The 72,089-nt window shown below is 35.3% G+C and overlaps 1 protein-coding gene across 1 annotated transcript; it reads right to left on the bottom strand.

Moving 5' to 3' along the window:
- Positions 1-32,027: 32,027 nt before the first annotated feature.
- On the bottom strand, positions 32,028-55,771 carry RND3 (Rho family GTPase 3). Its single transcript, XM_074216016.1, has 5 exons — positions 55,344-55,771; positions 54,767-54,854; positions 39,448-39,557; positions 36,613-36,747; positions 32,028-34,079 (listed from the first exon to the last, which is right to left on the bottom strand). Exons 1-5 carry the CDS (start codon positions 55,491-55,493, stop codon positions 33,828-33,830), a joined length of 735 nt encoding a protein of 244 aa, XP_074072117.1. The 5' UTR covers positions 55,494-55,771; the 3' UTR covers positions 32,028-33,827.
- Between the last annotated feature and the right edge of the window lie 16,318 nt (positions 55,772-72,089).

Genomic DNA, 72,089 nt, shown 5'->3' with positions numbered 1-72,089 from the left:
TGATGACCACATGGAATATATTACTAGGCAGAGAAAAAATGTTCACAATTTGTCATTTAACCTTCATGGGAATTTTTCAGTTGTGAACTTCATCACAAGACGGAGATAATTTACAGTGGTTGTCATTTATGTTTGTATCATTTTTTCTTTATATATATATTTTTTTATTTTATTTTTTCCAATTACATTAAAAGATAGTTTCTCAGCATTGATTTCTTGGTAAGCTTTTGAGTTCCACATTTTTCTGCTTCCCTTCCTTTCCAGCCCCCTCCTGATGATAGTGAGTAATCTGTTATGTATGTTATATATATCTGTTGTGTAAGTTTTATATATATATATATATATATATATATATATATATATAAAATCTGTTATATATGTATAAATATCTTTATTAGTCATGTTGTAAAAGAAGGATCAGAACCAAAGGGGGAAAAGCTATGAGAAAGAAAAAATACAAGAAACCAATTTTTAAAAGTGAAAATAGTATGAACTGCTCTGTATTCAGATTCCATAGTCTTTTCTCTGGATATGAATGGCATTTTCCCAAGCAAATATTTTGGAATTGTCTTTGCTCGTTGAACTGCTGAGAGGAGAATTTTTTTGCTTGATTTGTTTTTTTGTTTTTGCTTGATTGTTTTTTTGTCAAGTCACTGGGGTTAAGTGACTTGTCACAACTAAATAAGTATCAAGTGTCGGAGGTCAAATTTGAATTCAGGTCCTCCTGACTCCAGGGTCGGTGCTCTTTCCACAGTTTCATCTAGTTGCCCCTAAGTCCATCATAGCTGATTATCACATAATGTTGCTATTAATGTGTGCAATATTCTCCTGGTTCTGCTCACCTTATTCAGCATCAGCTCATGTAAGTCTTTACAGGTTTTTCTGAAATCCACCTGCTCATTATTTCTTTCAGAATGATATTATTTCATTAATTTCATATAGAACAATTTGTTCAACATTCCCCAATTGATGAGTATTCCCTCAATTACCAGTTCTTTGCAACCACAAAATGAGCTGCCATAAATATTTTTGCACATGTGCATCTTTCCCCCTTTTTTATGATCTCTTTGAGAAACAGATCCAGCAGTGATTTTTGCTGAATCAAAAGGTATGCACAGTTTTATGGCCCTTTGGGCCTAGTTCCAAATTGCTCTACAGAATGATTGGTTCACAACTCCAAGTTTGGTATCATTTCATTGTGTGACAGTCATGGACTTGTGTGTACTTTGACTGATATTAGGCTCACTCAGACGGCTTGACCTTGATCACTTGAAATTGAATTGAACTGTTTTTTCCTCATCTTAAGTTATTTCTTTGGCAGTTCAGTGTCAAATTTTATGGCATAAATGTGGTTCATTGTTCTCTTTTGTTATGTTTTTAATTTTGTGGTTTTAAAGAATGAATATTATTCCAAGGAACCATACAAAGTTGTTGGTGTGTGTAAAGCACCTCCAAATGGAATCAATCAAATGAATATGAAGGAAAGCCAAGAGTGAAATGAGACCTGTACATAATCTTTAAACTTTCTATAGATAGTCCAGAGAGAGACAGTGAAAAAGCGATGAATAAATAAATGAGTAGACAAATAATGAGATAAATAAATTAATGAATAAAAAATTAAAAATACATTGAAGTCTGCTCTAGAATTACAGAATTCCTGAATGGAAAGAGAAAACTGTAATATGACTTCACATCATGTCATCCATCATAAAAAAGTTAAGAAATTTATCCAATATACAAAAATAAATGTGCTTCAATGGACTGGGAACTCACCTGACTTAAAACATGGTGAAAATATACAGGTTATACTTAAAGCAAGACTTTGAAAAATAGACCCCCATATGTAAAAATGAGCAAAACATGGTTTCATGAGGATTTAAGAATATATGTCAAAAATCTTACAAATTCAAGGGGAAATAGTGCGAAAGAAGTGATTGTAGCAAAAGGATGGGAAGCATTGAATAGAAAAATGCAGTTTTTAGTATTTAAAAAAGTTGTGATATTTATTGTGTGCCAACATATTTAATTATTTTATTTTCTCCAAGTCACACATTACTGTATATGTATTGAAATTAATAGATATGAAAAGGATTCTTTACTCAAAAGAATCATCAAATGTCTCATAAACAAGTCCCAAATATCCTCATGATATGATACGATCTTTTAAAAGAATCCACATGGTAGACATTTTTATGTGCATTGAGTTGTACTGTATATAACCAAAAGATTTGATTTTACCCAAAAGAGGAAGTCTCCTAAATAATGAAATAGAAGTGTGCATCTATGACTCATGGTTTGACATCAATAAATCAGAAAAATTGCTTCTAACTAATTTGATACACATTGACAAGTTTTATGCATTTCAAAGAAAGCATTCATTTAAATCAATGTCTTTAACGCAATGTGAATTTAAAATGAAAAATGATGGGAATATGCTTTCTGGCTTCATTGTAAGCTTTCCTCTAAATATTGGGAAAATGAAAAGTGTGAATGAGGCATTGACCAGATGCTCTTTCCTCTCTGTTTAGAACTATTGCCTTGTTGCTCTATTAAATGCTGTCACTTTCAAGAAAGACCTTAAATTAGATGTAATCCAAGATGTGATCCAAGATACATAGGATCACTAAAGTCTAAATTGTTCAATTTGTGTGCCTACATCTAGGAGGATTTTGGTTTTGGTTTTTCATGAACCAGAAAGGCTAACCCTGGTGCCCTGAATTGTTTTCAGAGATTACATTTTTTTTGCCTTCTTAAAATATCTGCAGATTTAATTAGTTGTGGTGCTTTCCCCCAAATTCTTACCTTGCCCTGTGTATAGTTCTTTGCCCTATGGACCAATTGTCAACTCTTACCCTAATAGAATGAAATTATTGCTGTGATATCAAGGGAAGATTAGGGAAGGGAGTAGAATGACTCAAGGAGAGGCATTGATGGTGACAGTGGGTTATGTTTAAATGTATATGCACAGAAACAAACACACACACATGTATATTTGTAGTAAGTCATAGTGCTGATACAGAGTCTGAGATAACATTTCTTCAAAATGGGGAAGACTCAGAATAAATTTATTCAATCAGTACTCCTCTCTAGTTCATGAATTCTACCCCTTCCTTCCCCAACAAAAAAAATCCAGTTTCAAAAGTCAACAAAAAAAATTGACCAATTCCATTAATTTTTACCATTTACTCAGTGTTAGTTCTTAGTCAAGGCCTGAACATAGTAGGTATTTTTATAAATGACTGATTGATTGCTCAGACAAAACTATTTGAATGATTATCATTTTCTTCTTGGCTGCTTTATCTTGTCATCTCAGCTGAGGCAGGTGAGAATCCTTAAAGAGTCACTATTATTAATAAATTCTTCTCATCTCTCCTCAAATCTAAACCCATATTACTACACAGAGCAAGAGATCAAGCTCAAAAGAAAATATAATTGCAGAACTCCTGGAAGTGAAATTTATAGGGAAAATTGAAAATGAAGTCTTCATCTCTTGTTACCTTGATATATCATTTCCATAGGATTAGGTGGGAAAGGATATGTCCCAGATGGCGTTACAAATCTGCTGTCCCAAAGTCCCCCTTAAAGAGAAAATCTGGCTTGATGGTTAAATTGCTATTGTGATTCCTTGTACTGGGGCACGATACTACCAACAGCAGCAGTTATCCACATCTGGGTATGACTAAAAAGTCTGGGGCATGACCTTGGTATAACAGAACCACAGAAAACCTGTTATTTTGTTTGTAGCTTTTTAAAGAGCCTAGTAACATTTACAATTCTGTCTCTGAGAATTTTTCCCAGATTCACAAAAAAGAGGCTATTTAGTTAAATTGACTTATTTAACAAATATCTATGAAGTACCTATTATTTATAAAGGCTTCTTTTAGCATGGGGGAGATACAAGACAAATCACACCGAGTTCCTGTCTTCCCAAGGGCTTACAATTAGCAATTCCTTTTTGTTTGTTTTTTTAATTTTATTTTGGGTCTAACCTTTTAATTTTATAAGCCAATAGCTCTCATTTCTAATAGTTGCATTCTGTCACATCTACCTACTATTGTTTTTACCTAGTCTTCTGTAGGTGAATTTTTCTTGGGAATTTAAATATATAAAGAACATACTAAATTTAAACTTTGGTACTCTTTTATACCATGGAAATCATTGAGGTTAGGGAAGTAGCCAGTAATAGGATTTACCATTTTTTTTAGGAAGGACATGAATAGGAACTATACTCTTTACCTACACTATTGAATGCAGATGGAGCTGGAATAAAAGCCAGAGTTACAAAGATATCAAAATTTTCTTAGACTAAAGTTATAGGCACAAAAAGTTTTCATGCTTCAGATAGTATAAATCTCAGTGAAATTTGAAGTTATGCTCTGATTTGGAATTCCAATCAACTGAAGAAAAAAGAGGATGAAATTTTTTCTGGAAATATTTTTTCCTTGAAATGCAAAATCTATTGTAAAGTATCTTATGTATTAGAACTGAAAAAGAAAATCTGATCTATCATAATTTTATTAATATGCTTAATAATTTTGGATGTCTTTCATTATTACTAATCCTAAACCCATCAAGTAAAGTTTAACTGGCACAACAATTGATCAAGTCTTTTTTTTCTTTTATGATTTAACCATTCCCTTGCTTTTATTCTTATTTGTTGTGTTGTTCATTTGTTTCAGTCATGTCTGACTTCTCTTGACCCTATTTGGGGTTTTCTTGATAGAGATATTGGAGTAGTATTCCCTTTTTTGCTCTAGTTCATTTTACAGATAAGGAACTGAGACAGAGTTTAGTGACATGCCCAGGGTCACACCCCTGGTAAGCGTCTGTGACAAGATTTGAATTTAAGTCTTCCTAACTCCAGGCCCAGCCCTTTGTTTCCACTGGGTCACTTAACTGCCTTAGTAGGAAATATATAATTTTAAGTAAATAATTCCTTTTGCTCCTCAACTTCTTAATCTATTGAATGAGGAGATTGTATTATCTATAGTCTCATTTTTTTTTTTTATGTTTTTGCAAGGCAAATGGAGTTAAGTGGCTTGTCCAAGGCCACACAGCTAGGTAATTAAGTGTCTGAGGTCAGATTTGAACTCAGGTACTCCTGACTCCAGGACTGATGCTCTAGCTACCCACTGCACCACCTAGCCACCTACTATGGTCTCATTTTTAAGGTCATAATGTGTATATATATATATATATATATATATATATATATATATATATATATATTAGTCTGTGATTCTAGCTTATTTTATGCCACAATTTACTATGTTTTACTTAAAATCCAGACTAGAAGGGACATTAATTCATCTTAGGTCACACAGCTCCAGACTCCAGTTCAACTTTATTTCTTAGTATAATTATTTTTGACTTGTAATTTCATCAATTTTGCAAAATTCTAGTGAGGAGACTTGCTCTTACAATTCAAATCAGCTTAGAGTTTTAGAGAGTTGCCTGGGGCATAGAGATATAAGTCTATGTTAAGATAGTGATTTATCCAAGGCTACACAGTTTGTTTCAAAAGCAAGACTTATGCCCAGGTCATTCTGACTCAAAGCCTGACCATCCTTTAGCTATATCATGCTGTCTCTCAGACCTATGATAAGCTAGAAAGAAATAAAGAAAGGGAAAAAAAGAACCTAATTTTCTTGTAGTGGAAAAGAGGACTAGATTGGAAATCAGAAGTTTGACCCATTTCCAAACTTCAGTTTTCCTCTAATAAGCCAAGAGTGAGACAAGTTCATTTAATATCTCCGGTTCCTAATTGTCCCATATGTCAAATGAGAGACTCACCTAGATCATCCCCATGTTTCATTCCTTCCAAGTGCTAAATTCTAACCTTTGTTCTCCTAGTTAAGTAAGGCCCTCTTCCAAAAAGAAAAATTCTATTAGATTTTCCTTTGAGAGGAATCACAACTTCAGTTGAAATAATCATGATTATGACTACATTTATTAATAATTCTCCACTTAAATCCTAACCTGATAGCTACTTTGGTATGGAGGTGACCTTGTATTCTGAATGGCTAACAGGAAAGGGGATTTTTTTTTTCAGGCACGACTCATGAAGATCATCTTTTAAGAAACAAAGGATTTGCATTGGAAAAAACTACCTGTACTTACAGAATCTCTAAATCTTTGAAAATACTGAAAAAATATAAGTAAAATATGCTGATAGAAGCTAATTGATATAGGGGTTAGAGTGCTGCCTTGGGAGCTAGCAAAGCTTATGTGTTCAGATTCTGTCAAACATTTTCTAGTTGTGTGACCTTCATCAGGTTATTTGATCTATCAAAGTCTCAATTTTATCTTCTGTAAAAATGAAGATAGTAATAACACTTAATTTGCAAGGTTGTATTGAAGATCAAACAAGATGATATATGTGAAGCACTCTGAATCTCAAGGGCTATAGAAATTCAGTTTTTATTTTTGACAATTAAATGGCATCTAAAAGTTTACAAATCACCTTGTAAACATTATTCATTTTAATTTTCATAATATCTTGTTTGAGAAAGGCAAAATAGGTATTATTTTCATCATTTTAAAGAGGAAAATTGAAATATATAGAAAACCAAAACTGAGAAAAATTAAGCAATATTCTTAAGGCACTAAGCTAAGAAATGGAGTATGAATTCAAATCCTACCTTTGTACTGAGTGTATTGGGCACTATTTCAGGCCCTGGCAATATGGAGGGCCAGAAAGACAGTATTAAGTAAGGCCCTCTGTAAGGACCTGGATGACTTTAGCAAAGTGGGGTCAAAAGTCTCAGTATGAGTACTTTTACAAAAATTTTTATTTAAGGTTATAGGGTTAAGTGATTTGCCCAAGGTCACACAACTAGGCAAATATTAAGTATATGAGGTCAAATTTGAACTCAGATCCTCCTGACTCCTGACTCCAGGTCTGATGCTCAATTCACTGCACCACCTAGCTTCCCTCCAGTATGAGTTCTTACCAGGAGAATGACTCTAGCTAAATCATTCACCCTAAACCTCAGTTTCTTCATCTATGATATGATGTCAAGGAATGTTTTATTTCTTATACCAGGTAAGGGTGAATAAAACAATCAATAAAATTTAAAGAACTAAATTGATGTGAACTATTATTATTCTAATCATCATGTTATCTGTCCTCAGGGTAATTACAATGTAGTCACATATTAAAGAGAAAATTTATGGATTCATGAATCTGGGCATTCCTTTCCAAGTCCTTCACACTTTAGTAAGAAGATCTTCATGATTCCACATGGATTAAAACAATAACAACAAATTACTCCCTAATGGCCATTCCTCTAGTGATAAGGCCCACCTTGTTTGTCTTAATTCAGGGACAATTCAATTTTAATCAATTCAAAAGCAATACTTAAATGCTTATAATGTGCAAGACACCATGTTGGGTACAAGGGTACAAAGACAAAACAAAACTATCCCTGCCTTCAAATATCTCATATGCAACTAATAATTATTAATCAATACCCTTCCACTATAAGGTACAGATGTTATAGGGATTTAAAGAAGATTAAGTCATGATTCTTGGTCTCATGGAGACTAAATTTAATAAAACAATCCACAAACTAAACCTACCTTGTTGATAAATAGCCATATTCTTGGTATGAAGAAGGATTAAAAAATATTTATGTTTATCCTTCAGAAGATCACAATCTAATTTGGGAAGGGCAATGTATGTAGATGATAACTCAGTTATCAAATTGTGGACTGTATGTCTCAGAAGATAATAGGTTCCCCAATACTACAAGTTTTCAAACAGTCAGTTGAATGGCCACTTGTCAAGGACACTAAGGAAGGAGTTCCTGGGCTAGACTAGACTCTGAAATTTCTTCCATCTCTGAAAATTAGGGATTCTCCACTATAGCTTTCTGCTGGCTAATTAGAAATTCTGTGTTCTTTTCAAAAAACATATAAATTATATGCTCTGTCTGTGAATATAGATATAGATATATCTGAAGGCTTTTCACTTGAGAGGACATACCTGTAAATCAGGAGTGTTCTCCTCCATAATCAAGTTACCTCTATGCCAAAGGGATGAATCAAAATAGAATATTCCTAGAGGATACCTGAGGATAGCTAGGTGGGGCAATGATTAGAGTATCATGCTTAGAATCAGGAGACCTGAGTTCAAATCCACCCACAGACACTTCCTGGCTGGGTGACCTGGGTGAGGCACTTAACCCTCTTCGCCTCATCTATAAAATAAGCTGAAAAGAAAATGGAAAACCCTTCCAGTCTCTTTGCCAAGAGAACTCCAAATAGGGTCATAGAGAGTTGGACATGACTGAAACAATTCACCAACATGAGGATAAGTGAGACCAATAGCTCAAATGAGAAGCAGTTACTTTAGTTGACACCATAACCATCAAATGAGTAACATAGACAGTGAGAATGAACAATTGTTTGGGATGGGAAAGGAAGGTCTGGTAATAATGAAAACTGACATGCTGATTTTCAAAGCATTTTATCGGATATTCCAAAAGTCTTTTAGTTGCAATCTATTAGAGCATAAAATTACATTAAGGTTCTTGGAGCACTATGTGTGCATTTATATAAATATATATATATATATATATATATATATATATATATATATACACACACACACACACACACACACACACACACACATTTACACATTCATCCATATATGTGTGCATATGTTATTTGTTCTTCATTCTTGAAGAAGACCATGGCATCAGGGAGGTGATTCCATGACAAACAAGTGAATTGGATTTTTGTGTGTGTGTATGTGTGCGTATGTGTGTTGGGGGGGGGGGGGGGCTGTGCTGAATCATCAGCCTCACTTTCTCCTCTGGAATCCTCTGGATCCAAAGAGCAGATATGGATCAGGATGGGAGGCAATCAGAGTTAAGTGATTTTCCCAGGGTCATATAGCTAATCTGAGGCCAAATATGAATTTAGTCTTCTAGACTCCAGGGCTAGTGCTCCATCTTACCTGTCCTGCATTTTGTGATTTATGTATGTACCTATGCATACACATACATAAATATATTTAAATGTATGTATTAGCTCTCTTGAACCGCTTGGAAACCCCAAGAAGTCAAGTATTTTAAGAATTCTTACTCCCATTTTACAGTTACAAACACCAAGGGGAGGTAAGAGGACTTCTTTAGAACAAGCTACATAATTAAGTTTCCCAGATGTACTGCACCTGGAGTCAGGAGGATCAGAATAAAAATCCTGCCTCAGTTTCTTCTTAGCTATGTGACCGTGGACAAATCTCTTACCCTCCATCTGCCTTAGTATCCTTTTCTACAAAATGGAAATAATAATGCCACCGACCTCCTAGAGATGTTGTGAGGATAAAATGTTATAATACTTGTAAAGCACTTTGCAAATCTTAAAGCATTATGTAAAGTTTAATTATTATTTTTTATCATCTTTATTATTATCATATAGGAGTAAGTGATAAGATAGAATCACAACCTATATTTCTTTTGATTTCAGAAATGTGAAACAGAATGAATTTTAAAGGCTGAGCAGCTTCCAAAGTTTTACAAAGTATTATTTCATTTAAGTCTCACAATTTGATGAAATAAATACGATTACTAGGGCTCCCCATTCCCCTGCCCCACACACACATATCCACTTTGTGCATAAAGAGCCTGAGTTTCAGAGAGATTAAGAGACTTTCTGAGGATCACCCAGCAATGAGAGCCTGAGAGAGGATGCAAACTCAAATCTTCAAAACTTAAAAGCTATCCACTTTATCAAACTACATCTGTCTTATTTCTGAGCTGCTTTATTGTATAACATCCCTCTTTGGAGATTTGTGGAAAGTTCATCCCAATGGGACAATCTTTTACACTTAAAAATTTTCCCCCCAACAGGTAAAAATATCACTGTACCAAAATTGGAGAAGATATATAAAGGCCACACAGGTGAATGAAAGGACTTTCAGGAAACAAGGAGAAACCGAAACTAATTGTGTGGTTGGAGTTCTTTACTCGCTTGAAGAAAGTGATGGAAGGTTCCTGACTCTTCATGTGTGGGAAGATACACGGATAATCACGTCTTCAACAAAAAGGCAAGCTTAAGCCACTGCACAAGTTTCTCCTGCAAACAAGTGGAAGAGCCGGTTTTATTTTCCGGAGGTTACCACTACAGGAAGCAATTGTGTTTGTGAAGATGAAAGCCTGTCAGAGGTTCTGGGAGTGAGCCAAGGAATTCTAACATCACTCTCAGGATGTGATGGAGGTTAAGAAACATGTGAAGGAAAATGATATAATCTTCAAGAATTCAGTCTCTTTAAAAACAGATATTTTTAAATTGCAAAATTTAAACAAGTTAAAATTTCACTGTGAAATTTTCAAAGTGGTATTAAGGATTTATCTAAAGAGAGGGTCATAAGAACAAAGAATTCAAAAATTAAATCATCTTCGAGGAAAATCAGAGATATCACTCTTTAGATATAAACCTAAAATCATTAGAGAATATTCTATGTAGACAATATACAAACAAAAATTATTTTGTATATTGACATTTATGCAGTTTTCATGTCTCCTCCTCATTGTTTGGAATCCGATTCAGTCCAATTCAGCAAATATTTATTAAGTGCTTGTTTCATGCACCAGACTCTCCCTCTGTTTGTCTATGTGAGGCAAAATCTCATGCTCCTGATGATTTCTCCATCAAACATACTTATCCTGTGTCCCATTCCCTGCCAAGATATTGCTCTGTGAAATAGCATTACAAACTAATTGTTGTTGTTCAGTAGTTTCAGTAATGTCCAACTCTTCATGACCCCATTTGGGATTTTCTTGGCAAAGAATTGAGCTAAGTTATGAATAGATGATGATAACTGAATTTAAAAGCTATGGTTCAATAAGACAATCCTATATATGAAATTTCTTCATTAAAAACCTATCTAAATTCAAGGTTGTAGCTAGTAGAGGTGAATCTAGCCACCAAGAAGAGATGGTAAGAGTGAAACTTTAGTTCAGGGAAGATTCCTACATATAGCATACTATCATGGACAGACAACATCCTATGTCTAAGGTCACAGGGGACTTGATAAATATTTGACAGGCACAGAATGGGCATATGTGTTACCTCACCAAAGATCATCAATTCAGAGTTGGAAGGGACCTTATAAGCCATCAAATCTATCCAACCCTCTCATTTTACAAATGAAAAACATGAGGCTGAGTAAGTTGAAGTAATTTGTCAAGATCAGAAAGATAATATGAGTTTGAGTTAGGATGATTTCAACTCAGGATTTCCTAACTGGAAGTTTAGAACTCTATCCTCTGTGTCACCTACATGTCTACATTTTAGGATATAATCAGATTAGATATAAAATCTGTGAATGGATTTTCATTTCAAATAGTTGAGTAACAATGGTTTTCCTTAGAGCAAATGCTAGTTTCCAGAATATGAAAATATATTTTCCATAGTCAGATGGAAAATTTGGCCAGTTTTTCCATCTTGAGTCATTTACTTAGAATATTTTGATTTAAGAAAGGATGAACGTATCACTTTCCAGATGACTGGATGAAAATAGTCCCAGAGCATAAACTTTCCCATCCTTTTGGAATTGTTTTTGGGGATTTCTGAATAAAAATGAAGGACCAATTGTGTTTCAAATGAAGATTCTGAGTCTTGGTAATACAATAGCATTCCAAGGTATTGGATTTCTCTTTCAGCTCTATTTTTTACACAGTTTTAAAAATGAAAGAGGGCTCTTGCTGTATGCTCAGAAAGTTAAGCTCCATTGGGTGTGGAGTAGGGTATAAAATTAGTTCATAAGTCACATTGACCTTTTTCATAGAGAAGCCAGCTTTCCTACAGTGACCCTAAATCAGACTATATTTTCCCATAATAAAAATATTATAATGAGGTTTTCACTTTTCTGACAGATTATTTAGTATCAAATAAATCAAAGATATGACCAAAATGTCCCAAAAGCAAATATATAACATAAATTAACTCTATGATAATTTACATCAGCAAAATAGTGCTATAAGTCTTATAAAATAGGCACAAGTGTGAACTTAATTAAAAGATGCTCAGATCTAATTTAACCTCCTGTATATGATTGATTGTTTTTAATTTTAAAAGAATAATATTCATTTTGCAGTTTTCTAAAATGGTTAGAACAGTGATTCACAAAGCCTTTGGGGTTCATGAAAATGATTCAAGGGGTTCATACTAAAATCCTTTAAGGGCATGTTAAGCAGTAAATAATTGCTCAATTATGTTACAAATGCATTTTTCTTCTGTGACTACAAGTATAAGCATGTTTGAAGCATTATAATTGAGTTTCAAGTTATTTGAAACCATTATGCTCAAGCACTCACTGATTTTTGTGCATACATAGAGACTACATCAAACTCTGGTCATTTTTGACTAAGATCACTGTATTCTTGCAGTTTTTTTAACTTGCCATCAAACAGATCCTAAATGGCCAGGGGGCTTCAGTACTTCAATACAAAGGGATTCTTAGTGTATGGTTAAGATTCATGCACATATTCTCACTTGTATTCTATACAAATATATTCTATACAAAGTAAAGCCTTCATTAACTTTGTTTTAATTGTTCTTTATCAGCAATTTAATCACATGATCAATTTTTAGTTTTTTGCTGCATATATTAAAAATTAACCTTGGTAGAATATGAACAACTTTCAACATACATAAACAACATTTTCCCACATAGCTTTTTTTTGAAAGCCCATGGGGTTAAGTGACTTGCCTAAGGTCATACAGCAGGCTAATTATTAAGTGTCTGAGTCTGGATTTGAACTCAGATCCTCCCAACTCCAGGGCCAATGTTCTATCCACTGGGCCACCTAGCTGCCTCTCTACAATAGCTTAAAAGAATTTTAGGTGACACTGTCAAAATAATTAATTTTATAAAATTAAGAACTACTAACTGGGCATTGTATTCCATTTTAAGCAGAGAGATGGACAGCAAGTATAATACACTTTTTTTATTTTTATTTTTTGCTAGGCAATGGTGTTAAGTGGCTTGCCCAAGCCACACAGCAGGGTAATTATTAAGTGTCTGAGGCCGAATTTGAACTCGGGTACTCCTGACTCCAGGGCCGGTGCTCTATCCACCGCGCCACCTAGCCGCCCCAAGTATAATACACTTCTAACAGAAATTAAATATCTTTCTCAAGGCAGTTATTACTCATCTCTTTGAATTAAGAAAAGAGTTAGTTTTCTTCTTCACTGATCTACAATCCACTTAAGCTGAGTGAATTTATAAGTGCCATGACAGCTACAGAGATTAATATAATTAGCAGATATCTTTCTTTTAGATTAATAGACTCAATATAGATTACAAGGGGCAAAAAACCAAACCAAACCAAAAAAAAAAAAACTAAACTGAAATTTTGAAATCAAAAAGTTGAGAATAGCATTAATTGTTCAATGTGAAAATTTATTTATTTACTATTTTGTTATAAATCTTGCACTTACATTTGTACTAACAGTGGAAATGTGTTGCTTAGTAAAAGTTTGGTGAAGAGGCCAACCTGTGGAGTCAAGGGAACTGACTTCAAAGTTGAGCTCTACCACTTGTTACCTCTGTGATATTAAATAATTTAACTGCTCTGGATCATAATTTTTTAATTCACAAAATGATGGCTTTGGACATTAGTAAGTTGTAGAATATCTAAGGAAGCAAACAATTCTGAAGGACCTCATTTTCAAGCTTTATGGTCATTTTAGGAGCTTAACTTGGTAATGACAAGATTCAGTGAAGACATGATAGCTGTCTTTGAGTATTTGAAAGATTGGGGTTCCAGAGAATATTAATAACCACTGAACTATAAGCCTACTGTCTTATCTTTATAATGAGAAATCCCCCATTCCTTGAATATTCACCTTCTTCACTGCTGCCATCTGCTAAAGTAAGAGAACTTTCCTAATCTGCTCAATTGTTAGAACCCTACTTCTATATCACTTTCTATATTTTGTTTATATCTTGCACTTCTCTAATCTGCAAAAGTGTTATACTTTTCCAGTTAAATGCAAGTTTCTTGAAGGCAGGAACTGCCTGTTAGATTTGTCTTCCTTACACAGTACCTACTATATAGCAAGTGATTCATTAATGCTTTTAATAAATTAAGTACCTTATGAATGCTAATCAATTGATTTATTGATTACCCAAGCATGTATTCATTTGGTTGAAATTCTCATTGGGTTAGTCCAACAGTATTTAGTTGGGCTCAAATAAATAAGAGAATATGTTGAATTGCATTTGGGAGACAACAGCACATTCAATGTAATCAACTTCTCCCTGAAAACAAGAATAAGAAATTATTCTTTATATATACAAGAAGGTTTCAAATTATCTACCATCTAGCATGTATCTATCAGTATGTATATATAGGTTGACAACTGACCTTAGATTCAGAAAGACCTGTTTTCAGATCCTACCTTTGACATATATTGAAGTAATTTAACTTTTCAGAATCTTAGTTCAGTGTAAGACTATATCACAAAAGAACCATTAGTCTCAATTTGACAAGGAAGTTTAATTCCTAGGAGTTCCCAGTCCAGTAAGATTGCACTATCAGACAAATGGATGTGAATTTGTGCATGAACACAAACACCTACATTTACATATGTATATAATATGATATGGTAAAAAGAACAGTGAATATGGAATAAGACCGGATTTTAAATATCAGAATCAGTACTTAGTAACTGTTTAAACTTGGGCATTATTAAGCCTATGTTTTTCTTTGTTGTGTTTACTTTACCTTTCAGTCTTATTTCTCTACGATTGATTGAGGTCAAGAAATTGAAATGAAGTTGGTATGATGTTCTGCCAGAAAATAATTTTCTTTCTATTTTGGGAAGGTTTTTTTTAAAAAAAAGTATTTAAAATACGAAAGAACCACTGAACAATTATTATTTACCCTAAGTCGAGAGTTCAATTTGAGAACTTGATCATCTATAGTTTTCATAGGGTTCAAAGGTCAGCTGGAAGATCGAACATGATCAATTTAGACAGTTCTGCAAAGAACAGAAGGAAGGTATCTCTTCTCTCAGACTCATAAGTGATAGAATTCCATTTCTTTCTAAATAAATCAATATTAAAGGGCTTTTCTACCATCACCCTTTCTAAAGCTGTGTGGAAAGATAACAAATCTCTTTTTAAAGGTGGCTTAACAGATTCTAGAACTAATATTCTATTAAAAAATCTATTGAGATAAAATAAGTCAAAACAATAATAAAATCTACTTTTGTTGTTGTTGTTCTTAAGACACTTTTGTCATGTCTGACTATTCATGACATTTGGAGTTTTCTTGGCAAAGATACTAGAAAGATTTATCATTGTCTTCTCCAGCTCATTTTTCAGTTAGAAAGCTGAAGCAAACACAATAAAGAAAGCAGTCAGGTAAAGTGTCTTTCTGTGTCTTTCTGTCTCTCTGACTCTGTCTCTGGCTCTGTGACACAGCTAGTAAGTGTCTGAGGCCCAATTTGAACTCAGAAAGATGAGTCTTCTGACATTCCTAATCATTGAATTAAGGCTTTGGATTTGGACTCCAACAGTCAATTAACTCTTCTCCTAAGGTCCTATATTAAGCCTTTGCTATGTTGTGCCTATTTTCTTCAAAAAATGATTTCACTCTTATACCTAAAGACATTCAGTTAGTAAGTATCTGAGACTGGATTTGAATTAAGATCTTGGCTTTAGTCCCAGTGCTCCTCGGCTGTAAAAGGGGGAAACTAATAAATAGCACCTGTTTCCCAAGGTTGTAAAGATTAAAGAAGATAATATCTGAAAAGTGCTGAGCAGAGTAGCTAGCACATGGTAGGTACTTTAAAAATAATATCCTTCTTTTCTTATCAGAAAGTGTGTTATCCCTCCCATTCAGATAGAAAGGAATGCTATTTTGTCACCTTTATAGGAGATTTAATTCAAATAAATTTGAAAGAAAAATAAAGTATTTGCTTATCACTCAAGAGCATCACATCCTAATTTCTGAAAAGTTAATGTATTTGAATTTGATCAATTGATACTTTTTTAAATCTATGACTATTTCTCTTTAGACAGCACTGCATCTCTGAAATCGAGAAAAGAGTAATGAAAAAGTTTCTGGATCTAAGAGCTAGGAGAACAGAATTTGGGTTCTGGACAAATATGCCATTGACTTCCCATGTTACCTCAGACACCTGAGTCTGATTCATTCTTGGTAAAACTGAAACAACAAAGTTTGTACTATCTGCCTTATTGGATTATTTAAAAGAAAGCATTTACAAATGTTAAAAATTATAAAAGTGTACCATTATTGTTATATCTATTACATAAGGAAGTGAAGTGGGCAGAGGGGTGAATGAGTCATCATGAAATGAACACATGAAAATGAATAAAACAATGCCAACCATTATTTGTATCATATCTAGCTTCCCTCCAAAGGAAGGCCATAGACCATTCTTCCCAACTACAAAACATGATTTAATGATATTCTATAGCTGTCAAATGGGGAAAATAATCTTCTCTCTTACTTAAATTATTTGAGAATCAATTAAGTATAATATCTTAAAAATCAAGATGAAAAATATATCGAAAGTCAATTTTTAGAACATTTCCCAAGACAGTTTTCAAGCTGTTTGGTTCAGGGATTTCATTGGTGTGGATATGGATTGAACCTTTCTCCATTTTTTCATCCAATGCTCTGGGACTCTTCTTCTATGCCTCAATATTTTACAAATACAATGATAATACTTGAGTTATCAGTTATCTTTAGTTCCATGATTTCCCACCTTCTTTTCTGGTCATATTTGTGTTTGATGATATTTTTATATTCCTCCTTTTCCCTAACTCAATTGGTCTTTTCTTTTTATGCCCTCCCCTTCCCTTCCCCTTCTCTCTTTTGCTCTTCTTTTTCTTTTTTTTTTAAAGATTCGATGTCCCTATCTCCATCTGATTCCTAATTATTATTTGCATAGGAGTTTTGACCTATTTAGTTTTTGACAGCTTAGTTAGATCCATTTTGAACAACTCAGTTCTGTACACACACACACACACACACACACACAGAGAGAGAGAGAGAAGGAGAAGGATTCCTTGGCATGTCTATCTTATTTGAAAAAATTCTTTGGCATGTCTATCTTTTTTGAGAAATTAATGGTAAAAATATATGCAATTGGAGTATAATACCTTCTAAATATAATTCATGGATAATTAGTAAAAGAAATCTTCAAAATGGATGTTATGAATCTAAAACTGGACAGAAATGGGGAAATTTGGGGGATAAAATGGGCTAGGAGAGGGAATAAAGGCAATACTATCGATGCCCTTTCTGTTTGCTTTACTCTTCTTGTTTTGTTGTCTCTCTGAGTGTATCTTTTTTTGCTCTCTGTCTCTGTGTCTGTTTCTCTCTCTGTCTCTGTCTCTTTGGCTCTGTTATTCTCTGTTTCTCTCTGTGTCTTTCTTTTTGTGTCTCTCCTTATTGATATTTCACTTATCTGTGTAAAAGAATAAGATGCAAATGGTATTCTATAAAGGAAAGGAGAAGGATGCTATTAGAGTGTAATATATTCTAAAAATATTTAATGTATAATTAGTATAAAAACTAATAAAAGAAAAACCTTACCTTCAATATGAGCACCCCTAATTGATTATCTTTAAAATGGATGTTATACGGTGGTATATGCATGTGATGAAACACCATTGTTTTATTAGGAAACCAGGAGGGATGGGAATTCAGGTTAGCCTGGAATGATTTGCATGAACTGATGCTGAGTGAGATGAACAGAACCAGAAAAACACTGTACACCCTAACAGCAACATGGGGGGTGATGATCAACCTTGAAGGACTTACTCATTCCATCAGTGCAACAATCAGAGACAATTTGGGGCTGTCTGCAATGTATCCAGATAAAGAGCCATGGAGTTTGAACAAAGTTCAAGGACTATTCCCTTTAATTTAGAAAGAAAAACAGATATCTTATTGTCTGATCTTGTTATCTCTTAGACTTTTTGTCTCTTCCTTAAGGATATGATTTCTCTCTCATCACACTGAATTTGGATCAATGTACAACATGGAAACAAAGTAAAGACTGACAGATTGCTTTCAGTGGTGGGGAGAGAAGTAAGATTGGGGGGAAAATTTGTAAAACTCAAATAATATCTTTAATAAAAATAAATTAAATAAATAAATAAAATAAAATGGATGTTATAAATTTAAAGCTACAACTTCATGAACAGAAGTGATGGAACGTCTGGGATAAAATGGGCTAGGACATGGGATAATGGGAATGCTGTTAGATGCCCTTTCTGTATGTTTTAGTCTTCTTGTTTTGGTCTCTGTGTACTCCCTCTCCCTCCTTCCTCTCTTTCTCTCTTTCTCTTTTTCTCTCCTCTTTGTGTCTCTCCTTATTGATCTATCACTTACATTTATAAAGATAGAATAAGGTGAAAACTGTATTCTATAAAGGAAAGGAGAAGAATGAAAGTGATTTTATATAGTAAAAAGCTTGTATGGATGAGATCTGGGGAACCACTAGAACAAAGCTATTCCTAAAGTTGAAAAGAGTCGAAAATAAATAAAATTCTGTCTCTCACTAAGATCAGTATAACTGCAGAAGAGCATTAGACATATGGGCAGTCCTTGTATTTATGAAAAATTGTGTTCCAAAACTTTACAATTAAGCTGTTTTGTATCATTTACATTTCCCATAGAAACATTTATAAATAGCAGTTTGTTTTTAGGCCAAGCCACAAAAAGTCTAGTTAAGTTATAACAGGCTGTGCCAGAGACACAGCATAGTAAATAGAAAGCTAGATTTGAAGTCAAGAATACCTGAGTTCAAATTCCTCTGACACATCCTGGCTATGTGATTCTGGAAAGTTTTATTGAACCTCTCAGTACTCCAAGAAACTCACCAAGACTATCAGCATATAAACATTTTACCATTGCATATTGACACCCTTTCTAAATAGGTAAAACAATTTTTTTTCATTAGGAACTCCCTACCCCAAATGAAACCACATGTTTGTTAGTGGTGGTTTTGGTTATTTTTTTAATTTCATCACAACATGCTGTTATTAGCACTGTAGAACTAAAAGTCCTACAAACAATCATCATGTATTACAAAGAGCCTATCTACCCTCCAACTCCAGGAGCAATAGCCAAAACTCCCATATTCTCTACTTTCCCTACCTTTCTCTACTTTGCCTCCATTTCCCTAATTTCCCTACCTTGCCAACAGGAACATGGGGAACCTTAATACAAGCACTGACCAAGACTTCTTACCCTGGAATAGGTACTTAGTAGGGCAATGGTACAGAAGGAGAAGACCAGGAAAGAGGACTCATATAATAAAGGGGTGATTGAGATTGAGGTCCGGTATGGGGAAAGTAAATAAGTGGGAAAAGAAGAATTACAGGAGACTAGACCAAGCAAATTGCTCTTAGATTATGGGGACATGGAAAAATATCAAAATTCAATTGTTTTCTGAGATTATATAATATGTAGTAGATGACAAGTAAAAATCACTCCTGGTTTCATGCAGTCTCCTAAAGGAATGTCTTATTTTTATATTATTTGTGGGAAATTTTTTTGTTTGTTCAGTATCCCTCAGTGAAGCTTTTAAAACAAAATTTAGAACAAAATAAAAATTTAAAACAATTGTTTTCTTGGAAGTTTTTTGGAAGTTTTGACAGAACTAGGAGTATAAGATCATGAAACAGCCTCCTGGCAGAGCAGGGAGAGATTTTTCCCTAAATAATCTTGAGTCTCTCCCAGCACCTTCTTGTCCTACCTTCTTGAAATGTCAGCACTAGCTCATGTAAATAGAATAACCATACAAGCATTGTGTGTTTTCAGCCTGTTCTCTGTGGAACTGTCTGATTTCTTTCCATAGATAATGTTTGAGGAGAGATGTTCAAAGGATTCTAAGTGATTACATAACCCAGTTGGGCAATAAATGGGTAAAAGGCAGGAGCCAAGTGGTTTGTGGGATAGACAAGAAATAGAAATTGTCTAAACTTATTTTCCAGAGTAAGAGAATTCAACTTAGAAGAGAAAACTCTCAACAAATGTTTCTGACCACAGACTCACATAAAAGGTCTCTGAACTCTAACTCTATTTCATTAGCAAACATGCTATTTATTGAAGATAAATTACTTTTAACATGTATATGTATAATATATATGTACATATATACATATATATATATATATATATATATATATATATATATTCAAACATTCTCCAGGACAAAAAACTATACCATTGGCACTAAGTTTTGTAAAGGCTATTTTGACTCTTTCCGTTACTTCAAAATTGAAATTCAATTTAATTCAGAAATAAGTTATAAAAGTCTACTACATTCAGGGACTATTTTAAGAAATAAAGCAGATTTTTAAAAAATAAAGGAGCCCTCGTTCTTACATTCATTTGGTTGACAAAAGGTTATGGACCAACTCAAATAATCATAACACAAAATAGAAGACTATAACCTGACAGGAAAAGTTAAAAGTGATAATTAAGTCTGAGAAAGAAATGATGATGTCCAACTAGAAATGACTTTTCTGAAATTCATTCATGCAGCTTCTTTTCTAGCACAGAAAATTTAGTTCGAGAACTGTTTACAGACTCCCAGGGTGGAGCCAAGCTGACAGCATGAAGCTAACATGCTCCCAGAACTTTTCCCCATTGTCACCACTACTATTCAATACAGTATTAGAAATGTTAACTTTAGCAGAAAGAGAACAAAAAGATATTGAAGAAATTAGAATTGGCAAGCAAAAAACAAAACTTTCCCCTCTTTGCAGATGATATGATGCTATATTTAGAGAACCCTAGAAAATCAACTAAAAAACTACTTGAATCAATTAACAAATTCAGCAAAGTATCAGGATATAAAATAAACCCACATAAATCATCAGATTTCTACATATGAACAGCAAAGACCAAAAGCAAGAAATAGAAACAGAAATTCCATTTTAAAACACTGCAAATAACATAAAATACCTTCCAAGACAAATCCAAGAACTGTATAAGCACCATTACAAAATAGTTCTCACACAAATAAAGTCAGATCTAAACAACTGGAAAAATGTCAATTGCTCATGGATAGGTAAAGCTATTATAAAAAATGACAATTCTACTCAAATTAAATTACTTATTCTGTGCCATACAAATCAAACTACCAAAAACCTATTTTTCAGAGCTAGAAAAATGACAACAAAATATATTTAGAACAATAGAATGTCAAGAATATCAAGGGGGGGGCAGTTGGTGGTGCATTGTATAGAGCACTGGCCCTAGAGTCAGGAGTACCTGAGTTCAAATCTGGACTTAGACACTTAATAATTACTTAGCTGTGTGGTTGTGGGCAAGCCAGTTTACCCCATTTTCCTTGAAAAATCCTTAAATAAAAGAATATCAAGGAAATTGAAAAAAATGCAAAGGAAGATGACCTAGCTATACAAGATCTAGAATTACACTATAAAACATCAATCATCAAAACTACCTTTTAGTGGTTAAAAAATAGACTATTAGGCCAATAGATTAGGATAATTTCAAAAGATACAACAGTAAATGACTATATTAATCTATTGTTTGTCAAAACCAAAGTTTCTGGGATAAAAACTCACTGTTTGAAAAAAACTGCTGGGAAAATTAGAAAATAGTATGGCAAAGTCTAGGTATAGAACCACATATCACACTCTCATCAAAATAAGATCTAAATGGGTACAGGATTTAGACATAAAGGGTGAAAGCTACCATAGATCAGTTAGTAGATTAAGAAATACTCTATCTGTCAGATCTATTGAAAGGGGAGACATTTATGACCAAATAAGAAGCAGAGTACATTATAAAATGTATAATGGATGATTTGACTATATATTATATTAAAAAAAGTTGTACTAATAAATCTATTGTAGCCAAGATCAGAAGGAAAACAGACTTTCACATTGTGAAACAGAAATTTTCACAATGCTGAGTGAAGGGAGCAGAACTAAGAGAATATTGTATACGTTAACAATAGCATTGTGAGTTGACCGGCTATGATAGATACAGTTCCTCTCAACAGTTCAGAGAGCTAGGACAACCCCGGGAGACCTGTTAGGGACAATATCATCCTTATCTAGAGGGAAAAACCAAACAAACACAAAATAACAGAATCTGAATGGATAGTATGTTTTTCCTTCCTATCTCATAGTTTTCTTTCTTTTCCCTTAGTCCTAATTCCTTATACACAAGATGACTAATATGTAAATATGCTAAACACAAAAGTATATGTTTAACTTTTACAAGACTATTTGCCACTGAAGGAAAGGGGGTGGAAGGGAAGGTGATAGAAAAATGTATGACATAAATATCTAAGTGGATGACTGTGGCAAAACTTTCATAGCACGTATTTGAAAAATAAGAAAAATGTTAGTCCAAAACATAATAGTTTACATATAGTATAGAAGAATATGGTTCCAGGTAACTCACTATTGATAAAGCAAAATAAGAGAAAGTTTGGTCTGGTTGTCAAGATGTTATTTTTGAACAAGTCTGAGACTTCATTGGGGTAGGGATAAAACCACTTCCAATTCAAATGAGCTTGCTAACTTACTAACTTATAGCCTTGGAAAGTTCTCTTGCACAACTTATAGGTTCAGTGACTTTCCTAAAGTCACATTTCGACTAAGTAGATATGGGGAGTAGAAAGTTGAGGACTCCTCAGAAAAGCTGATTATTAACTTTTCAATGTGAGCATTTTTACACATCAGAAACCTACAAAATCTACAGATCAGGACTTACCTGATTATTTTATTGTTTTGAAATTTTTCCTAATATATAGAATGCTCTGAGGAGAAAGCAGCTGCTTAAACTTCAAGGAATGGTGAAAGAAAGTGCTGAGAGCTGAGAAATCATTGATTTATAGTCAGATGAAATGGTGCCCTCTTTTGAGGGGGATTTTTCAAAGTGGTGACAAAAAAAGAGATTTGTTGTTCTTCCATAGCATGAATCCAAGATGTAATAAAGAACCTTTCAAGACTTCTCAAATTATATTAGGAATGCCCTTGTCTGGTGATAGATGTAAGCATAAATGATACTTCCAGAAGAAACTTGGAAAAGCATTGTCATAGATTATGAAGTCTCGGACAAAAAAAAAATTAGAAACTGAAGACCATGGGGGTATAGGTGGTATTTTCATTATTGCTTCTCATTTATCGAAAAGATAAAGAAGAGAAGAACAGATTCAGAAACAGAACTTGTTAAGGAGATTCTATTTGGCAATGGGATTTAAATTTCTGAAGTTTGAGTTGAAATATTAGAATTACAGACTTCTGGTCAGGAATGGAGTTCACTTAACAAGGATTGGTAAGAATATATTTCCCTAGTATTTTGCAAATATAATTTCTAAAATTTGCTTTAAACTGAAAAGGATAGTAGAAGTTAAAAAAACTCTTCATAAACAGTGACAAATATACTTGAGACTTTTGAAAACCTACAGAAATCAAAATCCAAGAAAAAATTCAATAGTAAAACTTATGATGACAAGTTTCAGTATAAAAATATTCAAAGTATAGACTTCATGCATTACAAATTCAAGAAGAAAAATTTGATCTCTTCAATATCACCAATTAGATTAATTGTAATCCTTCATACTCAAAGAAGACCATGGCATCAAAGAAGACCATGACAGGAATAGTTGAGACCCTTGTTTGTAATGAGTCTCTGAATGCATTGTAAATTATTTAAAATAAAATTGGATAGACTAAGGGGAGTGGAAGAGCACTGAATATTAAGATGTACTGATGTAAGGATGCACGGTAGAAAACATTTGGGTGAAGAATAATAAAGAAAACCTGAAGTGATTGTTTTCCTCTGAGTAAACTGCAGTCTTCTTTCACAAACTTTGGGAAAACTGAGTGGATAGAGTAATGGATCTGGAGTCAGGAATATCTGAATTCAAATTCAGCATCAGGCACTTACTAACTATATGACCCTGGCTAAGTCACTTATGCTCTATTTGCCTCAGCTCCTCATCTAATTGGGGACACACTGGAGAAGGAAATGTCAAATAGCTCCAGTATCATTGCCAAGAATACCCCATGAGCAAGTCCATAGGAACCAAATTAATCTATCTCACAATTTTCTTCTTAGATCTTGTGATAGAAGATAGAAAATCAAAACAGTTTATTATGCTTCTTAGATTTTAGGAGAGCAGATTTCAAAGAGGTCATTCAGATAATGAATAGATAAAATGTATTAGATGACAGTTAGAGAGGGGAAAGTCATCCCAGAAGGGATAGAAATCATTCAAGAGTGAAATACTGAAGCCAGAGAAAATTCTGATAAGGAAGAAAAAGATTATAGAAGTCATATACAGATGATGAAAGAAATAACAAGTAATACAAAAGCTACTGCATAATTCTGTAAGAATCGTGTTATAAATGCTAAAGCTCAGAATGATTTGAAGTTGATAAAGATAAAAAACAGAAGGGAGGATTGGTTTGTAGGACCTGAGTATAAAGGATTGGACATGTAATTTTATTAACATACTGACTATTCTTGCTTAAGGAAATTCCTTCCACCAATGTGACTCAGTATCTTTGTTGCAACTTATCATCTTAAACAAATTACTTGAGGTGTAAGGTGAAAGGAAGGGAATAAACTTTTATGTAGCACTATATGCCAGACATTGTTCAGTGATTTGTCCAAGCTAATACAGCCAGAATGTGTCAAAAGCAGGATTTGAATTCATACACAGAGGAAAAACTGCTTCAAGAAGTTTTCTATCTGAAGAATAAATAGCTGGGGCAGGAAAAGGAATGACTTTGCCAATCTCTGACCCATGTCCCAGCTAACCAGACTTAGAAGATAGGGATGGGAAGGTGCTGTAGTATTTAACTTAACATGTGGGTGACAGCACTGAGTTAATATTCTTTGATAGTCATAAGATATGTGTGTGAGGGGAACCTAATTTTCAACTTTTAAGTAATCAATCTTTTTATTCCTTGAGGAAAAGACTTTCCTCTTATTAGTAAAAATACATGTTTATTATTTCTCTGTTGTTTAGTAATTTCAGTCAAGCAGGTAGATTCAATTCTTTGTGACCCCATTTGGGATTTTCTTGACAAAGATACTGGAGTAATTTGCCTTAGGAACTTAGGAAGATGAATCTTTAGGTCCAGCACTCTATCCACTGTGCTAGCTAGCTGCCCCCATTATTGCCACACATGAATTTTTTTTCCCTTAAATTATAATTATAGGACTGAGCTATTTCTGATTCTGGACCTTTTGAGGTTGGAGTAATGACTCATCAAAGAGAACCTGGGGATAGAGGTAGAGCTAGTGACCTGAACTTACTACTCACCTAGCTTGGAACCAGTGAGTGAATGTCCTTAGCCCTACAAAAGTACCAAAAGCTTAAGGCACTTTTAAACTTAGAAGCAGGAATTTTAAAAGGAAGGCACAACAGAACTGCTTAACTTTGAAGTAGAAAGAGAAAAGGGTTCCTAGGGATATGAAGAAGCCTATAGGTCCAGTGATGCTAGACTTGGGAGCATTAAACTACAGAATGACTAGACTTAGGTATGAGTCTGAGCAGTCTCAAAAAGTTGGAACCTATCTTTACAGCTGGCTTGTTGATTTGCTTTAGCAAAATTGACTTACAGAGTGAAATGAATTAGGGGTGAAATAGAAGTTCCTGGGGCCCAAACAATGGATTCTTCCAGAAAAGGAGAAGGAAGCAGCTGTAAAGGCAGCATTAGATGGCCTGATGCCCAGGAGAAGAATCTCTGGGAACAGATAGGGAAGTCCCCTTCTTATCTAAGAATACAAGAAGGAGAATAAAATTTCCAAAGTCAGAATCATGGAAACCTCCATTTCCAGATTCCATTTTCTTCTACTTGGAAACCCAAGGCTCTTCACACGTTCCCATTGGAATCCCCACCACCAATCTTTTTCTATCCTACCTATTACTATCTCAATTTTTTTTTCCAAAAAAGGATACACATTGAAAAGTCTGCAGTCAAGAGACAGAATCTTTGGAGGTCCAATAGGAAACAAATTTCATCACCCTAAAGTCCCCATGTGCTGATTGGCAAGTTATATAAGGAGCTGAGAATCCCAGCAGTGATTGAATCCTACTAAATGAAATTCCAAGCACTTTGTAAATGATTATTGACTGACTGCTTGATCCCAAGGTCCTGCTAACCAAAATCTACCTCAAGAAAAGTGACAAAACTTTCTCTATCATCCATTCCAGAAAAATTTGAGTAAGACTGATCTGAATATTTATGACTATCAAAGAAATAAAAAGATAAATGTGTGGAAAAAATAAAATTAAAGTAGTTAAACCTTATATTTTAATTGAGGGCAGGTCTATTTATTCCTTCCTATGGGTTTATAAGACTGTAACATTCCCCTTCTGTTTATTATTTTGATTTCTTATCTCCCTGTGATTTCTCATGGTGAAGAAAAGTTTTAATAACATAACAGAAAGGTTGTGTATTTGTTCCAAAGACAATAAAGATGGGAAGAAGCTGAAACCTTGAAAATTTGAAATACAGATAAGTAAAACAGAAGAATGATGGTCTCATCTCAGTCATATCAAGAAAGAAGAGTCTTGGAACTTCCCTAGATCAGATAAAATTTTCCCAAGGTCCATCAACTGAGGGCCTGGCAAGACACCATAGCCTCCTGAATGACAAGAAAGATAATGCCAATTAATATTCCCAATTTCCCCTCAAGTGTGTTTCATTTTTCCATTTTTTTAAAAATAGAAAACCAGTTCAGGTATGGAAATAAAAAAAAAAATTCCTTTTATTCTTCTTGCTCATTTTTGTATAGGTACACTCTCCAGGAATTATTTTTGTGGAGCATCTGGTGAGACATGACTAGAGCACTGACTTTGGAATCAGAAGGACTGAATTTGGCCTCAGTCACTTGACTCTTACTAACTGTATGACCTTGAGCAAGTCAATTAACCCTAATTGCCTCATATCCAGGGCATTCTCCAAGTCAGTCTGATTCATAACTGGCCACTGGATCCAGAGAAGGTTATCGGCTTCTGAAGAAGTAAATGAGGTTGGGGACTTAGCACCGCACGCCCTCACTCAAATTCAATTCATTTGCTTGTCATAGCATCACCTCCCTGATGTCATGGTCTTTTTTGAGATTTAAGGAAAACATTATTTATTATTATTATTATTATTATTATTATTATTATTATCATCTTTGTATTCTATGAGTGTATAAACAAATGATTTTTTCACTATCATTACATTCACTATCATCACTCTTCCTTTCATTTCCTGTATAATGATTGATGGTGTTAACATTGATAAATGATGGACTCTTACCCTTCATTTGATAGGGCTCTAATATTTCTCAGAAATCTCCTGAGTGCTTTTTAATTTCGTAATTCAATGACTATACTTTATTTCATTACTCACATTTTCACTCTATTTGGTGGCTGTAAATTTCATGTAAGGATGGGACTACAACACATCCATCAGTTATTCACAACAGGATCAATTATGTTTTGCTATCCCATATGCATGTTCAACTCTGGCATCATTTGGGGCTATTTTTTAAAATTAAATTTTATTTTTTAATCAGTAATCTCACTAGTCCTCAAATTTCTTGCCAAATTGGACATGAAAAAAACATATTTAAGCAAAACAAATTTCCACAATGGTCATCTCTAACATACATACATATATATATATATATATATATATATATATATATATATGTATGTATGCCTCATTTTGAACTCTGAATCTTTGACCTCTCTAATTATGGCATGAGTAGCAAGTTTCATTAATTTCTAACATCATGGTTGATTTTTGTGTTTATAGAGTTCCTAAGTCTTTCATAGTTATTTGTCTTTACAGCATAGTTGTCATTGTATACATTGTTTTCTTGATTCTCTTCATATCACTTTGTGGCAGTTACTCTTCCCAGGTTTTTTGAGACTATCCCCTTCATCATTTTTACAATACAATAGCATTCCATCACATATTATATACCTTATCCAATAATTCCCCAAATGATAGGCACCCCTTCTGTTTACAGAATACAGTTACTTAAAATGATATACATCTTTTTATATATCTTTTAGGTCTGATTTGCTTAGGAATAATCCCTCCATCAATGTAGCTTTCCTCTTATTGCCTCTTTTCCTAGATTGATATATTTTCCCATACTGAAATTCCCACTGGCACAAAATTTATGATTAGGTTGCTAATACTATAGTGATTGTTGGTTCTACATCACTGACCTTTTCTCACTCATGTTCCTTTCTCCTAGAAGCCCCAAAACAAATAGAAATAAGTTTGTGGAGATTCCTTTATTCATTTTCTCTAGCTCAAATCAGACTGAAATAGACATATATCAACTTTTGCTTTTCTATGGTATACTTCACTGGGAAGTGGGGGGAATGCCTTTTTATTAACCCCAAGTTCATTTCTCTTAGAAGTTAAAATCCTTAGAATAATATCATAACATTTAAACCTCCATGAGTCCCTGAGGTGAAAGTGGGACTTAATGCAATGAAAGGAGCAGCCTCTCTATAAACACAACAGAGTATCCATAGATGGTAAACTGAAGGGAATCTGCATGATCACCTTAGTCAACTGTCTTACTTTGCATGCAAGGAAACTGAGACCTGCTATATTATATGACTTGCCCATAATCACACATGTAGCTCTTATCAGAACCAAGATTTGAACTCAAGTCTTCTAACTATGTAGTTATTGTTCCTTCTCTTATGTCATATTAAGGAAGTACTCTATATTGCCTACATAGATCCCTGGTGATTCAGATGGGCTATGCCAAAATTTGGGAGAGTTGTCTTACAACCTCAAGTTTGCTTTGGGGATTCTCTTCCTATGGGAAAAGATGGGACTTGTGATAGCTGAATAATTTATATCAGTTTTTAATTCTGCATTCTGTGCATGGGATGAAATAAAGACTGCTTGTTACTTAATATATAGTTACCTTGAGGGCTTGCTTGGGAATTGGATCCCTTTTATATATTTCTGTACTACCCTAAGAACTTTAACTTCCCCTAGCAGAAGTAAATGAACTTGGAGTTGATCAAAAGGTAACCCTCTTCCCACTGGATTGTATCAGGATATGAAGTAATTCTTGAGATTCTCAAAGGAAACTCTAATTAGGGAGAAAATAAGTCAAAGAAATATGCTAGGAAGCAGTATGATATATGTTAGAAAGTCAAAAGTCAGAGTCAGAAGATCTGGGTCCAAATTTGACTCTTTCAGAGTATATGACCTTGGTCTAATAACCTAATATCTCTGTTCAGGTGTTTCAGGTGTGTCTGATTCTTCATGACCACATTTGGAGTTTTCTTGGCAAAGATTCTTGAGTGATTAGTCATTTCCTTCTCCAGTTCATTTTACTGATATGGAAACTTAGGCAAACAAGGTTAAGTGTCTTGCCCAGGGTTATACAGCTAGTTAGTATCTAAGGTCACATTTGAATTCATATTCAAAGCCATTACTCTATCCACTTCACCACCTCTCTTCTCCTCAGTTTTTTTCAGTTGAAAAATGAGGGGGTTGAATTAGATGACCTCTGAGGGTCTCTTCAGGCCTAATCTAGGATCCTTTAAAGACTGTGTCTGCTCTCTATAAGTCAAATCTGTGGTGCTGGCTCATAGGTTAGAGATACAAATACAATATATAGTACATAGAGAGGTGACACAATACAACTGTGCTAATATTAAATAATATTAAATAATATTAAATAAAATTATCCTATAATTACAAAATTATCTTGGGATATATTCTCCTAAATTGGGTACATGCATACATATGTGCAGACAGGCCCATAAACTATTATTATAAATGGAGTTGATTGATATTTGTCCTTCATACTGGTAGAAGACCAAGATGTCAGGAAGGTGATTCCATCACAAGCACATGAATTGGATTTGAGTGGGGGAGGAGCTCTGCTAAATCGCCAGCATCACTTTCTCCTAGAGAACCATCTGGGTCTAGATATGATTCAGGACAATGATCTCAGAGATGAGGCAATTAGGGCTGAGTGACTGGCTCAAGGTAGCAAGGGTCAAATGTCTGAGACCAGATTCAAACTATTGTCTTCCTGATTCCAAGGCCAGGTGGTGCCAAGTACTAGTATGCTTACTACTAAGCTGGTATCTGAAGGAGTTTAAAAAAAAATAAAGAATGGTTTAAGATCATTAACAGAGAGGTTGGTTAGATTTTCTTTGACTACATTGTTCTTTTAACAAAAAGAAATTTTGGGGTTACTCTTATGCTCTTTCTTAAAGTTTCCTTCAAATTTCAGGTGTGAAAAAAAGATTAATTAGAGTGGGAAAGAAGTGGTTAAATCATTTTTAGGTTTGGAAACAACCTCTCGGTATTTAAAAAGGGCATTTAAAAATCATAATCATTAATCAGTTGAAGAGAATTTTCCCAGAATGACCAGAATAAATGTTTGCTGATGCAAAGTCAGAAAGGGAAAGTGAAAACATACATGCCTAAGGCTGAAGAAAAGCTAATTTTTGTTAAACAAATTAAAGCAGTTGGAGAAGAACAATTCATCAGAGAAAAAACATTCCGAACAACCTAGCTAACACTGCCAAGGTCAGCAGAACCTCAGATGAGCTTTTTCCTTTTTTTTTTAGCTCCAGTGCCATATGAGGAAAAGTCTTTCCTGCATGATAGCTAATTCAGCCTTGTAACCATCCAGTGACTCAAAGCTCAGTATGATGAAGAAGTCTAATTGAATTCCTTTTGACTTTTATGTACCTCCTACAGCAAGGACTGGTTGTAAACATTTTAATACATATTCTAGGCCACTTTGCAAACCTCTTTCAAAACATTTCCACCTCCTAGACAATAAATTTAATTTGCCCACTGGTATTTGCTCCTCAGTTTTTTCTCTGCATTCTTGAGAAATGTTATTTTAATCAAATGACTCATGAATCTCTGTACTTTGTACCTGAGTGGTTTCTACTTAAAGTCATTTAAAAAGCCCCAAAATCTGTCTTTCACTCAAATGGAGCAACCAAATAGTTTTGGGGAATAGAAGAATATAGTGTGATCATCATTATCTTGAAAAATATAGCATCACCTTTATCATCTTTACATGTATAAACCACTGGACCTTAAAGATCTAACTGCCATTCTCTCCAACTGGAAAATTACCCTCTTAATTAATCATTCCATGGAAGCCTAATTCTTTCTTGGTGTTAAAAGTTATCTTAACTCTTTCAGATCACTTAGTGTGTTTTTGAGTATCAATTCCTTACTCTGGTGAAAGAGTATGCTGTCTTTAATATCCAAAGATGCTGTTGTCATTTCTTTAGACGTTGCAACATAAATGCAGCTCCACCTTGCACTGGTTCCATTGCCCAAGACCACGTATTTACAGCTAGGTTTGGGGAGAAAAGTCTGTGACTTCAAAATTGAAGTATCATCATTGGAAAGAATGCTTGTTTGGGGGGCAGCTAGGTGTCTCAGTGGATAGAGCAATGGGTCTAGAGTCAGAAGGACCTGCATTCAAATCCAACTTCAGAACCTTAATAATTACCTAGCTGTGTGACCTTGGGCAAGTCACTTAACCCTGTTTCCTTGCAAAAAAAGAAGACAGCTCATTTTCAACATGTACAAATAATGAACAGGTTAAATTTACCCTTTCTTCCTTTGAAAGAAGCTGTAAGAGGAACTGATCAGATTATGAAGGTAAACCTAACTGACCCTCTCTGATAAATGAACCTTTATCCTAAGATTATTTTCTTTTTTGTCACCAACTATTCCCAGAATTATCTTTTTCTTTGAGCAAGAAAGACATTTAATGCTTCAGTTGAGCTTTAAGGTTACCATATATCTACATTATATTTCATTTTTAAGGGAAAATACCTAACTCGTTGTTGCCGAGGAAATTCCAAAGCATGGGAAGCCAGGTAATGAAGTTAGGTAAAATTTTATGCATAATATATGTATACATATATTCATTTCTAGTTATTAATGTACCCACATGCCTTTAGCAGAACTAAAGAGCTAAATCTTTACTAAGTGGTATAAAAATGACATGACAAAATTAAGCTAAAACATGGTTACTTTTTTATTTAAAGAAAAAAATGATATCTTAATAAATACTGCAGGAACATTAACCAAACAAACATACAAAGTGACTTCAACATTTAAAAAATGTAATGAATGTTCTGTTTTATAACAGTTATAACTTATTTTCTTTGTACAATATTTAAATACAGAAAGCACTTGCCAGCTATTTTTGTAATACTGCCCAAAGCATAATGCTGCATCAATCAAAGCATATTATGTGGGTAAAACATCTGTATTTTGTGGGAAATGACTGGAATGGTATTTCTTGCAGAGACAAAACAAAGTGCTTGTAAGACATAGAACCAAGTGTTGTAATTACCTTAATCTCCTATCCTGCCACATTTTAATGGGAACACAGCTTTAACACTTCAAAAATGAAGTATCATCATTGGAAAGAATGCTCGTTTTCAACAAGCGCCAATAACGAACAGGTCAAGTCTATCCTTCTTCTTTGAAAGAAGCTCTAAGAGAAACTGGCCAGAAAACATCTGCAAACTGTTTGAGAGGTTGATTTATTTTCACCTGACATGAGAAATAGGTCCACAAAAAAGGGACTTGGCTGAATCGGGTTACTACAGATTCAGCACTCCCTCTCTAGATATGTACATGCTTGTCCTACAGAATTGATGCTATATCCAGTTTCCACTTGGGAGCCTTTAAAGCTCTACTGTACTTCTGGCTCCTTCTCCTATGAATGTTATTGGAAGAAAATGAAATAAGTAATACTCAAGGGTTATTAAATATGGCCATTTTGGAGGTTATCCATGTACCAATCCAACAACCGACCATGGTGACTTGAATTTGTACTCATTCAAATTCAAAGAACTTTGCTTATAATCTGTGCTTTTCTGCTATCACTCCTTCACGCCATACATAATCTGGTTAAAACTACCTAAGATTTCTTTTCCCCCTGGATCCTTCCATAACCACAATTCACAGAAGTTTGTATATAATTTTGCAGTTTCATCTATGATGACACAACCCTACAATGTATTTTCTAAACAGGGCACAAAAGGAAAACTCAGCATATTACCACTTTTCAAATGACAATCACATTGATGAACAGAAACAGAAGACTGAATAATAACTGGCAGACTCTTTCTACTTGGTCTATTCCATCTCTTGGGCTAGTCTGCAGGCCTTGAAAAACTGCAAAAGGTTTTCTTCTCGACTATCTTGTTCAGTTATCTCAGGAAGGCAACATTTCAAAGCCTCATACAACGTTTCCTCTCGATACCCCATGGGTCTTGATATAATTTCCATTTTAATGATGAGCTGGGAGGAAATTAGATCACATCCTCTGGAAAACTAAACTCTAAGGTCACAGTGCCAGTTCCCCAGTGAGAAGGGTGTATTAATATTTTTAAAAGGAGATTAAAACATTTAAAAATTAAATCAAATGCAGATAGCCATGAATAGATTGTTAAGAAAAAAAAGCAAGCACCAGACAGGGTGTGATTTTTCTTCTTGGAGGTATTCACTCCCCTCCTCATCTATTTCTAGGACAATTGAAGCTCTCCTTTTTTTTTTTGTTTTTTTTGGCATATCTTCCAAGTCACATTTTCAAGCTCTTCAAAATCTTCTCTTCCCACCACTTGGTCTACATGCTGAACCCTTAAGTACAGTATCCCACAAAAGATGAAGAATATCCTTTAAAATGGTCGCTAAGCCTCCATCATATACCATTTTGGCTGCGTACTCCATTCGATCTTCACCTTTTCTCATTGGATTTTCTTGTCCTCATTATAGAAATCCAATGCATTCACATTACAGTGCAACTCTTTGCTTTGTCCTTTCGTAAGTCTGTAGCAACTGTGGATAGTTCTGGTCTGCCAGGCATATGTGAAATCCGCTTTGTTGCCCTTTGTGATTTGTTTCGCTTAACATTTTTATTTGTCTTATTTACACATGCCAAGGTGGCAACATGGAAAATGTCTCTTACACTGTTTTCTGACTGTAAGGCCGAACATTCAATATAAGTAGCCGCTCCGATTTGTTTAGCCATATTTGCACCCTGTAAAGAAAAGAAAAGATATTTCAGTCAACAGCAAGACTTTCGGGAAAAGTCATGGTATTCTCTCTCTCTTTTGCTGCCTATAAAATAGAAAGATCACAAATAATTTATAATATATTTAAATAATTTTTGTCAGATATCCTAGGGAAAAGTATCATTCTAATTGGAATATCTGCGCTCAGGACTTCAGCCAATTATTCAAACAATTATTCAATCCAATTATTCAAACAATGTTAACTGAGCACTGTGTTAGGGTATCCCATGGACCATCAATGAATTAGGACAACTAAAATCAAACAATCAAGGACTTGATCTAAGATGATTCAAAGAAACAAAGGTCCAAGAAGGAAGTGATTCACCATTATTATCAACAGCAAGAGTAAATAGTTATTGAACTAGTGACAAGTCTCCCAGGTCACAGTAAAACAGATTGAGAGATATTACCTCACTGCCTAGACAATCCTGATCAAAGAAGAATAGTGATCTGAATCCCTCAAACACATAACAGTTTTCCACTTGACTTTGGAAACTGAAATATGATCCCTATTCTAAGACCATCACTTCCCCTGGATTAATAGATTGTTAGAACTAGAGAGAACTTTAGAAATTATTTAGTCCAAACTTCCAACCATACAGTTGAAGGAAAAGTTGAACAAAGTAGGCAAGTAAATTGCCAGAGGTCTTACTAGATGGTAGCTCTTAGTAGAACCAGGATTCAGAGCCCAAGACTCAACTTATCCTTTGCTCTGACCAGTTTTGCTTTGTTGGAATAGATGGGAATGACAGCAATCAACTGAACAGATAGAAGCCAACCAGAGTGGGAGGTGGAACTGATGTCAACTTTTTAATGGCAAAAAGTCAATGTGGAAGAACATAGTACTATAGGGACCTCACACATGTGAGGTCATAGCTTCTTTGAACATCATGCTTTGAAATGTAAAGTGTGTTTCTAAAGGTAGGCATCCTCACCAATGTGTACAGATGGTAAGCACACACACACACACACACACACACACACACACACACACACACATATATACATATATATATATATATATATATATATATATATATATATATATATGTATATATATCCAGGCCAACTTTTCAAATGTTCCTAGCTTTGCTAATCTAATACACAATCTGCTTTCAAGAAAAGAAAGATCAAGGAGAACAGAGAGTGGTTATAGTGTTGAATGCTAAGTAAAGTTCAAAATGCTTCAAGATAAAATCATTTAGTACCTGGATTTCCCAAAGAAACAACTGTTAAAACAGCTTCTCCTAGTTCACTCTCTGTTAGAATACCTATGGAATATGATCCTCTAAAACAGTCTTTTATGGAGAACTCTAGTTTAATAACAAAGGATTTTTTACCAGTTTATTTCATCACTAACTATAAAGCAAGATTAACCCTCTTAAAGGGTATTATTGAGTCTGAGAGGATACTAGCTTAAATACAAAGATCTCACCCAGTGAGAAGTACAGATACTTATGGAGACAGAAAACAAGGGACTATGTATGTTGTGAAGCACTATCAGATAGCACATAGAATGAATACAATCTTTGAATTACAATTCATTCTTTCTACGTCTGCCTTATGCTGTGTATACATACACACACACACACACACACACACACACACACACACACACACACACACACATATATATATATATGTATAAGAATATTCAAGTTTAAAAGGTTAACTTAAGTCACTTAGGAATTCATTACAAACAAGGACTTTTTTTTTCTTTGTTAGGGGAAAAAAAATTCTTTCCTCCAAGACCTGGAGTTACTTAGGCAATATTTTAAGCAATTTTTTCCCATTTGGAGGAAATAGTTATTTAAGTGGTAAAGTGAATAGAGCACTAGTTATGAAATCAATAAGATCTGAGTTCAAATCCTGCCTCAAATACTTGTTAGCTATGCAACCCTGGACCTCTGAAAATCTCTCACTCTTTATTTCCTCATCTATAAAATGAGGCCTTGGGACTCAATAACCTCTAAAATTCCTCCCAGTATTAAACCTATGATCCTTTGCTTCTAAAATGAGTAATGTTAAGGTCAAAAGACAAAAATGATAAACACGTCTTAATCAGTTTTTTTCCCAGTCATGTCTAACTCTTCTTTATCCCATTTGGTGTTTTCTTTGCAAAGAGAATGAAATGGTTTACCATTTTTCTTCTCCAACTCATTTTATAAACAAGAAAACTGAGGCAAAAGGCTTAAGTGACTTGCTCAGGGTCACATAGCTACTAATATTGAAGCCAAATCTGAACTCGAGTCTTCCTGACTTCAATTCTGGTATACTATCCATTGTGTCATTTTAGCTCTCCTTGAGTCTTATAACAAGTTCAGATGACAAGAGTTACTTCAGGACACACAGTACTCCTTCAAATCTTTGTAATAGAAAGTTTATTTTGATTGGAGGTGATCCCTGTCAGTAGGAAGCATCTACCAGCAGTTTTGCATTCAAAAAGGGAGATATAGTTATTTTTAACCACATTCATAATCAGATGGACAGTATACATACCTGATCATAAGATACTGGTGTTTGCCTGTGATTTGAAAGTTCCACTAATGTACTAACATCTGTGCGAAGATCAGACTTGCAGCCAACCAGCAGCATCTTGGTATTAGGACAAAACTCCTGGATTTCACCTTTCCACTGTAAAAGTGATGGTTAAAACATTAGGAAGGTGTTAGCATACTTAAAGGACACCATAAATTTGTTGGCAGACAATACAAGTGAGTCTCCCTTTTTTGTTCACAGTTAAAAAAATGTTTCCTTTGGGATAAGGAAGTGAATTTGTCTTAAGTTTCTAGATAAAGTACTTTAAACTTCTAAGGATTTAGGGCTAGGAAGGACTTCAGAGGACAGGTTGTTCAAATTCATTTTACAGAGGAGAGAGAGCAAGCCATTTGTGCTCAGGCTCACAAAGGTAAGAAGTGGCTGGGCTAGGATGGGAATTTAGATCCTCAGACTGCAAATGATTTGTTTTTTGAAAGTAGATATAATTATATTACAAACTGCTAATGCATATTGTTATCTATTCTGTCTCTCCATGATTCATCATCTGCTCATAGAGTAGGAGATATATTATTGGATTTGTCAGATATTAAGCACTTTTTTAAAAAAATATCAAATTACGAACAGATATAACAGGAAGATAAAAGAAAAGCACTCACCAATGCCTAAATTTCCAAATATTTTAAGCCACTATCTCCTAGGTCACAAGTTAATTTCTAGAAGGAGATTCAAGCCTTGCAGTATCAGCTAGGTCATAGAATTCAATCTCTCACCTCTGACATCTATCTCATCTATCCCAAATGCTGTTAAGATAGTCCCAAGCTTGAGGGAATCAACCAATTACTCATTCTTAGTCCATGCTTCATAGTGATGACTCAGTGAACAAACTCACTTAGAAATGCAACTTTTTTAGTGTGGTGGGAAGAACACTGAATAAGAAATCAATAAGCCTGGTTTTTAAGTTTCAACTCTGACTTTCAATGTGACCTCGGGCAAATGGACTTCTCTGGTCATTCTATAAAATGTAAGTCTTACTTTCAGTGGTTTTTAAGAGTCCCTTCAGTTCTATGAATTTATGACTCCATTTTAAATTTAATTAATAATTTAATCTATGAATTTAGGGTTCCTTTTTTTGGCAATACTTCAAGGATATGATTTCATTCACATGGATACTCTGTCATCTGAGGCAAACTGCTATCCTTTCACATCTTAGCAGATGGTTTTCACGAATTCTTTAGCCAAAAAAAAATAAAAACCCACCAACCTTCTGGTGATAAGCCTCTTAGAACTTAGCTACCCTGGTCCCAGGTGACAGAACTATGGTTTATCTTATAGGTTATGCTTTCAAGTCTGATGGGATAGGTCAAAATTGACACCCCACTTATAGAGTCTTCTGGAAGCTGAGGTCACCTCCGTACTAGAGTAAGGCATTGCAGTAGTGACAAGATTAGTCACTCCTTTAAAAAACACACACACACACACAAAAAAAAAAAAAAACCCTGCTTCATAAATCATGCAGAGCAGAGCCGCCTGCATTGGCAGTTGCTTGGCAAAAAATACCTCATTTCTTAGTTTGTTTGTCTTGGCCAAGTCAAAAGTAAACAGGGACTACCCCTAGGGACAAAGTCCTTATGTCTGCATGGTTTATCTTCTCAGTCCCTAGTCTCTTCCTTTTTGCATTCTTTTCCCCATTCAATGGCAGCCCCTCCCTACCCCTTCAGATACCCACTGCCTTCCATTCCTCTGCCACCTCTTCCCTAATAACAGGAAAAGCTGCTGATAGGATCAAATATGATTGCAGACTGACTGGTTACACTTTAAGTGAACTTCATTCACATAACTTTTTTTGTTCTTTTAATCTCTGAAAAAAGAGGCCTCTCTCATTATCTCTAATTGCAAATTTTTCTAGCAGCCAGCACAGTGTCTGACCCATAGGCTTAATAAGCACTTACTAAATTATTGATAAAAGAATTTCAGATATCAGATAAAACAGGGATGGGAAGACTGTGAGTAAACAATATTTGAAAGTGGTTCTAAACTAGGTAGGCGCTAGGTCATGCTTTCTATACACAGATATGTCCCCCACAGGAGGATGACAGGGGAGAATGATTGAGGCTGCTAGAAATCTCTTCCTTATTTGTGGAAGGTAACTTCAACCCTGCACCATCAGCTTCTGCCACTGAAAACCTGATAACTTAACAGGGTCCCAGTTGAAACTATAACCTGGGCCCCATAAATCCAACTTTTTCATTAAGACTTCCAAATTCATAGGATCTCAAGATTATGGAACTAGAAATGATCTCACATTTCGATATAATCCTAACCTTTCATTTTATACATGAGGAGAGAGGCACCCCCCCCCCCCAAATTAAGTGTCTTATCCAACTTCACACAAATAATAGGTGTGAGAAAGGGAATTTGTACTCTGGTATCCTGATTCCAAATCCTATATTCTTTTCATTGTACCAAGTTACTTACAACATTATTGATGGGCTTTGGTTTATGATATTTTAATTCATTTTTATACTAGAATTTACCACATATTATCTCAATTATTTTCTCCATGGGTTATAAATTGTCTAATCAAAATATTTTGTCAACTATTCTTTGTCAATAGTTTCCTGAAAGCACTATGGTGCCTGAATGAGGTCAACTTATAGATTTAAAAACTAAGGAGAAAAAAAAAAACTTACAATTAACAATAATTCCTATTTCTCTATAAAATGTAATTACCAAATCTAAACCAGGATATTAGCCTTTGTTGGTATTAGTTCTTTAGTTGAACTTCTATTGATGTCATAAGGCATTGAAATGTGTTCAAATTTTTCAAATACTTACCTTTTTTAGGACACTGTCAAGAGTCTCTGGTCTACTGATGTCAAAACAGATCAATACAGCATCAGAATCAGGATAGGAAAGGGGCCGGACATTGTCATAATAAGGTGATCCTACAGAAGAATGATGATATTTTTAATTTAATTTAGAAGATTAAGACATCTCTTCATAGACATGGATTTACTTTGTCCACATAGAGTGAATCCCTTGAGTATCCAACTATATTTGCTTCCAACCAAAATAAATTTCCTAAATTAGTGGTAATACTGGCTCCCACCTCTGCATCATATTTAGATAGATGCCACACATAAACACACAAACACACACACACACACACACAGAGAAATTGTATCAGTAGCCCATTTTTAAGATTTTCAAGCATTAGCTCCTACTTATATATGTAATTCTTCAAAATGACTTAATAAAAGACTATGAGCTAGAAGGAACTCCTCACTCCACCTCCTGATTTTACAATGAGAAACTGACTCCCAATGAAGTTGAGCTACTTTCTCAGTCATACAAGTAGTAGTAAAATGGCAGCATTAGATTTTGAAATTAATTTCTTTAAATACAAATCCATCACTCTTTATCCATTGTGCTACAGATCAAAGGCAGTGGGACAAGAGCACTGTATCAAAAAAAAAAAAAAAATTAAAGGGAAAAAGGCAGGTACCTAAAAATAACAGCTCAAAGTTATGTCTTTTTATGGTTTGCAAAGTATTTAATAGGCATTGGCTTATTTCTGTGAAGTACACTTTTTTTTTTTCATTTTAAAGATTTGGAAACTTAAGAACAAAAAAAAGCAAGATTCAAAAGCAAGTCTTCTGAATACTAAGTCCAGTTATCTTTTCATTATACATCTTCTATTCCATCACCATTATTTCTTTTGTGGCTCTAAAAAATACTAATACTAAAAATGTGGCACAGGTTTTGGATGACCCCACCTCTTAGTAGATGGAAGGTATGAAAAAACTTCTCTAAGGGAAAGTCAGTAGAGAATGGATGGAGATCCTTTCCTAGGCTCCAAAAGGAGAGAGGTTGCAGAGGTTAAAGAGCATTTAAGTATATGATAAGTTTACTTGTGGATAAGTGTGTGTGGTAAAACCTTTAGTTTAGCTTTTAGAGGTAGAACTTATTATTTGAAAAATCAAGGGGGCAGCTAGGTGGCACAGTGGATAGAGCACCAGCCCTGGAGTCAGGAGTGCCTGAGGTCAAATCTGACCTCAGACACTTAATAATTACCTAGCTGTGTAGCTTTGGGCAAGCCACTTAACCCCATTGTCTAGCAAAAAACCTAAAATAAGTAAATAAAAATAAAATGAGAAAAAATATATAAAAAAAAGAAAAAGAAAAAAATAAATTTCATAGGACCAATGGTCTCTCTATGTCACCCGGCATTCAATCTTAGACAGTAGTATTGTAGGCTGATTGAGGCAACTGAGGTAAAGCCATCATACAGTATTAGAAATATCAAGAAATGCCACTCTGAATTAACAAACTATTATTTTAACCATTAAAACACTCATACCCCTTAAAAAGTATTTTTAAAAATATTCTTAAAGAACCCAAGAAATGGAAATTTCTATAAGGGCAATATTATGAATTATTTTCAATGCAAAATTAAATGAAATAGGGAGCAGCTGGGTGGCACAGTGGATAGAACACTGGCCCTGGACTCAAGAGGTCCTGAGTTCAAATCTTACTTCAGACATTTAATGACTATCTAGTTGTGTGACCTTGGGCAAGCCACTTAACCCCATTGCTTTGCAAAACCCCTCCCCCAAAAAGAAACATTTCTAATTTGTTACTTATCAGTTCTGACATGCTGATGTTTTTCAGAAGTACATATATTTTAAATCCCAATACTGAGTTTGAAAATTCAAGTTAGTATATAGGAATTTAATTGCTATGTATATATATATATATATAGATAGATAGATAGATAGATAGATAGATAAATAGATAGATAGATAGATATAGATATATAAATTCAAAGCCCAAGTATTTATCACTTTTAAAGTTACAAAGCTTCTCAAGTTGTATTGTTTCAAAGTGAAATGTAATTTGACATTATTTTAGCATAAAAAATATACATTTGATGAATAAAAAGTTAAGGATAAAGTTCAAGGTAAACATGATTCTATTTAATAATCAAGAATTGATTCTTTTTTTTTTTTAGGTTTTTTGCAAGGCAAATGGGGTTAAGTGGCTTGCCCAAGGCCACACAGCTAGGTAATTATTAAGTGTCTGAGACCAGATTTGAAGCCAGGTACTCCTGACTCCAGAGCCGATACTTTATCCACTACGCCACCTAGCCACCCGGAGGATTGATTCTACTTAATAGTTGTTATAAAACTGAAAGCCTTCCCCCTAGTACTTTAGATAGTCTCATTTATCATGTCAAACTTGCAGATGGTACAAAGGAAGTAGAGAGTACAAATGCAAGTGAAGTAGATAGTATAATTATTCCTATCCCCATTTTACAGAAAAGGGCAACTAAGGAAACAAATAGATCAGAAGCAGGATTTGAACCCAGATCTCTCCTGAAACTAAATGGGGCATCATACTTACAATTTGAAAATTATAAGGGTCTTTGTTATCTGAGCTCTGTGTATAAATCTGCTAAATCTAAGAGTCACATGGAAAAATTCAACTATTCCAATTGCTTCACTGAAATAGCTTAGGGCCAACTGGGTGCCTATGAAGCAAGAGGAAAAGGAATGTACCAAAGACAAAAGAACAAGAGTGTGAACAAGTGAGGAGAAATCAAGCCAACAGTATGTAGAGTCCATAGTTATTTCAATCTCTAGTCAGAAAAGGGTGACCTGATGCAGCAGGATTTGAGATCTCCTGAAGGTCAATAAAGGGTCTTTTACATAATGCATCTGAGAATAAGAACACCTCTAAAACTAGGTGTTAGTCATGCACCTATTAAGATTGAGAATAATAATTAGTCTAATAAGGAAATAACACAATGATTTAGAAAGTTTTGAGCTCTGAGCTAATGGCTCCTGACCAAATCAAAAAAATCAAGCCTCTAATGCTTGCAGGCCTTCTTATCCATTTCCTCATTTTGACTTTTAGATTTAACTTTTTTCTGTCATTGTACTTTTCCTATTTCTGGGTTTAAAAGCTAATTTTTATAATACTTTTATTATAATTAGTTGCTAATTGCTTTGCAATAATTTCAAATTTTGTAGCAAAAATATACCATTTTCAAAATGAGTATCAGTATGTCCTTCCTCCTTAACACATATAATTATTTCTCTTAAGACATTCCCTAAAGTCCCCAAACTCTTAAAGACATTCCTAACTACTCATAATTAGATTTTGGAACAGCCTACCAAGAAAATTATGTAAATCCACTTTTTAAATCTACTAGATTCTCTTTATTGGACATAGCTATCATTTAAAAAAAAGTCAGTCATCTCTCTAGAAAGATTCTAGCTTCAGCTCTACCTGGAAGGGCAGGATCTTTATGAATTCTTTCAAAAACCCCAAAACTATTAAACTATTCCAACCCTATTCTTTCCTTGCCCTCTTCCCCTACCAAAAAAAAATTCAGACATCAACTTCAAATTTACTGTAAAGTCAACGTTACATAAGAAATAGCACTGGAGGGTGGCTAGGTGGCACAGTGGATAAAGCACTGGCCCTGGAGTCAGGAGTACCCAAGTTCAAATCCATCCTCAGACACTTAATAATTACCTAGCTGTGTGGCCTTGGGCAAGTCACTCAACCCCACTGCTATGCAAAAAAACAAAGAAATAACACTGGATTTGAAGTCAGAAAGATCAGGGTTCCCATCACTCCTCTGGCAATACTTATATGATCCTGGTAAAGTCACTTATCTTTCTTCAGCCTCAATTCCTCTTCTGTAATATGAAGGTATTTCCAACTTTCCATCAATAATGTTGTGCATAAAGCCATTTTGACAAAAACCTTATCCCTTTGTGTTGTTAAATCATCTCCCTCTCCCTAATCCTCCTCTCTAAGTAAAAACTAGAAAAAGTGATTTCTTTTGTGACTTTATTACAAGTTTACTGCTCATAGTGAGCTCTAGTCAAAAAGGAAATCTTTTCTGTTAGTGCTGGCAGATCCAAAGAGCTTCCAAGATTTAGACTTTGACTGTCTTTCCAATAAGCAAGAATCTTGAAGGTAACTCAGATTATTAGGAAGTTTTTGAATAGCTGTAATTTTGTTTTGTTTGTTTTTAATTAAACACGACTAAATGCCAAACATTGGGCTAAGTGCTTTTAAAATCAGAAATATCATGGGGCAGCTAGGTGGCACAGTGGATAGAGCACCAGCCCGGGAGTACTCAAGTACTCCTGAGTCCAAATCCAGCCTCAGACACTTAATAATTAACCTAACTGTGTGGCCTTGGGCAAGCCACTTAACTCCATTGCCTTGCAAAAACCTAAAAAAAAAGAAACCTAAAAAAATTTCAAATATCATTTGATCTTCTGAACAACAATGAAGTATTATTAGCCCCATTTTACAAATGAGGAAACAGAGACAGAGAGAGTTTAAGTGGCATGTCTAGGGGTCATATATCTAGTTTGAAAGGAGATCTGGATTTAGATCTTCCTGACTATAGATCCAGTGTTCTCTATCCATTACTTAATTTTAAGTTATAAGAACTTGAATTTACTTTAGCACATTAAGGTTGACAAAGTACTTGAAATGCATTTATCTCATTTGAGCCTCACAATTACCTTGTAAATTAAGTACCAAAGTTACTATTATCACTAGTTTACAGAAGAGGAACCTGACACTGAAAGATTAAGTAAACTGTCCATGTTCACACAACAACCTGTTAAGTGTCTGTGGTAGAATTTGAATCCAGACTTTTCATAAAAGCATCTTAACTGTGTTCAAGGAAAATAAAGAACTTTTATCATGGAAAAATTTCTACATGAAATTATTTTGTAACACTATTTCCTTGTGCTAAGAAAACCTGCTTCTTACTGAGTAAAAGATCATGCAAATTACTGAATTTGCTTCTTCTATATTTTTTCATGTTAGGAGCTGTATATGTTAAGAGACATATATGCCCCGCCTAATAATAATAGCTAGATGAAAGGAAATATACAATACAAATAAACCCACAAAAATCCATTTAGCTAAACTAAACTCCCTTAGAAATACTGTTTCCCTTGAAAGTTGATGTTACACAAAGGAAGCAAAAGAACTATGAGACTGCATGTTTTAATCACTACACACTTGTTAGCTAGCTCACAGTGCGAAGAAAAACTAAGGATTCCAGGCATTCTCTTGTGAAGTGAGAAGTAACATCTGGAGGAGAGAACCTTACCAAACTAGGTATCCAAAGGTAATCTGTTGGAAAAGCTTCCCTTCAGCAGAAAGGCAGTGAAGGAAAAATCTTACCATCAATGTCAAGTCCCATATTAGGTGGGGGAGGGGGGAGGGAGGGGGGAGTTAGTAGTGGTGGTGGTGGTAACTTTTTGCAGATGTTTATGTCATCTTTTAAAAACATCTAGGATACATTTAGAGCAGGATACAACAGCAGAAAGCAAGCTAAAAAATTCAGTATGACTTATGAGTTCTGTTTCCTAAACACTTGAGGCAGAAATAAAGTCCATTTTTATCATCTTAAGTGTCTGTCTTGGGCTGCAAATGAGATTGTCCTTTTTTCCAGTACTTACTTTCATGAACGAAAAGTTTCATTTTTTTTATCCTATTACTTCTCTTAGAGTGATATAATTTTTTTAAATTAAATTTTACTACTATAATCCTTTCATTTTAAACCATAAGTCTTTCAAATGGAATCACACCATCAACTTTCCCCTTCCCAAATACTAAATTACCAAATATTTTAAAAATAGATAAATTAACTGAAGAGTCTGCTTGGGGGTAGGGGTGATAGGTACAGTGGCATTTTTTTTTCTTTCATCGGTCAACTGAGTGACAGTCCTTGGAACTTGGCACCCACGAGTAGACAATCAGAAAAGGTTTTTTGAAAGTTCATAAACATCTGACTGTCTTTGTCTTTAAGATCATTAATTCTGGGTGAGAGCAAAATTTCCAACCCAAGAATAGTCACAAAGTGCCTCACCCTGAAACTAATTCTTCAGACACATACCTGTCTGCTTAAGTCACAGCTTCTCAAAGATAGAACAGACCATATATGTACATAATTAAATGTATATATACACACAGATTCCAGCCCAAAAGGGAGGCTTTGTAGATTCACTTACCATACCAGTTACAAACATTTTGAAACTTTAATAAAGATTGCTAATGTATGCTCTTCTAATGCAAAAACCTGGGTTTTATAGTGAGTGATTTTCTTACAACTTTAAGGAATTTAAAGTAAGAGATCTAAAAGTAGGACACTTGCATATTTCAGTTTGGGGTAAAGAGCAAGAAAGCATTTGTATTGGATTTTACTGAGTAACAACTAACATGTGTGACTGTGTTATAAGATTTGACCTGTTATAAGATACCATTTCATCACGCCATCACTGATCTAGATGAAAGCTTCAGATTATCAAGAATCTTAAGAATGCACATTAAGTCTACCCAGACCATTTGGATCTGACTCAATAAAAGAATCTGTTCAATGACTCCCCCTGCCCTCTTCCCTCAGTCCCACCAAGCTGGTCTATACTTTTGAAAAAGTGCCAAGAAGGAAAGCAAGCAAATAAATAATACTCACTAAAGCTTTCCATAAAGCATTTTTGTTTGTTTCCCTCCCATAAAACTAGATTGACAGAAATTATGTGCAGATTACTTTTTGAAAGATACCATAAAATGGACTGAACACTATTATTTCAAAGGCAAAACAAAGTTCTTATAGAATTTTGTAGCCTTTATTCAAAGTATGAAATTTCTAAAATCAATCTAATTTTGCTAATGAAAAACCTAACAAAAATTCTCATTTATATATGAGAAAAAGCTATATCATCATAATAGAAATAAAAAAGCTAATCGTGTTAATGTGGAACCAGCCTTGGATCTTTCTATTCATTATAATTTTTAGTAGAAGATCACTTTGAAGTCTAGTTTAAGTGAATGACTTTCAAGAACCTGCTTATCCATCCTCAGGGCCTCTTGAGAATTATATAGTCAAGTCCAACTTCCCCATACCACCTAAATAATGTGTCCATTTCATTGAACAGAGCACCTTGAGGACATTTAAAAAGCATTTCAATAGAAGAATTGGCTGTTCCATAGGGACTGTGACTACTGTTACCAATCAATGATAGCACAGAGCCATCTGAAGGGCATTACAAACTGACTTTGGAATAACTGTTTCATTTCACATACACCCCTAAACAGCCATGAACTAATCTGGGCAGCTATTGGTCCTTAGTGTCACATCTACATGTAAAATAACTGGATTAATGAGTAAACATCTGGTTAATTTAAGTAGCATCAATATGGCCAATCTGGATACCTTATTTGAGAAGGCAACTACTACAAACAGATAGGAAAGGATTCAGTTCCCAAGTGGGGTTAAAAATGAATCTGAAAAAAAAAATCTGAGTCTCTAGAGACCAGCAAGTATAATTGAACTTTCCTGGCCAATCAGAAGCTTCAGTGGGGAAACCTTCTTATATGATCTGATGCATCTGTTAGCAGATATAATTGGGAAGCCAAGTGCTGTCATCCTGTGGAAACTGAGCAAGATAAGATCTGTCCTGTATCAACCTATCTCATTTACAGGCCCAGGTAGACTGAACCTAAGCCCTAGGGTAAAGCTTGATTTGGAGATTGATGCTTCACATACCATTACCAACCTTTTGATATGTCTAGTTCTTTCCTAGGCTTTTCCCAAGCCTTTAACTTTATACCCTGCATTAACTATGATAAACTCTTATTCTTCTTTACCATTACCTAAACAGTCTCTCTCTTCCATATTTCCATTGCCAAAAACTAGCCTTCCTCTCAACATTATTTTATTTTAGCAAAAATAATGCCCAAGCTTGCAGAAAAAGGGAGAGTGTTTTAACATGTCCAGTCTTTAAGACATTTATCGATTTGCAATTATAAACAAACAAAAAGGAGCAACTAGGTGGTACAGAGGATGCTGGATCTGGAGTCATGAAGACCTTTGTCAAAATCCAGTCTAGATACTTACTAGTTGTGTGACCCTGAACAAATCCCTTAACCCTGCCTCATCTGTCATTTACTTCTGAAGAAGTAAGTTACAAACTGCTCCAGTATCTTTGCCAAGAAAACCCCAAATGGGGTGAAACAGTGAGACATGACTGAACAAACAAACAAAAATGGAAGGAAGAGAAGCTTCTGAAATAATTGTGCTGTATTTGGATAAGCATTGGACTGAAAGCTTGAAAACCTTGCTTCTAGTCCCAACTCATTTACCATATTAGTGTGTAACTTTGGATGTCATCCTTTCTACAACTTAGTTTTTTTTTTTAATCTGTAGAATGGGGAAGGGGGGGATATACCTTCCAACTTTCACATTTCATATATATGTGTGTGTGTGTGTGTGTGTGTGTGTGTATCAATCCAAAAATTTTTAATGTGGTAAGTATTTTGGTTTTCATATGACTGGAATAAGTAATTTACACATTATACTATGATAACAGTGACATACAAAAGGATATCTAACATCTAATTTCCTGAAGATAGCTTATCCCACATATCAAAAATAAAACATTTTATTACTGTGTTTTTAGGAGATTTCAATAAAGAGAAAAAAGGTTATCAACATTCATCATGATATAGTAGAAATTTCTCTGGATGAGAAAACCAAGGGATGTGGGTTCAAATCCTGACTCTGCTATTTATTACTTACAGGATAAGTTTCTGGTTCTGTCTCCTTATTTGAAGGGGTTGGATTAGATCTATGAGGATTCCTCCATTTCAAAATTCAACCTGTCAAAATCCTAACCATTCTTAAGGATTGGCTTAATCCTTTTTGCCTCATGAAATCTCAGTATACTCAGAGCTAAAGTGGCCCTCCTCTGCTCTGAACTGGAAAGCACTGATTGACCTTATCATTCACAAAACAATTAATCTAACAGTTCCTCAACATTGCTATGTGAGGTAACTTTTCATTAATTTATGAAAGTCTTCAATTTATTCTTTTATATTTCCCACAATGCCTAACAAGACTCCTGAACATAGTATCAACTCAATAAATATTGGTTGATTTGATAACCACTCTACATTTCTACCCAGATGTTCTACACATTGTGCATATACATTCAAATCATAGTAAAGTTAATTTGTTTTGAAACCTCTAAGGCTTTTCTGGATTTAATTATATGCTAATCTCTAACACTGGAGTAACATTTCTGGCCTGGTTGAGAAATATTTCATTAGAGTGCTTGTCACAAAGTCCATACTTCAAATTCAATGTATAAACCACAAATAGTGACTGTAAACTGACAGGCAGAAATTCTTTTGAAAAATATTTTCCTAATATAAAATGGAAAATGTGTAATTAATTGCCTAAATGCCCCATATATAGACTTTTATAGAAAGTTTTTAAAATGCTAATGATTTTCAGAAAAATTGCAAAAATTGTTAACTTAAGTATACATAAGCTAAACAAAGCTTGTATGACATTAATATTTTGAACAATTTTTGAAAGATAATGCCTTGAAGATTCTCCACTAGTCACATGATTTTCATTTAAAATTATCACCCTTAGCCAAAATGTGAATTACTTTTGCTAGCTTAAAAAATGTCATGAAGTACTTTGGAAAACAACTTGTAATTAATATGTAATATTATTGGTACAAGTTGCTTAGTTCTCTGGTGTCTCTATTTTATATCAGTAGGCATTTAGAACATGCCATGAATTAGCTCACTGTAGCAAGTGTGAAGCCTTTAGAAGCATTGGAAATTGTATGCCAAACTCTTGTCTAACAACTCTAGAAAAAAAAAAGTATAGCTACTTAAACTAATAATGATTGTAAAGCACTGCTCTGTGTAGTACCAACTGGATCCTTAAAACCATCTTGTGCAAAGATTAACAACCCTATTTTATAAGGTGAAAAGATATTGGCAAATATGATTTGCCCAAAGTTATCCAACTACTAAATGACAGAGTAAAGTCACAGAAATTTAATGGTATTTCTGGTTTCAAATCCAGTGCTTGCTCTGCTTTACAAAATAGATTCATATTTATAACACAAACCCATTTTCTATAGAAATTTCATTGAACTTGGAAGCTATTTAAATTATGGATCAGTTATAAGATGGTTTTATCTATTATCCAGGGAAAAAGAAATATTGTATGCTAAAATCCTGAGTATCATGTACTTCAAGAGCTCCTGCTAAAATGCTCTATTTCCAAGGAACTAAGGGTCAGTCAGTCTTGGGTATGTTCTGCTTATCTAACTGGATTTGCCCTTAAAGGGTACTGGACACTCACTGTCTTAAATTCTCTCCTGCAAAATTCAATTAGAAAACATTTTTTTCTTACCATTGGAAATGGATCCACTGGACAGCCTTGGTATACAAATAAAAAATAGTAATATTACAACTTTAGCATGCTAAGTGAAATCCATTTTATTTAATAAAGCTCAAAACAGTGATTCCCCCACCCCCAACCTGACTGGGTCAGGTCCAATGATTCCTATTCTTTCTGACCAAAAATATAATCCAAATACCCTATAGTTCCACCTTCTTTTCATTCTCATTTCAGATTCTCCCCCTCCCCCTGCCTTTTCCAAATGATATTTGTGCATGGCTGGGGGTTGGGGTGGGAGGGGGGAGGAAAGGAGAATAGCTGAGTGGTATATAGAGTTAATTTTGAAAAGTTTTAAAGTAACTAAATCTAAGGCATTCAGAGGCTGTTTACCTTTTCTTATTTTGAATCAAGTTGACAACAATTGTAATAAGCAAATATAATCCAGAGGCACCAAAGATGTACATTTATTTTTATAATCAGAAACAAACCAATGTTCTTAGCGGCTAAGAAAGTGTCAAACATTTGTCACAAAATAATCCTTTTCAAACATTTGTTGTGAAAAGTTTGAAAAGAAATACAAAATACTAAAGTTACTTCAGATGAATGCTTCCTGATGCAATGATTTCAGGTTGAATGCAATGACCTGTAACAATGTTCATTCTACCTATGAATGACAAACTTGTTTTGTGGGATATCTATTCTAAGAATTGCAGCACAGCTTGATGACTCTATGTTATTAAATGACTTATTTTTTCTACCTGGAGGTTAAGTACTCTTCTTTTTTAAAAAATAAATTTATTTATTATTCTAACTATATTTAAAGATAGTTCAACATTCACTTTTTTGTAAGATTTTGAGTTCCATATTTTTCTCCCTCACTCCCTTTCCTCTCCCCTCCCCCGACAGCTAGTAATTTGATCTGTTACACAATAAAACTTTTCAATTTATATGCTAGTTTTAATTAATCCCATTTTCCTCTTGTGAATTTTTTTTCTATAGATCTAAATTCCATCTAGAACTTCAGTGCTAACTCCTTCATTTCAGTTGATATGAAAGCTAAACACACATGAGCTTTGTGCTTCATTGAATAAAAATACAGATCTCATTCCAGGTGATTATCTTTAATTTAATGAAAGGCAATGTTTATAAAGTTGCCAACCTAATGTAGTTTCTTTGTGCACTGATTATTCAATTTCTAAGCAGCAACAAACACCAGGGAAATCTAATCTATTTAGTCACTCTATGAATAAGTAAATATGAACATTGATAAAATTTGTATGTTGGTTCAAAGTCTAAAAAATGGAATTCTCAGTTCTAAATTTTACTAGTCTTCATGTGTGGAATACATATACATATGCATGTATATTTCAAATATCATATACATATATACATACACACACACACACACACACACACACACACACACATGTCTTCCCTACACCCTGGAAATAAATCTGCTTATTTCACTCTTTTTCTTTGGAAATAGAGAAGCAAAAACTCCTTTGATTCTACAGTAGATCCAAAAGAATCAACAGTGACAGTCTCTTAGATTGACTTTAAATAGAAACCTTTCCCTCTTCTAAGAAGCCAAGTTAGTTGCATTCCTAAGATTCCCTGAGTCTGGTGCAAAAGCACATTGTTGACTTTTAAGGACAGAATTTCCAGCACTGAGAGGTGTCCCACAAAATCTAAAAGTTGAAGCCAAGCAATTGTCCTAATGAAGAAGGTACCCTGGCTAACCTCTCTGATTTGCAAACTATCTTTCAATGGATTCTTATTCTTTGCTCCTTATTAGTTTATTGTCCTTGGTGACCTTGGAACAAAGGGGTGGAGGAAAATAATCATGATAGGTACCACTAAAATAGTTTGTCCAGGAAAAAGCATTGGACCTGATATGAAAACACCTAGGTACAAGTCCTTGCTGGACCATTTATTGGTTATGGATCAATCTTCTTCCTTGAGCATATCTCTAAATCTATTAAAAATGGTGAGGTTGAAAATAATCTCTAATAGTAGAACTTGTGCACTTGATTTAATAGGAAGAGAAAAGCAAACAAAAATCTCAGATCTTAGAGAACAGTATATAACCTAGTTATTATAACTTTAGAGGAGTAAACCTACTTCTGACTCAATAGCCATGGGACTACAAGGAAGGTACTTAACTACTCCAAACTTCAGTTTCTTTAAGTATAAAATGAGAATTACATCTGTGGTGCCAATCTGTCAAGGTTACTGTCAGGATCAAATTAGATAATGTATAGTCTCAAAGTACTAGGTAAAAGTTAACTGTTATTATAATGATGATGATGATAAAATCCCTTCTTATCCAATTCTAAAATCCTATGAATAATGTGATCTCTAAAATCCTTTTAAACACTAGCATTGTATGGGGGCTAGAAGTGAAGGTGTCTTGTCAAGGGTAAATTATCCTTCATCAGAATGATTTTCCCACACATTAGGCGTGGCAAAATTCATAGGGATAGGAACATTTCCTTGGTATAGGTGACTTTCCATGAGGAAATTCATTCTACCATTGTAGGTATGCATCTTCTTTTACAACCTGAAGCCTTAAAGTGAACTGCATGGAGCCTAGAGAAGTTTAGAATGTATAAGAGGCAGGTCTTAAGTCTCAACCTTCCGGCCCCAGGCCAACTCTGTCCATTTCTGTAATTTTTATGGAATCATAAGAGCTCGTAGGAAGCTCAAGAGACAAGAACAGGATTTCTAGGTTAAAAGCCCGGAAGACAATTCTAAGAAGATACTAGATACGATAAAATTGAGAAAAAGAAAAAGAAAGAAAAATACACTCCTCTCTTAATGGCCTGACAAACCTCCACATCTCTTGCTGCTTTCTGGCTATCTGATCCAGACTGGAGTGGAATTCCCCAAGGAGAAAGAAGGCAGTGTGGTCTCAGCCCCTCCCTCCCCTCTGCTGGCCCCCTCAGCACATGGTGAGGCGTTGTGAAGCGCCTAGCTCTCCAAGTGGAAAATGAAAAGCTGCCCATCTGGGCTGGGATTGATTGTAGCAAAAGCGGAGTCTGGCACGGACTGCAGCTGAGAGAAGCTTTTAGGGAAAGGGGACTAGACTTTGCCTCCTCTCCCCCACTGTGCATGCGCGGGCTTTATCACGGCTGGGAGCCGGGGGGGGGGGGGCTTTCTCTGTCCCTTTCTTGTCCTGAGTATTCTGGTTCACATGGAGGATCGGGGCTGCCAACGAGGGTCTACTGACAGACGGCTTCAGAAAGAAGCGGTCTCCAAGGCTTACCCCTCAGGGTAGCCCCGACAAATATCCCACAGGGGCAGATCCTTCATGCCCGCACTTGTCTCCTAGCTAAGTCTCCACTTCAGCTTCCCATCCAGCCAGATTCTCGTGCCAGTTCAGTTTGGATCCCGACCTCCCAGGTACCCACTCTTACTTCAGTTCCTTCCTGCTCCCCGGCTTCCACTCCCCCCGCTTGCTTCCAGTTCTCAGCATCCCCAGTTTAGGACGACCCCCACCCCCGCCCCCGGTCCAGCCCCAGGTGCTCCAACGGACTGGGAGACTCCAACCCTCCGCATCCTGCTAGAGTGGCAGAGAAGGGTGCTTGGGGCTCAGACTAAGCTACCTCCAGATCGCCACCACCCTCTGCTCTGCCCCCTGAAGCGTCCAGGAATCACTTGCCCCAAATATCCAAGTACTTTCCGTTCTTTTGCTTCTTCCCATTCGAGAACGGCCCCTAAAGCTAGTTCTTTACGCTCCTCACTCTGAAAACCACTACAAGGGGCTGAGGGCGAGAGGGCAGCAAACCAGTTCTGAATCCAGCTGTCCCCTGTGAAAACTGATTCCTATCAAAAGAATCACTCCAATAATTCAAACAGAACGTAAAGATGGCACAGTTTTGGCAGCGAGTAATCTATCTATCTATAGATAGATAGATGATATATAGATGGATAGCCACAGATAGATAGATAGATAGATAGATAGATAGATAGATAGATAGATAGATAGATAGATAGATAGATGATCTCTTAGTCCAGGGCTCGGAGAGCCTGGAGCGGGCTTCATGCTTTGCACCTTATTCCGGGTTCCAAAGCAGTCCCTAAAAGGAGGGAAACCCTCTAGTGGCTGTTCTCTCTCCCTCCCCCCCACTATTCTGTTCCCGGCACCTCGTAGTTGTACAACCGCCTGCACATACTTTCCTGTCATCGTCACGAATACCAGAGATTGCCTGCGCTCATGTTACTTTCTGGTAGGTTAGGATTCCGCACGTAACCGCGCCTATTGGGGGATTTTCCTTCTCCCATAAGCACCACCACCTTCCCCGGTTTTCCCTCTCACCCTCCTAGAAAGCCAGCAAGTTGGAGAGAGATGCGCCCAGGTTCACAATTGGGAACTCGCTGCCGTTTGTCTCTCCAGGTTCCAAGACGCCTTCCCCTCCCCCCCCCATCCGCTCTAGGGTGTGTGTGGGGAAATTGGGTCAAAAATCGCCCTCAAATAGATCACCCCCAAGCCTAAGGATGCGAGATCCCAGCAGGTCTGAGAATGCTTGGGTGACTTCAGGGACAGGGAAAAGCCCACCGCCATCCTTTTTCTTCTCCCCCAATATCTCCATTCTGCATTCCTCCTCCCCCAAGCCCTTATCTTCCTCCCTACCCAGAAATAAAAGGCGTTTGTTGCGGAATTGAATTCATCCCGACCGGAATGCGGGGATTACTCAAGGAGGAAAAACTTCAAGGAGGCACTGTGGCTTGCGGGGGAGAAGAGGGGGAAGGGGAGCATGCCGGAGGGCGCGCTGACCTCAGGGGTCCGTGGCACTGGCCCAGCTCCTGCCTAGGGCACATAAATGGCCCAATCTCAAACCCAGCCCTCCCCGGCCCCAGGCACCCCAGCCCCTAAGATAAAGCAACAAACCCAGTTTCTTTTCTTACCCGAAGTGTCCCACAGGCTCAGCTCTATCCTTTGTGTGTCAATCTCAAAACTGGCCGTGTAATTCTCAAACACTGTGGGGACATAATTCTGGAGGAGCACACGGAGGGCACAGGGAGGCAACGGGGGGGGGGGGGGGGAGACACCAAGGAGAAGAACACAGGGTTATCTTAAAAGGCATGACACCAACGAAACCCCCCCCCTACCCCTCTAAAAGAAAACCCAAGCTACCCAACAGGCACCGAACACGAGGAACTAAACAGCTCCCTCACTTTACCCCCCCATCCCCAAACCCCAAGACTGATCGTCCTCCTCCCCGGTCAAAATCACCCCGACCTCACAGCAGCCTAATGCTAGCATCTTCTCTCTAGTTGAAAGACAAGTTTTAATAGCAAGGAGATTAATCAGCAGGCTTCTTCCAGCCCCATTGCCTTTCCCCTTTCTCGGGATCTTACAAGAAAGGGTGAAGGAAAGGGGAGACTAAGGAAGTTTGGACATGGGACCCAAAAAAACCCCCAAATTACCCCACTGGTTTCTAACTACTCCCTCCCGGACAGTGGCCAGGAAAGCTAGACTTACCTCGGGAAAGCAGTCCTTAGCAAACACATGAAGCAGTGCCGTTTTCCCACACTGGCTATCTCCAACTACCACTATTTTGCATTTCACGTTCTGATTAGGATCCATCATAGATTTACTGTTTAATTTCTGACTGGCTCTTCTCTCCTTCATTGATCTTGCCTTATTTTCTCTTGGAAAGAAATCTTCTTTTAAGAGAAAAAATGTATAGAAATCTTTTGCAAAAAAAAAAATAATTAAAAATTATAAATGAAGCGGATGACCAGAACCCCTGAAGCGCACTGGCGGTTGTGGAGTGGAAAAGGTTGATGACTCCCCTTGAAACAAGTTTTAGATCCGGGATTCCACACCTCGCTTCCCAGTCCAATTCGGATCAGAAGGCTTTGTTTCACGCGTTCTGCCTGGCTTTATATGCGGCGTCTTCCAATCCTGTTCTTTCTCAATGAGAGAAAGAAAATGATCCGCCTCCTCCCCTTTTATGGAGCATGGGAGAGTGCGGAGGCTCCTTGCCAGTGGAAAAACTGTATCCCGTGCGCCCTCTAGGGGAACTGCCTAGAATCCATTTCAAGGCCAGACTCCCGAGTTTGGAGAGAAATCCTTTGTAGTGGATTATTCCAGTAAGAGGCAAACTGTCTACTAATTACAGCCCGTGCGTGCCTCTGGGAACAAACAGTGAGAACAGGATCCCTAGATACCCAGTTACTTCCTGAATAGGTGTCAACACGAATTTCCTCTTTGGAAGAGAAGCTACCTTATAAAAAACTCACTATTTTTTTTTTTTGAGAAGTGAAAAGAAAGACATCTCGTTCCCCCAAGGTGTTAGTGTTAAAGCCCTACTCCTAAAGCCTGCTACCAGGATGCTTTGCTTTCAAAAACTTCTTGAAAAGGCATACACACACACATACATAATTTGAGATTTGTACATGTTGTATATGGCATATACACACATTTGTTGTAGTTGTTCAATTATGTGGACCTTTCCCTGGACTTTTCTTGGCAAAGATAACCGTTCCATTTATTTCTCTAGTATGCTTCTATTTCAAGATGAGGAACTGAGGCAAATAGGGTCAAGTAACTTATCCTAGGTCAAACAACTAGAAAGTATCCGAGGCCAAATTTGATCTCCGATCTTACCGATTTCAGGCCTGGTCCTTTATTCAATGTGCTTCTTAACTGCCCCATACACATGTTTCTGTGTATACTTGCTTATAAATAGATGTGTATATATTCATTTATAGTGGGTGGAACAAAATATGAGTTGAATTCTAAGATCATTGTGCAATTGTAAGAACTTTTACAAACATTTGCATAGTCTGAGAAGTTTGTAAAGGAAGTATTTCAGTCTTGAAACAGGTACTAAGGGAATATGTAAACTTTTCTGTAGAGAAAGCTATCACAAGTGAAACCTCCCCAGGGTGATAAAGAATACTGTTACCCTTAAGGAGACAACCTCATAAGAATTTTAGTCTGTGAGTGAAGCACCTAGAGTGAGGAGCTTCTAGACTAGGGTAAGAAGGTGAGACATCTCCTTGTCACCTTGTGATAAAAGTGGACTGCAGTTGGCAACTGTAGTCTCCTAGTTCTTTGTTTTCATCTTTGCTAGACAAGGTCAACTTGATTTCTCCCATTTCAGGTAGGAGGTAGAATAAGAAGGGAAAAACTGAATGAGATGTGTTACACTATATAACTGTATAGAACTATAAACATACAAACTGTTATTAATGGCTTCATTTTCCTTAAGACTATCTCTTAATCTCTTCCTTTGCTCCACCATTAGAAAAACTGGGTTCTATTATCAGCCAGTGTTAAATTCCAACAACCCTGCAGGAGACTGGAAAATTCTCCTTCTCAGGACCCCAGGAAGTTTCCAGGGAAAGCACCTATATGGTAGCTTGCACAAAATCTGTACTTAATAAATATTTGTTAAATTGTTGAATAGGAGCTGCAGAAACATTTCCTTGTGACTCAGAGGAGTTTTTATTTATTTTTTAAAAGTTGTTAAATGTCCTGTTTGACTAGAGTCTAACACTAGGAGTCAAATCTATTTTGGCTATTGAGATTCCTTAGAATATGGGGTTAAAAAAATCTACAGATATACTTGTTTTTATTAATATTTTGATCACTGGATTTTAATATAATTGGTTTTTCTGATGACTCATGTATTTTATGAATTTATTCTGAAAAAGGGGTCTGTAGGCTTTGCCAGACTACCAAAGAGTCCATGCTTCACACAAAAAAGATTAATTCATCTATGAGATCTTTATGAGTTTCAAAAATACCAAATTAGACCGCAGAATTTAGGATTAAAAAGGACTTTGGATTTTATCTAGTCAAACCCTTTTCACTTAATTAATAAGGAAAATTTAAGGCAAGGAGATGAAATGACTTGCCTAAAGTCACACAGGGAATAAGCAGCAGAGCTGGATTCAGTCCCAGATTTTCTCACTCCAAATCCAGGTCTCTTTCCAATATGCTTTATTTCTTAAAGCCATATCACAGGCACTAATGACAGTGGATGAGGAAAAGAACAATGAGTTCAATATAGAAATTTAAAATGTCAGGAGCAGGAATTGATGAGAATGGAAGAGGCACTAGTGAAAATAGCATGAAAAATTGATCTAATTTGACCTAGATGGTACAGATGTGAATGGGAGCATGGAATCTGACCTTTTCTGCCTAAAGTTCTCTTCATAGGTTTCAGAAGCCCTAGAGCATAAATAGGAGATAGGAACATTGCTCATTCTATATCCTAGTTATTTTATAGCCTGTCTTACTTTAATCCAATTCACCCATGTGATGGGGAGTGATGTCATTAGTCCTCCTTGAAAACAAAAGATGAAAGACAACATTTTGCCTTCACTCTAATGTAGTTTCCAGGACCTATATTGATCATATAGATTAAAGTTAATTCAACAAATATTTATTAAATACCAGCATGATGGATTATTCTTGGCATTGGAGTTTAAAAGATAACAGTGAAAATCTCCTTGACTTCCTATTACTGGGCAGATATAGCATGTAGACAGATAAGTCCTGAAAAGTGTTTTCAGGAGACATTGGAAGATTCAAGTCAAGTCCTTACTTAGGATGAACTTCATCTGGGACAATGCTCATGGATGATCGTCTGTGTGAAGGCACCAAGAAGAGATGAAATCATAAGTTAAGAGAACAGATAATAGACCAGACTGGCTGGAGTATAGAATTCATGGAAAGGATTAAGTAATTTGAATTAAAACTGGAAGTAAAACTGGTCATGGTGGGTTTTAAATGTCCGAATAATGGGTTTCTATTTAATTTTAAGATGAATAATCCTCTAAAGACTTAAAATTCAGGTACTAACTTAGTTAGACTTTGATTAAGGAATATTATTTTGATAGCTTTGTGAGGAATGAATTGGAGAAGGGAGTGATTGGAAGTATAGTGACCTATTAGATGGCCAGCAGCATAAAGTAAGAAGTGATGAAAACTTCAACTTGGATATTGATTGTGTGACTGCAGTGAAAAGAGTGAATATAAATAATATTGCAGAGACAGAATCTGTAGCAGAAGAAAGAATAAAGGCACAAACCTGGTTGATTGGAAGGATCATGATACCCTTAACAGAAATGAAGAGATTTGATGAAGGATGCTATTACACACAAAGCTATTACTGATTACTTGAATAGCCAGCAAACAACCAAGAGTCCTTTTTAGAAAGTAGTTTTGTTCTTAACTATGTCGTCCCGGAACCTTAGTTTCCAAGCAAAACAATCATAGCACAGCATAGCAGAAAAAAACTGAACTGTCTCAGAAAACTTGGGTCACATATGTGAATGGAGACCAAGAATGGGTACTTCATTCCAGGAAGTTACAAAGATCATAAATGGTTGTATTGAGAAGTCAATTGATATATTCCATTCAGAAATAATAGCATAGTTGGTTTGATTATGGTGCATGGTTTCAGAACTGGTGGTAGCAAGTAGGGGAGAGAGAAGAAAAGAGTCTCTCTAGTGTGGGTGGCAAAGAAATTTCAGAGTAATTGGCCTCAGAGAAGAGAATGAAATAAATCACATTTGATGCTTTCTTGTAACAGTGCTCTAGGATAGGCAGGTCCCAGGATGGAAGTTCCTCTAAGACACATCTCTGATGACAGCTAACAAGGTAGTTATAGGGGAGGTTGTATAGGAAATGACTAGAGAGAAGGGGTATGTAGGAGAAAACAAGTTGATTTTGAGGAATAACCAGAAGCTCCATTTTTCTATAACATTGAAGATCAAGGAGACAGATGTTTATAATGATAACCTGGAAACATAATGTGGAAGGATTTAATTGCCAGACTTAAATCAGACCATGTATGACTAGAACTCTATTCTGTGTCAGAAAGTACTTTGTTTAAACACAATTTTCTTTTTTTTTTAATGAAAAATGCTAACAAAACTGATTGCTTCATTATAGCCTTCTACACCTCTTTGGTCAAAAAGAAATGATGCTGCTATGTATGTGTTGAATAACAAGGCACGGAACTATTGGCTATCCTGTTCATTATTTTAATCCATTGTTTTAATTTTATTATTTTATTTTAATTTAGCTTAACAGGTTATATTTGGAAATTTAGAAAATAAATTTAAATCTGATGTTTAATGGGAAATATCAAAATAGAAATGAACTCCCACTTTTCCAAACTTAAACTTTGTGGATTCTTGATTTTTTAAAAAATGCCTGAAATGCAAAAAAAAAATACCTTACAGACAATGATAATTATCAGTGATTAGCCTGGGACAGAACTAATATAAGATTAGAAGACTCAATGATTAACTTGACTATCAATATGCCAGTATGTTCTGTACAAGTGAAGCTAAAGGAAATATTTTAAGAAAGAAGAAATTATAAAAAAAAGCAAGGTATTCTAAAAATGAGTTTTTACAAAAATATATGTTTTACTTATAAAGATAAAGCTTTGTTAGTGTGAGACAGGAAAAAAGGAAAGGGAGAATCTCAGAAGTTTAAGACTGAAGCCATTTTTTTCCTTTTACTCAGTAGTCTAAATTTTCTTTGAAAAAATTAAAATGAATATGTTCATTAGCTTATATGTTTCTTTTAAATTTGTTTTGAAATAGATTTATTTTTATTTTTATTTTACTAGAGTTATTCCTAGTAGAATCTTAGCGGATATTTTAATTTTGTGTGTGTGTGGCTTAGGAGAAATTTTTTAAATATTATTTTATTTTTATTTCAGTTACAAAGATAATTTTCAGCATTAATCATTTAGTAATCTTTTGAGTTTCATATGTTTCTGATTCCCTCTCTTCTGTCCCCCTTCCCCATGACTGTAAGTAATCTAAGTTATACATGTATAATCATGTTTAACGTATTTCCATATTAGTCATTCTGTGAAAGAAGAATCAGAATTAAAGGAAATCCATTAGGAAAAAAAAAACATAAAACAAGTTGTTTTTTTTAATTTTAGATTTTTGCAAGGTAAAAGGGGTTAAGTGGCTTGCCCAAGGCCACACAGCTAGGTAATTATCAAGTGCCTGAGACCAGATTTGAACCCAGCTACTCCTGACTCCAGGGCTGGTGTTTAACAAGTTTTAAAAAATGAAAATAATATGCTTTGTTCGGTATTCAGATTCCATATATTTTTCCTCTGGATGTGGATGGCATTTTCCATCACAAATCTTTGAGAATTGCCCTTGATTACTGTACTGCTGAGAGGAGCTAAATCTATCAGAGTTGATCATCACACAATGTTGTTGTTAATGTGTATAATCTTCTCCTGATTCTGTTCATTTAAGATCAACTCATGCAAGTCTTTCCAGATTCTTTGCCATTAAAAAAGTTATTATAAATATTTTTTGCACATGTGGATCTTTTCCACTTTTTATGATCTCTTTGGGATATAGACCTAGTTAGTGGTATTGCTGGACCAAAGGGTTTGCTCTTTGGGCATAGCTTCAGGATGGTAGGATCAGGTCACTATTCAACCAACAGGGCATTTAGTGACCAGTTTTTCTCTCATCCGCTCCAACATTGATTAGTTTCTTTTTTGTCATTTGTTTTAATTTGAATTTCTCTAATCAATAATGATAGAGCATTTTTTAAAATATGACTATAGATAGCTTTAATTTCTTCTTCTGAAAAACTACTTATTCAGGATATTTTAATTTAATTTTTAATTTAATGTTTTTTTTAAATATAATAATCTAATCTTTTACTTGAAGTCTTCCTCAACCCTTCTTAATTCTAGTGCCTTCCCTCTGCTATTTTCTCTGGATTTTTTTGTTTATATTTGTATGCATTTATTTGTATGTTGTCTTTTCCATTAGATTATCAGTTCCTTGAGGGCAGAGGTTATTTTTGCATCTTTTTGTATCCTTAGTACTTAACATTTTCAAAATCCTTTGTCTTCATAACATTTTTTTTTAGTAGACCATATATTTTCAATTATCATTGTCCAGGAAATCTGCATAGGCTATCTTAGAATGTATAACATGATGGTAGTAAAGTCAACATTATAAGTTCCACCTTGTGAGTGAGTTTATAAATCCTCTACTTGAAACTAGAAAGGATCTTGGAAGTCCTCTAGTCCAACCTCCCCCCCCTCCCATTTTGCTGCATTCTTCATTCCTGAATAAATAAATCAGTGTGTCAAGAATATCATCTTTGTATATGAAAGATAACATGAAATGATGATGATGATGATAAAGATGATATTATGGTGATAAAAATGATGGTTATTTTGATGATTATTATTATTTGGCACTACTACCTATTTAGATCTATTCTGGATAATAGGTAAAATGATGACGTTTCTACATTAACTTTAATTCATTTCTTTTTTTGATTATGACATTTTTATTTTCATGATGACATTATTAGGGTAATAAGGCAATGATTAATTGATACTTGGTCCCAACTCCCACTATGGTGCATGTCTTTAATAAATTATTCTTTCTTCATTATTCTAGAAAGAAATTTCTTATTCTTTCTTTTTAAAACAATCTCAACCTTCATTATGTAAACAAATGGAATGTGAACAAATTTATAAAATTATCATTGAAAAGCATCATTACTGATTCAAACAGAAAGACTCATATTGTGCCAGGCAAACAATACTTAATTACATGCCATTTTTTTTTTTGGTTAGGACAAATACAGTTTTTATCATCTTTGATAAACTCGATCAAGAAAATAAAAAGTAAAGAATAAAATGAGTGCTTTATGATTTTAAATAATCAAAACTACTAATTCACGCAGCAAGCTTTTAGTTTTACAAGCTTTTTTCATGGGTTCATTGGGCTACCATGAACTTAGGTCTGCCTTTATTTGTACAATTCTTTATTATAATCATCAATGACAGGGGAATCACCTCATTTGAATTTGTGAGAATCATTTCCACATCATAAGTGTAGTATTTGAATGATGCCATTTAAGACAATACCTCAAAATGCATGTGAAGATATGCCTCAGTGCCTAGAAGAGTTCCTTGAAGGTAGTTCAGCCTTAATCAATTTGTTATGTCAACAAGTCAAAAGCATTTATTGAGTGCTTACAATGTGTCAGATACCTTACTAATTCTGAATTGAATTGAATCTAAAAAATGAGAGTCAAGTGTGAAAATTCAGTTTTCTTAAACCATCCTTACAATGACCCATTCATATCATACTGATCAATATCATTGGAATCTTCAGTCTATGAATAGGGAGTAATGGAATACTTTTTGCTACTTTGGCCTTAAGGTTGCTTAGGTGATTGTGGAGATCTGTATTGTGAGGTGTTTTTTTTTTAATGATTATCACTTTTTCACCAAGCAAAGATTGATTTCACTGGGTTGTTATATGGTTGTTTATTCAGTAGTAAAGTACTTGCAATAACACATCAAAAATTGTTTTCTTATAGAAACCAATGAATGTTCCAACTTTCTCCTTTAAACTTTATATTAATAATATTAAATAGTGTTTGATCCAGGATAGAACTACACTCAATCTTAATTCCAATTCCCCACAAAGAAATGACTCTAGACTCCTTGGCCTGAGATATTTTCATTCTGACCAAAGCCTGGTTCAGTGTAAATGTGAATTGAATGTCCTTTTATTCAGCCGGGCAACACAGGTGAAAATAAAATGATTCATCACAATTTGATCCTGGCTTTTATCCAGATAATTGTCAGAGGACTACAACAGACTGGCCCATTTTGGAATCTGTGTATATTGGTGAAAATTCTGGCTCTGCTGTTCACTGAGTATAGCCTTTGGTAAGTTACTTAAATTTTCTATGCCTCAATTTCTTCATCTGTAAAAGAAGGGGGTCAGGTTATAGGAGATGGTCTAAAGGTGCTTCTGTAACCTGTGCTCCCCTGAGCCATTAATTGGTTACAATAAGTTTTAGGCATTTCAACACTGTCTGATGACTAGGTAGTCATCCAAATTATGTAGAAAAACTGCTCTGTGCTTATAAAGGAATGTGGAGGTCTCAGTGCATAAAAAACATTATTCATCTTAATTTTAGCTTGTAGCAAAGAGCTTCCATCAGCACATTGCATGCAGCTATTGATCTTATTAAATATTTACTTGGAGGTTTATGCCAGTACACTTTGTTCATGCGTCCAGTCCCCTTGCTGCCTCTGCAGATGCCCCATGGTGCTTTCACAATGTCAGTGCATAAACTCTGGAATCAATCAAAGGACTGCTCTCTGGAGCTCCACATGTCAACATGAGAATAATCATCTTCAGTGCACAGAAGCTAAGTTAATATTAGATGAGGTTACTAAGCACCCTTCACATATTGGCACTATGGTGCCTAAATAGGTGAGAGAGAAAGAAAAGTATATAAGAAGAAATCAATGTGAAACCAAATTGTACTATTTTGAGAATGGGAAATTTGCCAGAGAGAAGCACATGGAACTCAAGTGAAAAAAAAAACAACACATTTTGGAATTTTGGTAAAATGACCACAATAAACCAATAAACTGCATAATTCAAAAGGGCATAATTGCTGCAGATTAACAGCTACAAGAGACCTTAGATGTTACAAATCCAACTGTTCCATACTAAAGATGAGAAAACTGAGGCCCATAGTCAATGAACTGAGGTCTGCAGTCATTTAAGCACTTAATATATGGTAGACAGTGTACTAACTGCTGGGGATGCAAAGAAAGTCCCTCCTCTCCCTCCTTTCCCCACTACTCCTGCATCAACACCCCCCCACACACACACACACACAAACTCACAAAGCCAGTCAATATTTTCAAGGAATTTGCAATCTAATAGGGGAGAAAAAAACTCCTATACATGATAGATTGGAAATAATCAATAAAGGAAAGGCACCTAAATTAAGGGATAATTAAGAGAGATTAAATAATACTTTAGTATTTGAACACCAGGGCTTCCTAATTTCACTTCCCAGAGTTCTATTCACTAACCTATTCTTTTTTTAAAATGAGCTTATTTATTATAAACATTATGAAAATGATCCAAATTTCATTCATCCTTATTGAAAGTTAGTGGAATAAATGTTTCCATGTTCTTGAGCTTTCTGGACATTTTTCTAGGTATGGAATGACTTCCAAAGAAGTTTTCATGTTTGCTTTTGCCTTATGTCCTCCCTTTGCATTTTTGTGAGGTTTACAAAGGATTTTTCATAAATTATTCATCATACAAAAATGTTACTTGACCTGAATAAAGAGGACTGTCTACATTCACTTTCAACCTGAGGCTCCTAATCATGCCCAGCCACACCTTCTTCTCCTGAAACTTCTTCCCATCTTGCAAGCACCAGCCTACAGCAAATATACTGAGATTGCCATTAAAGTCAGAAAAAAATTGGACCAGAAAGGAAAGCATTATCTTTTACAACATTCACTCTGGGGAAGAGAGAGCCAAGTAGAATGTATTCTAATTTTCTGGGAAGGAAAAGAAAAAAGCTACTAGGAAGACTCTGGATTGCATATATGTTATAGACAAAAGGCATATGGGGACTAGAATCTCAGATCAGCCCAAGGATAAATCATGAAAAGAACTATCTGCTTATTGAACATTCCAGTGGAGTGTCCCATAGGCATCTCATTTAATGTGTCCAAAACAAATTCCATCTTCTTATCATTCAGACTTTTCTTCCAATCATTCTAGATTATTTCCTCCCCTTTACATCTCTCAGTTGCAACCTATCATTTGCAAAGTCCACTTTCCCAATATTTCCTCTCATCTATTCCTATTCAAACCATACTCAACCTAATTCAAGTCATCATTACCTCTTATCTGGACTATTGTAACAGTCTTCTATTACAAAAGGAAGGATCCAAAGAGGGAAGGATAGAATTTAGAACTCAAAACTTTAAATACAAATAAATGTTAAATTATTTTTACAGGTAGTTGGAGAAAAATAATTTTTTAAATGGAATCCTGTTCTCAAGTTTAAGGTCTTCTGTGAACTCCCCAGTTATTTTTCTTCCCCTTCTTTCTAACCCTCAAATGATTTATATTTACCTCTCTATTTAAACACAACTTCTCAGTAGATTGTAAAATAGTTTAGGGGTGGAGACCTGGGTCTGGAGTCAGAAAGGCCTGAATTCCAATGTTGCTTCATATACTTAGTAACTGTGTGATCTGGACAAGTCACTTAACCTTGGTTTGCCTCAGTTTTCTCATTTGTGAAATGGAGACTATAATAGTACCTACCTCCCAAGGTTTTTGTGAGGATCTATTATAATTAGATATAGACTGGCACATAGTAAGTTAAGTTCTATATACATTTTAGTTATTACTAGCTTTATCATGATGCTGGGAATATAGTAGGTATTTAACAAGTGCTTCTTTGAAAGAATGAATGAATTGAGGAATATATGAATGAACAAAATGAATGAATGAAAAAAAAATCCACAGGATTGTAGAGTACTAACTCATATTTTCCTTTGAATTAGAAACCAAAGGAACTTTTCCAGTTCAAGAAAATGAAGTAGATAGACATATAAGAATTTGTTTAATAATTGCCTATCCTCTTAACTTTCCTTATCCCTTTACCTAAATAGAGAATAGCATGTATGTTTACATTATTCCTGAGTCACTAACACTAATCCTCCTTGTGAGATAGAAGACCACCAAGTCTAGGACTAACTTTGTGTCCTAAGATCCCCAGGGTCTTATCTTTTACCCAGGCTCTCTACACTGTGGCCCTAGGGCACTGATTCCAAACCTGATTATGCACCAACACTAATCCTTCTGGAGAGATAAAGGACTCTCAAACCTAACCCTACCATTGTGTCCTAAAATCCTCTGAACCCTGACTGGACTTATGTCATAGCCCTGGGACTGTCATCTGACCTGGTAATGTACCCTTAGAATTTGCTGACTTTTCTAGTCATCCAGCACCTGATTTTCTTCTTACTTTTCTCCCTAATTAGAGTGTGAATTCCTTGACAGCAGAAAGGGTTTTCCTTTTTTTAATTTGCATCCCCAGACTTAGCACAGTGATTAACACATAGAAAGAACTTATTAATGTTTTTTTCTTTCATTTATCTGTGGAACTGTTTTACCTTTCATACATTTAATATTAATTTATCAGTGTAAATATTTTTTCCTCTCAGCAGATATAAGTGCCTTGGAGGCTTGGATGACTGTTGTTTTTATTTTTCTAACTCAGTCCAAGAGACAGATACATCCAGGTGGGTGTCCCCTAAGGTTCTTTCATGGGTTCTTTTCTCCCACTATTTTACTTGGTGATCACATCAGTCTAAGTAGGTGACTCTCAGATCTATTAATCCATCTCTAACTTGCCTTGTGAAATCGAGCTCTAAATTCATAGAAGAACTAAACTGCAGACATTTTAAACTCAATATATTGAAAATTGAACTCACATCTTTTTTCCTCCCTCCTCCAAACTTTTCTCTGTTCCTAATTTCCCCATTACTGACAAGAACTCTATTATTGCAATTTATGAGTCATACTCACCTCTTCATTCTTTTACAAATCCCCTCCCCCATATAAATTTGTTGCCAAGTTCTGTTGATTCTACCTTTATAATGTTTCTAATACAGGCTCCATTTTCTCCTCTGACCCTACCCCTATCCTGGTGCAGTGCCTCATTAACTTACCCCTAGACTTTTGCAAAGACCTTCTGGTTAGTTTCCCTGCTTCAAATCCCTCCTTACTTCAGTCCATTCTATACCCATTCATCAAACTGATCTCCCTACAGTTAATCTGATCAAATAATTTTCGCATTCAATAGACAAGGTTCCATTTTAACTCCAGGATCAAATAAAAACTTATGCTTTGCCTTTTAAAGTCCTTCATAACCTTGTCCCTTCCTTTACAGTATTCTTAACATCTCACTCCCCTTCATGTATGCTATTATCTGGTGATATTATCTCCTAGCTGTGTCTTATGCAATTTATTCTATCACCTAGCTCCACATTTCCATCCATCACCCCCTTCCTGGGAATTCTGTCTCCCCCTTGTCTCCACTTTCTGGCCATCCTGACTGCCTTCAAGTCTCAAATAAAACCCCATCTTCTACAAGAAGCCTTTCAGGAACCTCTTACATGCCTAGGTTTTATGCCTGAGATTATATCTCATTTATCACACACACACACACACACACACACACACACACACACACAACACACAACACACACACAAACATATTCTTTGTATATAGTTATTTTCATATCTCCCCCCCTCTACCCAAACTCTCAGTTCCTCTAGAACCAAGGTTTGCTTTCATCTATCTTTGTAAATTATTTTTAATTTGATTTAATAAATGCTTATTTAAATAAAAGGTAGGCAGGCACACAGGCAGGAAGCAAGGAAAGGAGGAAATAAGGAAGGAAGGAAGGAAGGAAGGAAGGAAGGAAGGAAGGAAGGAAGGAAGGAAGGAAGGAAGGAAGGAAGGAAGTAGCAAAAAGAGAGAGAGAGGGAAGGAAGGATTACCATTTCATGAGAATGGGGAAGAGTGGCAACCCAGATCTCTTTTATGAATAGAAGCTAGAGCAACTTCCAGCTCAGGCAAAAGAACTAAAAGGGTCCTAGAAGCAATATGAGTCAAGCTGATCTAAAAACCTGGGAAATTATATGATGAGTAAGTAGATGGATTTCAGAAAAATCTGGATTTACCTGAATGAAGTGAGCAGACACAGGAGAACATTGTACATAGTGGCAGCAACATTGTGTGATGATCAAGTATATAGACTTAGCTTTTCTGTGCTTCCTTTTATTCTAACCTCTAGAGATCCCACTATTACAATGGGAAAAAATGAAGGTTTTTAAGGGCCCAGCCCTTTTATTTTATAGATAAAGAAGGTATCTGAGTCCCAGAGAGGTTAAGTGAATTTCTCAAGGTCATAAATATAGTAAATAGCAGAGCTGGGATTTGAGATCATGACCTTTGACTACAAAGCTGGTCTATTTTCTATGATCCTAAGCTAACCCTGTAATGTTGCATTCCCTTACTGAACATTGTGTCTTTTTAATCTTGTAGCACAGCCTTTGCATAAATGCATTAAGATATGAGAAGTATAAGTGACTAAAATGTAATTAGCTTGAATTGGACCTTTACCAAGTCATGAAAACAGGGATATTCCAAGCGGGCCTGTAGCCTGTGACATTTAATTATATGGTTGCTCCCTAAACAATGAAGCATTTTTAAACAGGTGGAATATGGATAAAATGCACACCAAGGGCAATCTTGAAGGAGAAAACCAGTCACAAAAGAGCAATATGAGCCCGAAGGCTACAAATGTAAGTAATAAAGGAGAAGGGATAGTTCCAACAGAATGTATGTATATCATCCTCAGGTATTTGCAGGGAGGGGTTGCAATACAGTTTTTTGGTTTGTTTTATTTTTTAACATCTTGCCAACAGTCTCCTTTTCTCTTGATGATATCCTCCCAAATAATCAGAGAAAAATGCCTTCTGCAACAGCTGAGGTCCTTCTAGATATGAGGTCCAATATGATAACCATATTTTCACCTACTCTCGGGGCAGTTCTATAGTGATGTAGTTGTGTTCTGTTTAGTTGGCAAAACAATACAACATTTGAATGTATGTTTTAGCTAAATTTTCACACTTCTTGAAAAGATAAGACCAAATGACTCAAAAGAATAGCTGCCCTCCTAAAAAAAGGTCCTCTTCATCAGTGTCTAGTCTCCTTTAACAGTTTCTGATATAACTATGTTTCTGATGATATTTTTGCTTGTAATTTCTTAAAAGATTTAGGACCATAAAGACAGGGTTCTTTACATCATTCTATACTGTTATAATATAGGTTATATGTTATAAAAGTTAGTTTAAAAAAAGCACAGTGTCATCTGCATGTAACTAAGAGATATTAGAATAGGGCATTAGTAGAATGACTAGAATTAATTAACAGATTTAGATAGCAATTTGCTCTATTTTTCACAACACTCCTGTAAAGTAGACAATACAAGTATTATTATCCTATTGTACAAATAAAGATACTAAGATTCAGAAACCCTTTTTCTGAAGACAGCAAAGACAAAGGCATGTCTGGAGTCAGAAAGATTCTAAGATTTAAAACTTCGATTGATTTAACTCTGAATATGTTGAATGTGTGACCCTAGACCAATCTCAGTGTCCCTGAGCAATTTTCTAAGATTATAAATTATAGAAGACTTGTTAATCTGCCTTGATGGGGTAAGTTTCCAAATGTCAATGAAATCACAGCTGGTCCATAATCCCCTCAAAAATTGACTTATGAGATCAGATGGTGTCTTAGTTTAAACAAGTACAACATACATTATAAGAGAAAAAAAATACAATAAATAGGAATAGTGATCAGAAAGAACTGGGTTCAAACCTTGTCCATGCATATTTGCTATGGGAAGTTGGTTACAATTCAGGGTCAGACAATTCTTTAAGACTATGGGTAGAGGGGCAGCTAGGTGGTGCAGGGGATAGACCCACCAGTCCTGGAATCAGGAGAACCTGAGTTCAAATGTGACCTCATACATTTGATAATTACCTAGCTGTGTGACTTCGGGGAAATCACTTAACCCCATGGCTTTGCAAAAACCAAAAAAGAAAAAAAGACTATGGATGGGTAAGAAAACAATTGCTCATTTTCATTGATGGAATTTCCACAATGGGAGTTCTATATATTAATGAAATATTTTACCACCCACCAAAACAGTTGATGGGATCATGGGATCATGGTTCAATACATGTCCAGCAGAGTTATGGAGAATAAAATAAGTGGAAGAATGTTTTCCTTCATTTTCTTTTGTTTTTTAATTTATTTAAGGTAATAGGGTTAAGTGACCTGCCCAAGGTTATGCAACTAGGTAATTTTTAATAGTTTGAGTGCAGATTTGAACTCAGATCCACATGACTCCTGGGCCAGTGCTCTGTCCACTGTACCACCCAACTGCCTCTGTCTTTCATTCTTGAAGATGACCATGAAATCAGGGAGGTGATACCATGACAAGCACATGAATTATATTTAAGTGAGGGGATGCTATATACAACACCAATCTCACTTCTCCATAGACATCTGAATATAGTGGCCAGATATGAATCAAATTGTCTGGAGATGACCCTTGTCCAGGGTCACGCAGCTGGTATGTGTTTGAGGTCAGATTTGAACTCAGGTTTACCCACTGCTCCATCTAGCTGCTCTAAGTGGAAAAATAAGTTAAGGATAACAGAAAAACTTAGCATATTAATAAACATTTTTTAAATGCCTACTATGTGCTAGGTGCTAAGCTAAGTTACACAACTTATGATCAGTACATTTGTGGTACAAAGTTGTGCCTTAAGCAAAAGCCTAAAGCAGGGATTCTTAATCCAGGATTCATGAATTTGTCTTTAAAATTTTTTTGATGATTATTTGAAATTTTATTGGTTTCCTTTGTAATCTTATGTCTTTTATTTTGTTCATTTAAGAACACTAATTGAGAATCCCATATACTTCACCAACTAAAGGGGGTCCATAATCATACAATTACATACACAAAGTTAAGAACCTCTGACCTAGAAGACATTAATTGGAAGCTTCGCTGGATCATGTTAACCCTGAGCCTATTTTTAATTTTAATTTTATTTTGTTCCATGAGTTGGAGGATGAAATACAGAGAACAGTAGTTAAGGCTACAGATGGCACTAAGCTGAAAAAGAAAACTGACCAGGAACTTGAAAGACAGGATCAGAGCTTAAAAGGTTACACTGATGTCTAAAATAGAATTGGCATGTCTTAGGATGGTTGACCTGAAAATCAAACTGAACTAATTATTGAGTGCTAAGAAGAATGGTCAGGAGAGCAGTACCTAGTTGTTATCCTTATGAATAAGAAATTGTGAGAAGTCATTATAAGCCCTGTAGCTAAAACACCACCACCACCAACAACAACAAAAACAACAGCAAACCAGCATACAGAAATGGAAGAACATATTAGAAATTGCTTATTCTTACAATCATGAGACTGTTCTTCTAGAATATGCTGCCCAATTCTTAGTTCCCTAACTGAAGTGAGATGTGGAGAACTTGGAAGGTAATCAGAGAAACACAAGGATGATGGACTGATGCAATTTAACAGCTGATACAAATCTTAGATAGAATCCAGGTCAATCCTTTGAGATTAAAGAGTTTACCTCAAGGTTAGTCATATAACTTGCTATTGGAGAGATGGGGCTAGAAACCCAAATCATTTGATTTTGGAAACAGTGCTATTTTACATTACAGATGACCAACTGATTTAAAATAAAGATCTTTGATACAAGATTAAAGGAAGCAAAATATTCATACTGCAGGAAAAATTTCCAGA

The sequence above is a fragment of the Macrotis lagotis genome, chromosome 1 (genome assembly GCF_037893015.1).
Source record: "Macrotis lagotis isolate mMagLag1 chromosome 1, bilby.v1.9.chrom.fasta, whole genome shotgun sequence".
NCBI classification, from domain to species: domain Eukaryota; kingdom Metazoa; phylum Chordata; class Mammalia; order Peramelemorphia; family Peramelidae; genus Macrotis; species Macrotis lagotis.
The sequence above is the reverse complement of the archived record's forward strand: the minus strand, read 5'-3'. Positions and strand labels throughout refer to the sequence as shown.

What these genes read in the sequence shown, in the direction of transcription:
- RND3 (XM_074216016.1), bottom strand. Translation starts at nt 55,493, where the DNA reads ATGAAGGAGAGAAGAGCCAGTCAGAAATTAAACAGTAAATCTATGATG. An exon ending in TTGACAGTGTCCTAAAAAAG is followed by an intron (nt 36,748 to 39,447) that starts GTAAGTATTTGA and finishes TCACTTTTACAG; the next exon opens with TGGAAAGGTGAAATCCAGGA. An exon ending in CACCAGTATCTTATGATCAG is followed by an intron (nt 34,080 to 36,612) that starts GTATGTATACTG and finishes TTTTCTTTACAG; the next exon opens with GGTGCAAATATGGCTAAACA.